The following is a 70,750-nucleotide window of genomic DNA, read 5'->3' as shown; positions in this document are numbered from 1 at the left end:
GATGTGTAGCCACATTTCTCTTCACAGAGAAAAGCAAGGCACAGTTCTTCCCATTAATATTTCTGAGATTCACATTCTCTGAACCTCAGAGAAAGGAAAAACAATTCTTATCTCATTTGCTGTCCCTGTGTTTGTGCCAAAGCAGAATGCAAGGTGGAGATAATTTACCCAAAGTGAAGGTGTTTTGTTTCCTTGCTCTATCAGGGTCAGGTGTGTGTGTCAGGACTGTGGGTGACAGCCACGAGATTCTGTGCAGTGTGTGCAGAGTTGAGTGCTTGGCAGATTCAGTTTAGATGTAATGTAATATAATATAGAATAATACAGTATAATAAAGTAATTAATTAGCCTTCTGATAAGGTGGAGCCAGATGCATCATTCTCTCCCCTCACCAGGGGCAAAAATAATACTGCAGGGATGAAACTTGAAATCTCTGCTGGTGTTGTGAAATTCCTGCACTCTTTATGAGCAATCACGAGTGAAAGGGAAGGCAGAGAACCAGGAAAAGGGAAAGTATTTGCAGTTTATGCAAACTCCACGAGCAAAGAATGGATGCACCCTTCAAGAGGTGTCCACACCTCTCTTTGAAGGCGTGCCCATCCCTGCAGAGAGCTGTGTGAGTCCCAGGGCATTTTCCTGCCCTGAGAACTGGAAGCCAGCCCAACATCCCTCTGCAGATTAGCACACCTTTGGATCAGGATGCTCAAGGAGCCCAAGTCACCAATAGTGTTTTCTCTGGATCCTCCTGAGCCTTTCACCAGTGAAGTGAAAAATATGACTGTGCTGAGTGATCTGGGATTTAGCTGAGCTCCTCATTATGGATTTCTGATTCCCTCATTAGCGAGCTTCGAATTTCAAGCTGGAACAGATCAGGTACAATCAACAAACCCAGAAAAAAAAATATGCACTGCTGCAATTTTAACATGACTTTCCTCAGCTCCAGGCCAACCAAACAGCACATCTGGATGGCACAGCATGTTGCTCTTGAGAGCCTGAGCAAAGCTCTGGGGCTGGGTGTTATTCAGGGCTGGTGACCAACTGGTGGTGCTAATGCTTCATTGGATGGGAGGTGAGGAAGGGTTCATCCCCTCTCACTAAATGTTTGTGTAATGAATTCGTTGAACAAACCCTCTGCAAATCACAAAGCAGCTCTCACCAGCCTTGCAATTAAAGGATGCAGCTTGAGTCCCAAGAGGCGGTTGTAGAAAATGTGTATTGCCAAATTTCATGATCTCTTCAAGGAGCTTGGGTCACCCAACATTCCATAGTCCCTAAGAGAGACTTCTGTGTGGGTTTTGTGTCTGCAAAGTGCTCATTGCCTGGGAGGGTGATTGAAAGCTGACTTGTGTGCACAGAGCTGTGGAGCAGCAAAGCCTCCAGTCAGACAGGGCTGGGTTTGAGGGGGAGCTGGGCACAGTCAGAGCCAGCAAACCTGGCTGATAGAGCACAGCCCCAGCCCTGGTGGGTGTAGGAGGCCCTGGAGCCGAGTGTCACTGCGTGCTGCAGGCAGCACAGCCATTGCCTGCAACAGAAACAGGCCCCAAGAGCTGCAGGAGTGCGAAAATAAAAACAGAATCCTGTTTCTTTCATTTATCCAAGGAAGTGATACTCCTTCTAAAAAAAGGCAAGGTGCCATTATTCCTACTTGGTGGAGGCTGCTGAGGCTCTTAGAGGTTTGTGTTTGGTGGTATTTCACAGCTCTGTCCTCTGGGTGCTGGGCTGAGAGTCACCTGCTGCAAGCAGGTCAGTGACAAGCTGGGTGAAGGATTGTCCTGCAAGGAGAAGGGAGCAACTGAGTCATTTTCTGTTGCAGCAGACACACTGTGAGAGGAAAACTCCTTTTCACACCAGCCCTGACCTGTGAGGACACTTTCCTGGAGAGACTGAGCTCCTCAGAGTGGCAGCGAGAGTGGAAGGGGGAAAGTGCAGCGGGATGTGGTGGAAGATGACTCGTGGGGGTTGCACCAGGTGATTACAGCCCTCTCTGCCCACTGTGCCCACCCTCTCCCTCAAATCATCCTCCTCTGAGAGCTCCTGGATCTTATTATATGTATATTTATATATAAATATATAAAAATGTATATATTTTCTATATTAATATACATTAATATATATAATTTATTATATTAATATATAATTTATTTGTTTATATATTAATATAGATATAATACATTTTTTTTATATTTACATACTCTGAGAGCTCCTGGCTCTTATTATATATATATTAATAAATAAATGTATTTAAAAATATGTTTTCTATATTAATATACATTAATATATATAATTTATTATATTAATATATAATTTATTTGTTTATATATTAATATAGATATAATACATATTTTTTTATATTTACATACTCTGAGAGTATGTATGCTCTCAGAGTATGTAAATATAAATATATAAAATATATATAAATATATAAATATGTAAATATATAAATATATATAAATATAAAATATATATTATATATTAATAAATATATATTTTCTATATTAATATGTATTAATATATATAATTTATTATATATATACTTCATTAATTTAATAATATATATAATATATTTTTATATTTACATACTCTGAGAGCTCCTGGCTCTTATTATATATATATATATATATATATATATACGTATTTTTATATTTACATATTTAGTCTATTCGTATATATTTACATATTTATATATTTAGTCTATTTCTACATGTTTGCATATATAATAGTTTTTATATTTACATATTTGGTGTTTGCTGTGGTGTCTGGAGGATGCTCACACCTGGCATTTCCAGTGAACTAGCTCGAGATTGCTGTGACTGGTAAGGTGCTGGCCTTTTTTCACATTTCCTCCAGGTTTACTACCATGAAACAACCTATTGGGAAACAAACATTGGCCACTAATGCCAAATATCTCCCTAATGAGCACTGCCTTATCTTTTGGTGGTGGATGAATTGATGACCATTTTTTGGATTCAGGCGAGTACCAGGTACTGTGAAGCCTAATCTCATAAAATACAGACATAGAAACTCTTCCTCTCCTCTTGAGTAGAATGTGTGCAGGTTCCTCTGAGGCCATTCTCAGGCAGGTCTCCTCCTCCCCAGAGGAAGAGGCAGCCCAGGGGATGCTGTCCCACCAGCAAAAATCAAAAAGCAAAAAGAGGGCCCTGAACTTCACCTGCTGATGCTCTCTGGGTATCAAATTAAGCTGGCAATGGCAATTGTGAGACTTCTCAAGGGGGCCTGGTGACATCCAATGGTCATCAGTTCCAGTTTCCCCTTTTTTTTCCCTCCTTCATTCAAAAAAACCACAGTATTTCTACTCCAAATCCTTTGCTAGTGGTTTTCGAAATTTTTTCCCCTTCTTCTCTCCTGTCCCTGTGCATCCTTCTTGCTGAAGGAGCAGCCCTGACAGAACCTCTCCATTTGGGATTATCCCCCAGCAATGTTTGCTTCCTTTCTGGCTCATCCTGCTTGTTTCCCATACCCAGGCATATTAACATTCCAGCTCTGATTGTCATTTATCTTTTGTTGGAGAACATTTCCTTTCTGTCGCATTCAGAAAAAAGAAAAAAAAAAAAAAAGTTAAACCAGTGCCAGATTTTTAAAAAATGAAGGTTTCTTCTCTATTTTTGTTGCAGGCACTTAAATCTCAGCTGCTTTGGGTTGCAGAATGTGCAGCCCCAAGAGGCAGAGGCGTGTTGGGTGCCCAGGTCAGATAATTTCATGCACAAGTGTCCGGTGCCATGCACTTCTGGTGAATTCCTGAATGCATTCATGCTGCATCACTTCAGAGCAGGGCTGGGGCTCAGGAATGCTGTGGTGGGAATGCTGGGGACACAGGGCACAGAGGACAGGCTGTGCTGGTGAGTGTGGCTGCGTTTCTGCATGCAGCCCTCATCTGCTGACATTTGAAAAATGTGTTCCTTAATCTCTGCGGCGCGGGATTTGCTGTCAAGAAACATTGTCTGGGATGAGCTGTTGGGATTCAGATTATCAACCAAACATTAATTATTCTTCCAACTAAACCCTCAACAGCTAGGCTAGGTAATACAAATGTAGAAAAGGAAATGGGGACGAAACATGTTCAGTACTTGAAACCTAGAATGCACCGTGCTGTAAGAACAAAACCAAATATTGTATGCATGTGAGTGTTGAGACACAGCAGAGCCAGACCCTCAGCTGGGGCTGGAAAATGCAGTGTTGATCCATCAAAAGATGCTCTTCCCACTGTAAGCTCTCGAGCAGTTCTGTTTATCCTGAGCATTTCCAGATAATGACAAGATCTGTCAGGTGGCGCTGAGGAAAGCTGAAGCCGAGGGAAGAAATAAGATCTGTTAATCTTTTGTGATAGCAAACTTGTTGGGGTTTTTTTCAGTCATGCTTATGCAAGAAGCTGCTCAGACAGACAGAAGTAGTGTAGGCCCTTGGAGAAGCTGCAGCAGGTGCCTCCCTATTGGTTTGAAGGCACTTGAGACAGTGGTTTCATGTTTGGACTCAGGCATTAATTATTTCTTATCAGTAAAACAGCATCACTACTGTCAGTTCAGCAGCTTTTCATTAGAAGGCACAAAATGGCCAACAATCTCTTGGTACAAGGGCTTTTAAGACTGAACCATCCAATTAAGAACTGACACCTGGATTATTTTCCCTTTTAACCCAATAACTGATCCCAAACAGCCCCCAATGGGGACTTTTCTGCCCGATTACCAAATGCCACACTAACCCATGAAGAAGAAGAAGCATGAAGAAGAAACCCAGGATGCCACCCTGTGCCCTCCATCTTGTTTCCATCCACAACATGCTAAAAATCCCAAAACCTCAATTTCTCACCAAGTGATCCACCTACACTTCTCTCTACAGTCTATTTCACACTTTTGTGGATTCCAGTCTATCTTGAAGTCTGGGAAACTTTCTCTATGGATGAGGGTCAGAGTCAGTGCTGCCCTGGGGGTCAGCACACCCCAGAGCAGACACAGAAATATTCCCTGTGGTGCCCTGGGTTTCCACACCTCCCCTTCCACCAAGCAAAGCATCAGAGCCTTTGGAAAGAACAACCTGTGTGTTGTGCTGACCAGGCCTCCAGATCACTTACCCTGTGCCACCTCAGGCTGACTTCAGCACAGCTCTATATTTATAGCCCTCTGTTCCACATGTGGTTAAAAGGCTTAATATCATCATGGTGTTGTCCTTGTGCTCAGCTAGGCTGGAGATTAAGTATTTACATTTCAGCACACACAACTAAATGCTTTTAAACCCGAATAAGGGGTTTAAAACCTTAGAACAGAGCCATAAAGAGCTAATGAAAAGAATAAAAAATCGGGTAGATAAAAAATGATGTAAGGTAGGGTCTTAATTTTTTATTATTAAATTCACAGCACATTAAATATTAAGTGTTCATAAACTTTGTTTTGTGCAATGATAAATTAATAATATCTACATAGACATGTTCTTTTACAACAGGGAAGCCAAGAAACATAGTGCCAGAGGACCTTGTGTTGACAACCAAAGCTATTAGAATAGACTCCTTAATCTTCAATCATAAAAAGTAGATAATGTTATTTCTTATTACTATTAAATGCAAAGTGCCTTACTAGGAAACATATATGCCATCACTAAAAATAACTACCAGGGAATGTTTTGAGCAAGGAAGAAAAAGATGTTAGCAAATTATACCTTGAGATAAATTCAGTGAAATGTTCCCTGCTAATCTCTGCCATATAAAAATTGGTTTTTCAACTTATTCTCCTGTTAACTCATAACAGGTTGCATAAGGCTTATGTCTGAGCACCAAAACAGCCCAGGTTTTACCTGGCATGTTGTACTTTAGGTAATACACCCAAAAGTCCCCAGCCTGCAGGCTGATGGAATACTTTCTGCAGTGCTGAGAAACCTCTGCTGACCTCCTCCTGGGGAGAGGATGGTGGGTTTGTGCCTTCCACCTCACCTGCAAGCCGTGAACAACGCTTCCTTGATTAAAGCCAGGGGACTTCTGCAACTTCTGTCCGGGATTTAGCAACATTATTCATTCAGGTGTTTCCTGTGGCTCATAAATATGTGAGGAGGAGGTGTCATCCAGGCCAGTCCCCTCAAAGCCAAACTCCTTGACTGCAGACCAGGCTGGGGAGAAGTATTTCCAAATGAAATGTGGCCTAAATGAAGGAATTAGGGGTTTGTAACATATTTACACATGGGCTAGACAGCAAACCCCTCCACTGGTTTCTGCTGTAGCTCCCAGGGCATGGAAGTAGATGGGTTTTGAAGACCCTTTCAGCAGCACAGCTGGTAAAGAGCAGCTCCAAGTACCTAAAACCAGTAAAGGTAGGACAAAATGTTGCTTTGCATGACCACACACAAATTTTTGAGTCCTGACACTTCAAATATTTATTTTTTTTCAAACTAGAAGTGAAAAGAGACTCGTCTGACATCACCATCAATGATTACCATTACCACCAATGGTAATGATGTTACCATCAACATTATTGGATGGATAAACCTAAACCAGGCGCCTTTGGACACACATTTGCCTTCCAAACCCTCTGCCTCTGGTTCCCCTGCACGGTCCATGCCCAGGTCTGCTGCCACCCCACGGCTCCCAGCCAGCTCCTGCCCTCTTGGGGCTTTTGGTGCTCAGAGTGACGCTGAAATGTGTTAGAAAGTCTCTTTTCCCAGCCCAGCGGTCGAAGAAGAAGTCAGAACTCTTCTATTCTACTTTTCAAGGCTTTTTATGGTTTCTTAGCTATAAAATTCTCCCTTTGGCCTGCCGAGGTCCATTCAGCAGGACAGACAGAGGCACTCTGCCCGTCCTTGGAGGCAGTGTTATCTTTTTATACTAAAAACTACATGTACAATATTTACAATAACTTCCCAGTACCTATCACCTACGTTAGACAGTGAGCTTCTACCTTAAACCAATCTAAAAGTGCCAACATCACAGCAGAAGATGGAGGCCAAGAAGAAGAAGGAGAAAGGCTGGACACACCCAGATTCCACCATCTTGCCCCCCTGAACCCCCACTCTAAAAACCCCAAAACATCTATTTTTTCACCCCATGACAAACTAACTATCATTCTACTTAAACTTTCATGGCTTGTAATTCTTCATATAAAGGTTGGTAATTGTTTTTTCCAAGGGCTAAATCAAAGGCACAGGGGTCTTGGGCTCTGTGCCAAGGTCTCTGAGCCCTCTGGGCAGAGCTGGAGCCCTCCAGGGCAGCCAGAGGAATTTCCTGGGTTCCCACACTGCCCCAGTTGGTTTTTTTCTCATGATCCCGAACAAGCCAGGCTTGGGTAAGGACGAGCTGGGGCAACACGTGGCTGCCCTTGTCTGTTCCTAAGGGTCTGCCCTGGCAGCTGATGGGAACCAGGACATGCCAGGGAGCGCATCCCGCCCGGAGCAGCAGCTGGGGCATGGAAAACCCCTGCCAGCCCCGCTCTGGGCCGGCTCCCGGGACTGCCAGGCTGGTGGGGGCAGTCAGGAGAGGATGAGCTGTGCCCCGGGGTGCAGCAGCAGCTGCTGCTCGCTGCCAGGCTTCCCCAGGCCCTGCGGCACAGCCCCTTGCTGTAGCCATGATGTTTTATGAAAAATCATTCTCGTAGGATTTTTTTCTCCTGAGAAGCCTCAGAGGAAAAGAAAAACAATAATTAACTGCTGCTGTGGAATGCAACAGGTGCATCTTTGATTGGTCCGTGTTGGTTGTTTCTAATTAATGGCCAATCACAGTCAGCTGGCTCCGACTCTCTGAGAGTCACAAGCTTTTGTTATTCATTCCATTCTTTTTCCATTCCTTTCAAGCCTTCTGATGAAATCCTTTCTTCTATTCTTTTAGTATAGTTTTAATGTATCATTTACTTTTAATATAATACATATATATCATAAAATAATAAATCAGCCTTCTGACACATGGAGTCAAGATTCTCATCTCTTCCCTCATCCTGGGACCCCTGTGAACACCACCACACCTTGCCATCCCTTGCAGCTGTGGATTCTTTGTGGTTGTTTTTGTAGGGGGTTTTTGTTTGTTTGTTTGCTTGGGGTTTTTTGCCTTGTTAAAGAACAGGGAGATGACATCCCTGAGGCAAACACACCAATGTTCTGAAATTTCAGGTGGAAACCACTGACGTGTCAAAATTGCAGCCAGGGCTGCAGGAGCTGTGCAGGCACACCCCAGCCAGTGAGCAGCCTGATGCCAGCTGCCCAGACACCTCCAAAATTTGGAAGCACAGCTCCAAAATTAGATGAGCCCGACCGTGCAGATGCCCCAGCTGCTGGACAGTGGCCTCAGAAAAGCTGTGCTGTCAGAAAGCACCTTTATAAAATGCTGTCGTTTTTTGGGACACCTAGAGAAAGCCCACAAAAAGGTCTCAAACTGATAGACATCAACGACAGGCAGGGCTTATCCAAGCACCTAATGGGGTTTAAGTGGGATAAGCCCAGGCTGACAGTGGCAGATCCCATGGGTCAAACACCTGGACAGAAATACCTGCACTCACAGCCCCGGTGTTATTGGCTCAGCACCAACCACAGGAGAAGTGATGCAGTCCAGTGGGATTAGTGGAAAGCTCCACCTGCGAGAGTTTACGGTAAGCTCCTCAGCATTTACACCCAGGGTAGTTTAAATAGTTTTCTGCTTAAGGAATTGGCTCCGAAAATCCCCCTTTGTTAAGCACTTAAGTACAGGTCGGCTCTTGGGCACAGCCTCAGCCGGTGGCGCATCCCCAGGGGCGCTGGAACCTCGGGATCAGTCCCAGCTGGAAGCTCAGAGTCAGTCCCAGGTGGAATCTCAGGGTCATTCCAGGCTGGAACTTTGGGGTGAGTCCAGGCTGGAGCCTCCGGATCAGTCCTGGTTGGAATCTTGCGGTCACTCCAGGCTGAAACCTTGGGGTCAGTCCCAGCTGGAACCTCAGGGTCAGTCCAGTCTGGAACCTCAGGATCAGTCCAGTCTGGAACCTTGGGATCAGTCCATGCTGGAGCCTTGGGATCAGTCCAGGCAGGAACCTCGGGATCAGTCCATGCTGGAGCCTTGGGATCAGTCCAGGCAGGAACCTCGGGATTAATCCAGGCTGGAACCTCGGGGTCACTCCAGTCTGGAACCTCGGGATCAGTCTCAGCTGGGCCTTGGGGTCACTCCAGGCTGGAACCTTGGGGTCAGTCCCAGCTGGAACCTCGGGATCAGTCCAGGCTGGAACCTCAGGGTCAGTCCAGGTTGGAACCTCAGGATCAGTCCAGGCTGGAGCCTCGGGATCAGTACTGGTTGGAACCTCAGGGTGAGTTCAGGCTGGAACCTTGCGATCAGTCCAGGCTGGAACCTTGGGATCACTCCCAGCTGGAACCTCAGGATCAGTCCAGGCTGGAACCTCGGGATCACTCCAGGCTGGAATCTCGGGATCAGTCCTGGTTGGAATCTCGGGATCATTCCCGACTGGAGCCCCGGTGCCCCTCCTGCAGCATCGCACCCCAGCGCCACAGAGGGGCTGCTGCTTCTCTGTGCTGCCTCCCTGAAGAGCTGCTGCTCACTTATACCTTTCCCTCTGTGGCTTTTTTAAAATTCCCTTTTCATCTATTTATTTTTTTTCAGCTGCTTCAGCTTTCTGTGATGCACTTCTAAGGCGTCACTTTGTCATTATAATATATTTATTTTTATTGCAAACCTACTCTAGCTGGAGCTTTCCAAAGAAGCCCGGCTATAGGTGACAAGCTCTTCGTTTTTATACTTGGGAGTCATTTGGTCAAGTAAAGCTGCTGTGTGTAAACGTCACATTCACTGCATAACAATTGGAGTGAAGTTTTTATGCGAAGGGCTTTTTATTTTCCAATCAGCAGCCCTGAGCTGGGACTTTTGGGGTAAACTGGTAGCTCTGGGCAGCTTTGAAGCATCACAAGTGGAGGGTTTTGTCTCCAGAAGATTTACTAGCAGTGATCTTTTCTTCAACTGTTTTATTAGCCTCCTTTTACATATGTATGGCAGTGAAGGGGGAAACCTGTTGTTGGTGAAGCACAGAGCCTATTTCCCCTGTGGTATTCCCAGCAAAAAAAAAAAAAAAAAAAAAAAAAAAGAAAGTGTGAAAAATTGTAACCCAGGGTCTCCCCAAATCTTGAAATTTAGCTTAGCACCGTGAGGTTTTCAAACCCTTCCAGCCTTCTCCACCCCCAACCCCCTCTTTTAAAGGTTGAAGCTGGGCTAACAAATTCAGCAGTGAGAATGGATGCCCTGCCCTTGGCTTCCTGGAGCTGCCAGAATAAATCTGGACCCCCTGGCCGAAAGGCTGGAAAGTTTTCTCCCACTTAACATGGGTTTTATAATTTTAACTTGCGAGTTCTTGTTGAATTGAGCCCTGTTGCGTGGACAAATTGGACAAGAAAAGTTTAAATGTTACCACTTTGGCTTCTCCTCAAGTGGTGCTGAGCACAGATGTTTGAGGGGGCCATCATGTCCCTGTAAGAATGGGGGCTTTGTGTGCATAACCTTACAAAGGGCAGAATAGCCCTGCTTTGCTGCCAGCCACAGGATCATCCTATCTTTATGTGTTGATTTATTAGGCCAGGGATGAATGAAACCGTAATTAATATTACTGAAGCATTAGAGTCTATTTAATTTAAATGCCACTGAATATTTCACTTTCAGTTGGGAGTGACAATGTGTTCGGGGCTGTTGGTGAAAGCCTCAGCCATCTGTTACCCCTGCTAAGAAGGGAAGACAAGAGAGACACAGGGCAACAGAGAGCACTGAGCTTTGTGGCTTTTCCAAGCCTCCAGGATCATCACTCAACTCAAGGGCAGCCCAGAAACATTCCTGCACACTGGACCCTATAGGGGAAAGGCCCGAAAGGGTTTGGGGACGGCACAGCTCCCTGAAGGATGGAGAGAGGGGGACACAGAGACACAAAGGTGGAGATTTACAGTAAGTACATTTGTGAATGCACACCTAAAGTGCCTCTGAGCACCTGCACCAAAGCGCCGTGGCACTGGAAAGAGGGCAGAGCAGGAAACGGCCCGACCTACAGATGGTGTAAAAATATTTGTAAAGGGGGAAAGGGAGGGAGGAAAGAGTCAAAGCAAGGTCTGGTTTTAGTTAGCCTGAGCAGTGAGGTTCCAGCCCAGCTCCATTGCAGCAAACACTCAGGCTTTGACTCGGTGGGTATCACAATTTTGGGAGCATGAGACGCTCCCCATGAAAATCACAATTTTGGGAGCATGAGACGTTTCCCACGAGCTGCTGCTGCTGCCAAGTGGCCTCCAAGCCCGAACAAAAAATAAAAAAAACCAAAAATGGCATGGAAGGGGGAAACAAAAAGGGCAGCAGGCTCAGAGCGGGGAAGATGCTGCGGGGCATGAAGTGAGCAGGAGGTGAAGCATCACCTTTGCTCCTGCGGTACCAGGGGAGGGAGGAGCTTGCCGGGGCTGAAGGACGCTGGTGGGAGGCTCCGTAGTAGTCCGTGGGATGGTAATTAGCACAGTGGGTTTTCTTATAATTGGGATCATTTGTTCTCCCAGTTTTTCTCCTGCGAGCTGATTTCACGCCAGAGGGAAAGCTGTGTGACTCACACCTTGCCATGCCAATTAGCTGATAAACATCAAATGTAAACAAAGATGGCCTAATTAAGGCTAGTCGCCCAACCTCTACGTGCATCTTGTCAAAATCCCACCAGCCTTTCACGTCCAGACTTGTTTTCTTCTTTGCCGGGGCTAAATTAGCGGCTTTGCACAAGAGCCTCTTATCTTTGGGAGAATCTCAGAGCAGGTAATGAGGAAAACTGGGAGCTGGCCGCAGGAGCCGTGTCACCCCCTCCAGGTCAGCAGGAGCCTCATGCCAGGGCTGAGGGCAGGGATTTGTGTGCCAGGGGGTGATGCTGGAGCTGACCCTGCAGCCGCATCCCGAGGCATTCGCTCCATTTGTCTCCCTGAGCGCTGCTATCCGTACGTGAAATCTGCCATGTGTGTGTGTCCCCTGCTGCTCTCACCTGCTGTGAAAATTCATCAGTCGGAGTCCCCGGCTTGCCAGGGGCCCGGCTCGCAGCCCGGGGAGTTATTTGCGCTTTGGAGCGCATCCCCGCAGCAGCGTTTCACACCCACTTCGCAGCGCCGCGCAGGTGAGCCCCGGCACAGGAACAAGCCCAGGGAGGGATTTCCATTCCAGGAGGGATTTCCATTCCAGGCGGCATCCTAATGAGAGCCATAGGATGGTTTCGTGGCATTATAAAAATTTTTAAAGGGACGGAAGTATCAAGAGACCATCTGGAGCATCCCTCTGCATCAAAGGATGTGCAGGGTTCCTGAGGCTGCCTCGGCCCATCCCGCAGCCTGGCCCGGCTTCTCGTTGGCCTGGCTGGCAGGGAGGACACACCTCGGGCTTGAACCGAGTCCCTTTGGCACGCACTGAGCCCGCTTGGTGCAGACCTACCCGGGAGGAGCACAGACAGCGAGCGCTCCCCTTTGTCACTACCTTTAATGAACTCAAAGGTTGTCATAATCCCTTCCTGCTCAGCACCTTCTCCTCTTTCATCTCAGCAGCTCCAGGTGACTGATGTGTTCTGCAATAAATCCTGTTTTCCAAGCCTTTCACAGTTTTCAGCACTCAGCTCTGAGGGTTCTTTGAGGCTCTCTGCTGCTCCCAAAGCAAAACATCCCCATGGGAGCGTGGCACCCGCCTGGCTGTGCTTCACCCCATCCCTGGCCTCACCACGCTTGTCCTTTGCTCCTTCCAGCCCAAAATGCTCATCCTGAACACCAACCTGTCACAGACATCTTTTGCGAAAAATCCTTTCTTGGGATTTTTGTCCCTTCTGAGAAGCTGTGGCCTCCACAACAAGATGTAAACAATGGTGTTCTGCTGCTGTGGAATGCAACAGGTGGATCCGTGATTGGTCTCCTGTAGATGTTTGGATTTACTGACCACTCACGGCAGAGCTGGCTCTCACTCTCTGCCGAGAGACAGATCTTTGTTATTCATTCTTTTCTATTCTATTCTTAGGTAGCCCTCTGAGAACTCTTCCTTCTATTCTTTTTAGTATAGTTGTAATGTAGTATATATATCATAAAATAATAAATCAAGCCTTCTGATCATGAAGTCAGCATTCTCATCTCTCTCTTGACCTGAAAACCCTTGTGACCACGGTCACACCAACCTTCACCACCCTGTGACCACAGTCACACCAACCCACCTCCCTGTACTGCTCCTCCTTGCTTTGGGTCACCTGAGACTGGGGTTGGATAATACCTGCTCCAGGACAGGAATGACAATTCAGCAGCGGCTGATGGCAAGGCTGGCCATCCCCCAGCCCAAACTGGCACTGAAGGCCCTGCTGCTGTCCTGCTGCCCCTGGGGGCTGCAGGATCTCTTCATCCAGCCCACATTGCCCAGCCTTGCTCAAGGAAGCTTCCTGAGGAGGACTACCATCCTGAAGTGGGAGAAAACTGGAGGCAGAGCTTCTTTTCTTCTCTCCACATGGCAGTGTTAGCCTTCAGAAACACATCACAGAATGATTACATGCAGGTGCTTTTATTGAAGAGCTCTGGGTGTCAGGGGTACCAACCCAAATCTGACTCCGACATGCGTTCGGGATGAACATGTTTTTATATTCTATCGTTATATAACTTTCATGTTAATTATTAAACTTATATTGTTCTATTACGTACATAGATTTCAGCCAAGCATGGGCTCCTAGTGGCCCCCCTCAACTTCTAACATAGTTTCTCATTATTCTTCTTATGATTATACAATAATTATATTTAATTGCTAAACAATCATCACATCTAACAATTATATCATTTATCATACTGCTTACACAGGTGCAATTTCACATGATCTGGCAAAACACAAAACCTAACATTTTCAGAGTCTATCTTGAACATTTTTCCAGGGCCCCACTATCAGCAGGACTTCCCCTGTCTCAAGCTGCATCAAGGGAAATATAGGTTGGATATTAGGAAGTTTTTTACAGAAAGGGTGAGAGTTTTGAAGGAGGAGTTATAAGTTGTGTTTACAGAAGTGCATTAGGTGGTTGAGAATTTTTTGCCAGAAAGGTTATAGAAAATTCTGAATTTTGACCCAGGAGGTGGTGGAGTCCCCATCCCTGGGTGTGCTTAACAAACAAAGGGCTTGGTTGGGGTGATGGGGATGGCTTGGACTGGATGATCTTGAAGGTCTCTTCCAACCTGGTCATTCTGGGAATTCTGTGAAAATAACTGGAGTGATTTAACACATTTTGTTCTTGACAAACCCCTGTTGGCGGCTTCCCCCGGAGTGTTTACAAATAGTTGTGTGGCTATTTATTCCAGCACTTTCCTGGGGTGAAAACCTGGTTGGTTGCCTTGTCTAAAACTCACCAGTGCCTCTCTTACTGGTGTGAAGGTCCTCAACAAGCCCTTGGTGGAAGCTGCTGATGGTTCTGAGCCCACCTCAGGCCCTTTGCAAGCCACCCCAGGCAGCCATGGCCATGAGAGCAATAAAGCACTGCTGATATTTCCCTGCTTCCCACTAAAGATTACGGGATATCCCTCAGGGAAATTTCCTGTTCTGCTTTAGTCTGCTTGATTTATCATTTATCCACGTGTGGGAGAGGGATCTGCTTCTCCCAGGGGAGGCAGCAATCAGCAGTGCTCACCTTTCTTCTCCATGGCCAGTCCCACAGTGTGGGTCAGCATCCCTGGGAATGATCAGGTTTGATGGAAGGAAAGGTGGAGGAATGCAGGAAGGGCAGGCGCAGTGCAGCTGTAAAGGATGGCCAGTCACAGCCTGGCAGCAGCTTTTCCTTCCCAACACCCTGCCTGGAGGAGCTCCAGAAAGGACTCTCCCCACTGGTCTGACCAGCCTGGGAAGTAAGACTGAGTGGATCACCCTTTGTAGTGGAGGAATGGGATGTGTACCTTTCCACACAACAATTAGAAGTAATTCTGACATCATTTATTCAAAGAACCCTATGGCCAAAGCTTCGAACCTTTGGAAGTTATGTGCCTCACAAATTATACAAATAAATTATCCAAATACTGGGCACTGATTCCCAGGGTAGCCAGGGAGGATGTGAGTGGAGGAGCTTCACACAAAACTGCTGGTGTCCCAGCTGGTGCAAACACACAGAAAATCAAGCAGAGAAATCCAGGTTGTGATGCCTTGAACAACAAGCTCTGTTCTAGGCTGGCCTAGAACAACACTAGACTGAGCTACAGAATAAAGCAGGGATTGAGTCAAAGCATCTCCTCCATGGATCCACCTTGGGCAGCACCAGAGCCCAGCCAGGGCTGCACCCAAGATGAACCAAAATGGCCCCAAAATGCAGGAGCGCTCCCGGGCTCTCTCCCTGGGATCAGTTCTGCTCCATTTGCACCTTGCAGTTCATTGTCCCATTCCAGCTTTAGCCCAGGCACTCCCACCCTGCTTGTTTTTCTCTCTGCAGCCCACGGGGTTTGTGCTCTGGGGCTGAGATTGGGATCATTTGTCCTTGGTGCCCAGCTGGAGCAGGAATTGTTTTGTCTCCCTGCTCTGTGCACAGAGCTCACCATCCCTGAATGGGAAGCTCAGACCCACCCACTAAAGCAGCACAGAATGTGAAAAATAGAAAAGCTGAACCCTGAGACATCAGTTGCACGGAGTGTAGGTGTACTCACAGCTCACATCCAGCTTACAGCACAGAAGTGAAGGTGTGAAGATATCTGGACTGTTTTAAAGGGTAAGTCATCTAATACCTACTAAAAAAACCCAATTTCATGGCTGTTCAAGAGTCTGGTGGCATTCTGGGGAAGACAATTTCAATAGCATGTCAAGCAGGCCCTTGTCGGGGGTGTCAGTAAGAAGTTTTTCTATTTCATGAACTTATTATTGTCTAAAAGCATTTTGAAAAGAGTTTACCAGCTAATCAGCAAAGTGACATAATTATGCCAGATGACAAAGCGTTCCCCACGTTTGAGTTTCTCCTCTGGCAGGGCTCAAAACAACGTGGAGCCTCACAACTGTTTAAATTCCAGTCAGATCCTGCACGCTGTCCCCACTGGCCTCCAGCTGACTCATCCTTTTTAGAATATTTCTTTTCATTCCTGTGTCTGTAGGCTGCACATCCCGGAGCTGGAGCCAGACCAAGCTGGTGCTAGCCAGTGTGGTGAACCAGCATTTCTCCATGGTGGCTTCATCAGCTTCCACTGGATTTCAGCTTTTACTGAAAAGGAAAGGGAAAAAAAACCAATGAAGCTCTCTAGGGAGGAGGAGGAGCAATCTTTGTGGCAGTGGAGGACTGCTCTGGGGACAGGCTTGGGGAAGAGAAGCAGTGGGAAATTGTGACTGAACCGCTGCAGCGGTTCCCAATGGCAGCGTTGTCAATGTCCCCCTGTCCCCACCGGCACACCCAGGGCAGATGGCACAGGGACACTGAGGGGAGATGACCCAGACAGGTTTACAAACGAGGCTGCTGCAAGGGTGAGGTGACCTGGAGCTTTCTGGAGTGTCCCTTCCCCAAGATCCCTCAGGCACATCAGCATCCACCCTGTCCTGAGGCTGCATCCCTGTGCCTGCCCTGCCTGGCACTGCTGCCACCTGCCAATGTCCCTTTCTCTGCATGACAACCAAAGGGAGAAGGATGCTCACCAGCCAGAAAAGCACCATGTAAGTAGAAATGGAAGATTTCCAGCTCCTAAAGAGCTACCAGTGAGCATTTCCAAAGCAGCGTTAAAGAGCACTTTGAAGTACAGCTCGTGAGCTTTAAAAAAAATGCATTTGGGGGGATAAATCCACATCTCATTCCAAAGAAACAAACCAAGCTGCATTTTACTAAATATAGGCACGTAAAGCACAGCAAAACTCATCAAAACTCTCAATCACATCTCCCAAAGAGATGTGTTGTGACAGGAAACCAGCAACACCATGAAAATAAGGGCTCGGTATCCCAGCGCTTACACGCACGAGTTACCTCCGTGGTGTGAGCAAAGCCACTGCATCAAACACTCAGGATTGCACCCCTCACAGCTCCCACCAGCTCCCTTTGTCCCCAGAGGGTGGCCCAGACTCCCAGCCCTCCCTCTGTGCCCACAGTGAGTGTCCAGAGCTCTGCTTTTCCCTCATCGCGGATCAAGCAGAAAAGCAACGCTGAACAAAAATAAAATAAAATAAAATAAAAGTAAAAAAAAGCTTTATTGATTGGGTTATAAGAAATGATCCCCTCTGCAGCACAGTTTACACTAAGCCTCCAAATCTGACATCTCTTTGAAAGCTCTCTTAATATATCCAATTATAGATTTTCAGCAACTTTGTGGAATGTCGGCTTTCCCGGCGGCTGACCCCGGAAAACACCATTGAAACCAGGAGGGATTTTGCTATTGAGCTCAGTGGGGGAGGATCAGGTCCTACATAATTTTATTGTCAGCAATGATGACCTCTCTTCACAAATGAAGAATGCCCATCCTGAACCGTGGCCCTCGGAACGTAAACCATTTATTTTTATAGCTGGATCCTTCCCCAAGTGGGATATTTTGTGCATGGTTAACTTATCCCAGGGCTTTAAATGCTTGCCAAGTGGCTTTAATAGCAGGATGTTGTTTAAAAAGATTGGGAAGGATTGTGGGCAGTAATAGAGATAATTGCCAAGGAGAGATAAATGAATCTTCAATCTCAAACCAACTTGGCTTTATCACTGGGTCAGGAGGGAAGATCCAGAAAAATCCCCTGTCTAAGACAAAATGTGTAATGATAGTTTGGGATTTAGGGAAGTTGGCAGCCATCGAGATTTTTTGATAAAAACATCTTTGGAGGCTTTAATACAGGTTTGCAGTTCCATATAAAGGCATGAAATCCCTTTTTCTCTCCGGGGATTTGGCACTGTGAAGTAAAAAAAAAAGCCGGAGGTGAATTTGCAGGAGGGGAGCAGTGACATCCTGAGCAAGGAGCCTGGCAGGTGGCACTAGGGCAGGGGAAGGGGCTGAGCACACATCCAGGCAGGTCAGGAGGGTTTTGTCACCTGCAAGGGGTACAGGTGTCCCCAGGATGTCCCTCAGTGCCACCCCACAGCCACCTGGTGCTGCATGCCAGACCCAGAGCTTCCCTCTCTGCTCGGGAAAGAGCAGAGAAAGCACACCCAGGACACATTTGAGTGTGTTTATTTATTTATTCATTCACCAGGGTTGGAAGCCAACCATTTTAATGAGGAATTATCCTACCTTACCACACAGAATGAGGTGCTGCGTGACGCAGCAACTTTTCAGCTCAACCTTTTTTAAAAACGAGTTGCCAAATAAAGAGCGTGGAACAGGGAAAAAACAAGGAGTGACTTCAGGCAGGTCTCTCCTGTTGGGATTTGGGGGCTTTGAGTGGAGTGCCAGCTTTTCTCCCTCTGTGACCTCCTCTCTTCCCCTGCCTGCTGTGGGACCCTTGCTGCTCCCTGCAGTCCAGGCTGCCCAAGGTGACTCCTGCAAACACTCACAGGGCTTTTAAAAACACAGGGAAAAGCATTTTAGAGAGAGAATACTTATTTTTAAGCAAAGGCCTTGCCCAGCCTGCAAGCAAGGGGGACTTCTGGGATGTAATCAGTCCATATGGAGCACTCATGGGGCTTTCATGAGAGTGGAGAAGGCTTTTTAGTGAATTATAACTTATTTTTCAGCAAAGACCTTTCCAGCTCCAGGCTTTTCCCAGTTATCCTCTTACCAGTCTGCTTTTTTCCTTTCCAAAGCCTGTATTCCCAGCTATGAGAAATAACATGGAGGAAACCCAGAAAGATTGTACCAGGAGAAGCCTGACAAAAAGATTTCTCTCCTTATGATCTGAACAGGAAACAGCGACCTGATTTTTTTCCAAAAGGAATATTAAAAAAAGGCAGAGCGATGTGACACGAGCGATACAAAATGGGACGGGTTTGGTTTTCGCTGTTTCAAACCACCCAGCCACTTCCCACATTTGGAATAGGAAATAAGAGTTGGGGAAAAGCTGTGGAAGAGGTGGATAGTTTGTTATGACAAATTTTCCTGTGTAAGTGAGGTCCAGGAGGAGTGTTGTTCTTGTGAGAATCACAAAAAAAAAAATTTATAAAAAAAGGAAAAGGAAATGGAAAAGGAAGAGGAAAAGGAAAAGGAAAAGGAAAAGGAAAAGGAAAAGGAAAAGGAAAAGGAAAAGGAAAAGGAAAAGGAAAAGGAAAAGGAAAAGGAAAAGGAAAAGGAAAAGGAAAAGGAAAAGGAAAAGGAAAAGGAAAAGGAAAAGGAAAAGGAAAAGGGGAAGGGGAAGGGGAAGGAAAAGGAAAGGGGGAAGGAAGAGGAAGAGGAAGAGGAAGAGGAAGAGGAAGAGGAAGAGGAAGAGGAAGAGGAAGGAGAGGAGGAGAGGAGAGAAAAGAGAAAAAGAAAAAGAAAAGAAAAAAAAAAAAAAAAAAAAAAAAGAAAAAAGAAAAAAAAAAAAAAAAGAAAGAAAGAAAGAAAGAAAGAGAAAGAGAAAGAAGAAAGAAAGAAAGAAAGAGAAAAGAAAGAAAGAGAGAAAGAAAGAGAGAAAGAAAGAGAAAGAAAGAAAGAAGAGAAAAGAAAAAAGAAAGAAGAAGAAAAGAAAGAAAGAAAAAAAGAAAGAAAGAAAGAAAGAAAGAAAGAAGAAAAAAGAAAAAAAAAAAAAAAAAAAAAAAGAAAGAAAGAAAGAAAAGAAAGAAAGAAAGAAAGAAAAAGAAAGAAAGAAAGAAAGAAAGAAAGAAAGAAAGAAAGAAAGAAAGAAAGAAAGAAAGAAAGAAAGAAAGAAAGTTAGTTCAAACACAAGACATGAAATAAAACTGGGGCACAGCCACCCCAAACCATGAAAACCAAATCCCCAGCTGCGTTACCCCAAAGGAGAACCCCCTTGCTGGTGTGGGAATTGCAGCCTGGGATTCCCAGCTCAGGGATTTGCATTTCCAGGCTCCCAGCCCTTCTCTGGGGAAGGGGTGCAGCCTCCCCAGGCCCTCAGCTAAACTCGCCACTGCCTGGGGCTCCTGTTCACAGCCCGCTTGCCTTTACCCTGGACATGCTCACACTTGGCGGCATTATTCGGTGCTCTGGCTCTGATGATCCCATTTTTTTATATGGCTGACACCCAGACCTGCTTGCCTATTCCTGTGGATTCCCGTGAAGTGCTGTCATGGCTTATTACCTGTCTATCTGCCTTCAAGCCTGGGTGACTTTTAATTTTTTTTGAAGCTTAATGCTGGGAAAACAGAATCGTTTCAGGTTGGTTCGGTTCACCTCCTTGGATGTGGGGATTTATGGCGTATCATGCTGCAGCTTAGGAGCTGGTTTCACAGCAAGGCTCTTAAAAATGGGCTTATTTTATCTGAAATAAACCTTTTCAGGAGGTGAAAAGGTATCAGCAAGGGGGGAGAAGAGAGAATATCCTCACGGGATTTCGGAAACTTCCGCAGCCTCTGCTCCGTGTTGTTTTCCAGGCTGAGCAGCCCTTGTTCATGCCTCAGTCTAATCCAGAGTTGTGTATTGGAGCTCGGTGATAATTGGAAACTCTTCTCACTCCAGCATTTTCAGCTGTTGTAAAAGTCTGCAGCTAATGTCATAACAAGAATTAAACTGTCTCATCATATTACGCCCGTCTTGGCTGACTTCGCTGGCTATTAAGGTGACAGCGCATTGATTTAAAATTTGTGTTAATTGTTTACCCCTTCTTGCAGAGGCTTTCTTGGGGGTTTTGTAGCAACCTGCAGGCCTAGCTGTTGCTGGAGATTATCTTTGTGTTCAGCATTAGATGGACTTAGAAAAATGTCCTTTGTCTGGATCACACCACCTAATACCCCAGCCCGTGGATTTCTTTGGCATTATATTCCCTGCATGGGCCGCTTCTAAAAATAAGGTGGTCAAGAGGGCATGGCTGGCCTTGATCTTACTTTAAGAGGATTTTTTCCCCTTCTCTGATATTTATTTATATTTGGTTGTTTTCCATTTTTATCCATTTTGCTGCCTACTAATAGCAAAGCTGGTTTTTTTTAGGATAAAGTTATCACTCTGCCTGCAAAACTTTTCACCTTATTTTAATAGAGAAACCACTACCCACCAAAACAACCCATCATCCTCAAGCCTCCACTTTTGGGTTGAATAAATCAATCCCCATGTAAGCCCGAGGTAACAAACTTTTTATCCAGAGCTGGGAATGAAATTTGCTTTGTGCCATGTGCTGTCTCTCTGGCACAAAATGGGCACCACCTCTGCTGGAATTTGGTAAGCTCTGGGAAATAGGAGACATTCTCTATCTTTTCTATGATCTAGTTCTTCCAATCTGCAATCAGTGTGTTTCTCCACAGATATTTGAAAAAGAGTCATGTTTTTTTCCCTCCAAGACTGTGGGGTAAAAAAACAGTCACTGCAGGCTGAAACATTTCAGAATTTCTGTTCCCCTTTGTTGTGTTTTCTGTCACTGGACTGAAGCAGCTGCTGAATGGGAAATGGAAAGATCTAAACTTGCCTTAACAGAAAACAAAACAAAAAAATTCTTATTTAAGGGGAAAAGTAATTGAGTAAATAATAAATATTTTGTTCTGAGATCAAAATGCCACTGACATCGCCAATTGTTTTTTGTCCCAGGTGTCAGGCACTTTGGAGCAGACCTCGGGCTCATTCTTGGAACGTGGCTTTAGCTAATGGACAACTTCCTAAGGAGACACACTCTGCCTTCCCCTGGCAAAAAGTGCTAATCTCACAACCAGCCCTGCCCTCACCCCATCTCCCTCTCGGTCTTTTTGTGCTTTTTAGTCAAAAAAAAAAAAAAAAAAAAAGAAAAAGAAAAAAAGACAGAAAAAAAAGAGCTTGTGCATGAGCCGCAACCAGAATTCACAATTCTCCCGGGGCCGGCGCATTTTGCACGGCTTGTACCTTATTAACACAGCCGCGAGTTGCAAAACTATTCCCGCTTGTCTGAGTTCCCGGCGTTTATTCCTGGGGAAAACCGAAGCCCTCCCAGCTGCCATTAGCCAGCCCTTCATTAGCGAGCAGCATTCAGTATTTATATTTCGCTGCCATGAATAAAGGATGCGCTCTCCCGGGATGCGAGCGGGGCAGGGATGCGCTCCAGCATCTCCCGCAACAAGTGCGGGCTCGGAGCAGCCTCACCGGGCTGGGATGTGCCCACCGCCAACCTCTCCGCCCCAGCCTCCAAAGCCCTTTGTTTCACCCCTGTTTTGATGAACTTCTCTCCCTTTTGATGTTCATCGGGAGTTTAACTACGATAAAAGGCGCACAATGGCGAGATTGTGGAAGGGGAAAAGGTGCTGCGAGAGCACAATGCGCTGCATTATCCCCCTGGCTCCCCTGCGCCGCTGGCTTGGCAGGCGGCAGAGGGAGCGAGCCAGGGTGACAGCCTGGGATCTGTCCCGGGCCAGGGTGACAGCCTGGGCTCTATCCCGGGCCAGGGTGACAGCCTGGGCTATATCCTGGATCAGAGTGACAGCCTGGGCTCCATTCTGGATCAGGGTGACAGCCTGGGCTCTATCCTGGATCAGGGTGACAGCCTGGGCTCCATCCCAGGACAGGGTGACAGCCTGGGCTCCATCCTGGATCAGGGTGACAGCCTGGGCTCCTCTTCAGGTGACACCCTGGGCTCTACCAGGGTGACACCCTGGGTCTCTAGTCCCGGCCAGGGTGACAGCCTGGACTCCATTCTGGATCAGGGTGACAGCCTGGGCTCTGTTCTGGATCAGAGTGACAGCCTGGGCTCCATCCCGGGCCAGGGTGACAGCCTGGGCTCTGTCCTCTATCAGAGTGACACCCTGGGCTCTGTCCCAGGTCAGGGTGACAGCCTGGGCTCCATTCTGGATCAGGGTGACAGCCTGGGCTCTGTCCCCCAACATCTTCCCAAGGGGCAGGCGATGCTCGCTGCACTTTGGGGTCTGGCTCTTCGGTGGGCTTTCCTTCAGACATCCATTTCCAGCGCATCCTGCTGGAAAGGAAACCCCCAAAAGTGGGCACAGAGGGAACCCCTAAATGTGCTATTTTTACTGTCTTTCCACAATTTTATGAAGAGCACAGGTGAACCCATTTCAGAAGGCAGGATGGGGCAGCAGGGCCAGCACTTGTGGCAGTGTCATGTCCCCAGGCCAGTGCCCATTTCCCCCTGCCCATTTCCCTCTGCCCAGACCCTCTGCCCGTTCCCATCAGCAGCCCCTAAGCCGCCTAAGCCTCCTTCCAAATTATCTGTGCACATCGACTCCTGGCACCACCCTCTTGTTCCCCGCCCGGTGCCACCTGCTCAGATGTCACCTTGCAGCGCCCAGCAACTCCCAGGGAAAGTTCCAGGCTGCACCCCTGCAGGGGCTGGCAGGCCGAGGTGACCTGGGGACGCCTCGATGGCTCTGGGGACACCTGGGTGGCTCTGGGGACACTTGGGTGGCTCTGGGGTGGCTCCTTCCCCCTGCCAGCCCCAGCCCTGCCCCTGGGCAGCTCCTGCTGCTCCCAGCCCTGCCATGGCACATGCCAGCCCTGGGCACACCCTGTCCCCGAGGCTGTGGCTTCTGTCCCCTCCCAGGCTGGGCACATCCCCAGAGCCCACCTTGCACCCCACAGCCCACCTCGGTTGCCCTGGCTTTGGGATTTTTTGGGATCTTTTTGTGCAGCACCAGCACAGAAAACCCCTTTCTGTGAAGCCCCATCCTGAACCAAACCCTTTTCCCGGGATGCTGTTCAAGAGCAGATCTGCAGCTCGGGGTGGATTCCGAGGACAGGGGTCTGTCCTGCCCGAGCTGTCCCTCTGTCTGCACACCTCTGCAAAACCAGCACAGGGTCCTGCTGAACCCATGTGCAATCTCATTTCTCCTCAGGCTGCCTCTGCCACCAGCAGCTGTCCCTGAGTTGGTGTTTTGTAAAGAAAATTGTACACAGACCTTCTGAAAATATCATTTCTCACCTGAGAAGAGGTTTGAGGGGTTTTTAATATCCTTTGAGTTGCTGAGTTTAGGGATAGCTCATTCCCTGTATTTTTGCTCAGATTTTTAACCATGTCTTATGGCATCTGCATTCACTGCTGGTCTGACCTACTTAGGGAAGTCAAAGATCCTGGAGATTAAGCTGAACAATTCACTTCAATGCATACTTATCATCTCAGGGTCGTGCCAGAATACTTTAGTTTCTAATAATAATTTCTTGTTGTTCAAACACTAGTTGAAAATTTGCAATAAAAACAAAAAACCCTTCTCTGCAAAATAAAATATTTTTTCTTGCCTGAGAAAGCAAAATCTGTGAGCTCAGATAACAAAACTGCACCAGAAATGTGCAAAAGGATTTTTAACAGCACTGCTTATTCACCCACACGAAAATCTACCAGTGTGTACCATGGTGTGCCAGCCCCTCTAAAATTTAGTTTAACTGCAGTGAAAAAAAGTTATTTTTTAAAGAATGCTTTGCACTGCATCCCCATTTCAAACCCAGAAAGCAAACAAGTTGTAGCAGACCTTCTCTTGCAAAATGAATTTGTCAAGCTCTCTGCATTTTGCTGAAGTGTAAGAAACTCAAATAAAAGTGATCCTAAAGTTAAGAACCTGATTTCAGGGCAGAGACTGGTGGGGATTTCTGTGCTTACATCGACCCTTCCTGAGGTTGGAAGTGTGGGTAGATTTTCTTGTTGTCAGAGGAAATCATGAATCCAAGATCCCAAAGACTGATTCCCTCTCTATTGCGCAGCGCAGCTCATATTTTGATAACATTCTGCAGATACAAGTGGAAATAGGAAATCACTTGCAATTTTCAGACGGCACTTGGGTTCTTCCTTTTCTCCATTACATTTTTATAAATGTTTTATATTTTATATATATTTTATATATAAATATATATAAATATAAATAAATATATATGATATATATAAATATATTTTATATATTTTATAACTATACCTATAAATATATATTAATATGTAAATATATAAATATATGTCAAGCTTTCACAGCAAATGAAAATTGCCAGTGCTTAGCAGCTTGCAAGAGCAGGCAGACCCTGACCCAGAGCCTCTTCCCATGCTGGCACAGAAAATCTCTGAAAATTTGGCACGAGAATTTCAAGCAGCTCCCGGATACTGAATATTTACAAACACCTTCTTGCCTTGATTAAAAAAAAAAAAAAAAAAAAAAGCTTGGAGTGTAATGTTGTATTTTCCTGTGTTTGATGCCTTGGTGTGTGCTTGGGAGAGTACAGCTGTGCTGTTTAACACTGCATTTTTCCAGCTTTTAACCCATATTTTGAAGCCACAGCCAAAGAGCCTTTCAGAACCACTGTGGCCGTGGTGTTAATGGCTGGGAAGCAGCAGCTGCCAGAGGAATGTTTTTCTGTGTTTTTGACCATTTATGCACGAGCTGGAAGAGGTTTTTTGCTCTGAAGCAGCCTGAATGAACTGCTGTTATCACCCAGCTTCTGCCTGCACGTCCAGTTTCAGTGACCCACAGGTGCAGACCTGCTCTGCCACCTCACCAGCTCTCGATATACCTGACGATATCTCTGGATATGCCTTGCTGGGCAATAAAATGCAATTAAAATGTGCAAAATGAGTGGGTTTTGCAGTGTTTTATTCCTGCAGGTAAAACCCACTTAGCAAAACTTCGGTGTTGTACTGTGTGAGAGCTTTGTGCTCAGAAATGCATTTCTGCAGGTTTTTTTCAATGAATTTCCTCAGGTGATTGATTTAGAGGTGGCTGAATAGTGGTAAAATACAGAGTGCACACAATCAACACAAATCACTAGTATTAAGCAAATGCCAGATACTCAGAGAATCTTTATTGCTTTGGAGTATCTCATATCAGTAAAATAAAATTGTTTTGTGCAACACAAGACCAAAACCATTTGCGAAACAGCATGTCAGCCCTAACCAACTTAGGTTAGGCCAATTTAGATTATGTCCAATTTCTTTCTAAGCTCTCTAATGCGAGGGCTGTGTTGCTCTCTTATTGCCATAACCATATATTCATTAGTTTTTTCCTTAATCAAAAATCAGTTCCACTCCTGGATGTTGCTTTAAAATTAGGCCCAGACCCCTGAGCCTGCAAAGATCCAGGGGGACCCTCAGCAGGGAAGTGCAGAACCTCAGGAAATCCCTTGCAGAAGCAGAAGAGGAATATTTCCAGGAGCAGAATTTGTTGAAGGCCCCCTCAAGGACCATGGGCACACTCCAGAAACACTGTCTGCACCAGGGACAAATCACAAAAGAAATTACCCTAAAGCCTGGCTAGGCTATCCTTGAAAATTGGGGTTTGGTGCCACAACCTGAATTACCTCCATGCCCAGAAGGAGCCAATCTGGATTTTGGGATCCCTGAGGAAATTCCAGTCTGGAGGGCTGATTGTGGCTCAGAGCTCTGCTTTTGTCCCCTCTGTGTCCTTCCCCCTCCAGGATTTGGGGCTCTGGAAAGTTTTCCACCTTTCAGAGAGCTTCCCTTGCCCTGTAGAGAAGGGCAGATCACACAAAGTGGAGCTATCTCCTGTGGCTGCTCCCTCCTGCTAAACAGCATATTTCTGTCTGTGTTGGACTGCGTTTTTCTAGCCCATCTCCTTCTGCTCTACATGATCTGTCAATATTGGGTTTCTTCTCATTACACTTTACTCTCCCTTAACGTCTATTCTTCCTCACTGATGGTTCCTCCCTCCACCACGGCTTTTTCCACTGCTTTGACTCAAAGTGAAACAGCCAGAGTGGTATTTAAAAGTAGTTTGTTTGGTTCTGTCTATTTGCTATGAAGCACATTATTTGTATCAGCTTCACTCTTTGGGTATTTTTAAGGAGAATGCAATATTCCCTTAACTTTAACTCCTTTTTTTTTAAATCTTGCTTCAGGCACAGGCTCCAAGAGATGTGCACACAGCACAGATGCTTAATTTACTCCTCCAAATATGCAAAGAACATGGCTATGTGCAGTAAACATCACTAAGAGCATGGCTGAAGATCAGGGGAACAAAAATCAATAAAACTGCTGTAAATTCCTTATTATCTAAGAATTTCAGCACCTACTGATACATCTGGTCTTCCACTGCACCCTCATGAATTTAACACACCTATTTATGGATGCAAGCTCTGTGTGTGTGTGCACAAACAGTGCAGCAGATTCTGAAACAACCATCTGAGGATGTTATGGCTGTTAGTCAAAATCAGGCAGCAAAAGGGAGATTTTTGTTTGAATAGGGGGATTCAGAATGTGACTCATGGACAAATCACGCGGGATGCAGGGACTTCATGGGGAAAAAAAAAATAAAAAACCTTAGAAAAACACACTATTGTCTGCAAAACCTGGACGTGCAAGTGCAGAATCTGCAATATCTGAGTGCTGTCTCTCCCCTGTTACCTGCAGCCTGTGGGTGGAAGAAGTGACATCTGCAGAAAAGCAGCGGACGGGAAAGGGAAGGGCAGTGGGTAAACTTCCATTGGCCTTGGGGGCACTGAGCTTTCTCCTGCACGTCTTTGGTCTCTGATTTCCACATCTAGGGGTAAATCTGGCTTCAAGTTTTATGTAACTCCACTTCTGCCAGACATGGTCAGTAATAATCACACATTATTAAACCAATACAGCTCTGTGTTTGATGCGTGCAGCTCTGCATCCTCTAACTCTCTGTAATTAACAATATTTGATATACAAGAAATTTACACCCAGGTCACAACCACTTTTCTACCAACCTCCCACTATTACTGGTAAGGTCCTACAGCTCATAAAATGTAACACAAAATATCAGAGTTCTGATTTTTTAATGTCCTAATAGTGCCACTAATCTGACTATTCAGGGGATTTTTCACATCCCGCTGTTTAGTAATAGCTGGGGATGTGTACCTGGAGATTTGGGTGGTGTAAAAGCAGCGCCAAAGACTTGAAATGCACATCTCCAGGGAAGACCATCTCCCTGTCTCCACACACACACACACACTGTCTCTCACATATGTACACGTCCCTGCATGCCAGTGCTTGAATCAGCAATGCATTGTGGCTATTGCAAAAATGTGGAGCACAGCAATATTGTAATCAAATGTATGCTCAGACATGTGCCAGGAGGCAGCAGCAATTCACAGCCCATCAAATGCCTTGGCTTTGGCTTCCTTAAGAAGCTGTTTCTCACACCAGAAAATGCAATTACTGCTCCACTGTGCCTCCCCGCATGGAGATCCAAAATGCTTCAGGAAATGAGGCAACCTATCAATACTTTATCTATTGCAGATGAGACATCTACAGATAAGGATCAGGGTAATCCAGCCATTGATTTTAGGATTGTCAGTCCTCCAAGGACTGTGGCAAATCTATACATTGTCCCTGAGTGGCGGGGTTTGCTTTTGGATTTGTGATTTCATTGGGGAAGCCGTGTAAGAGTTGATGCAAGCAGAGGGAGCTTTGCTGCTGCCCAGCTGGGCAGGCTCAGCTCCATGTGTGGGTCCTTCCAAACCCAACTGTGGTGCACACCACTAATTAGCAGCCAGACAATTGCAGACACACCAACATTTTCATTTCTTTTTTTTCCCTAAGACGGGAAAAGGCAAACAGTTTCAATATTTGCCAGCTTTGCTCCAAATTTTCCTTGTTTTGGAATCCGCTTGCATTGCTCCTGGTGGGGCTTGGTGACCTGGGGACGTGAAGGAAGCATTTGGCTCTCAGTGCCAATCAGGAAATCTTGTTTGTAAGAATGGACATACAGAAAAATTCCTGTCCTGGTGGATCTTTATCTGGAATTCACATGTGTGCCTTATCCCTTTGACATGCTCGCCCCAGAGCAGGTTATAAACAGATAAATGTGCCCTTGTAAAAAAAAGGGAGATTCTGTTTCTGAGAGAGACAGAAAGCTGAGGGGCCATGGCTGTAGGTGTGTGAATGCACACATTTAGGGTCCTTCAAATGCTACAGGGTTTTATGTAACTCCACCTCAACGCACTGCAAATGTTTACCAGCAAAGGTTTGCCCCTCACTGGCTAAGAACAACTGGGTTATTTGCTAAAGAAAATAGGGAGAAATTCCTAATAATAATTCCAACTTCTCAATTTTTAACCAATCAGGAGAAAAAAAAATTAGGAGAACAAAGAAATGTTTATATTTCATCAGGTCTATAAGGTTTCATGCACCCACAGACCAGGGAAGTATTTGGGTATTACATGGAAAATCATGTAATAGATACAACCTGGTATTACTGGGAATTCCCAGAAAAACCCTGAATATTGTCATCAGGGACTATTTCTGCCATCCCAAATGACACAACAGCTTCAAACTTTCCCCACTTATTGTAAGAAGAATGAATCAGTACATACTCTTCTTTTACCCTAGCTTTACCCACTCACTGTAAGAAGACTGTATCAGCATATATTCTTCTTTTACTTAGGCTTTCCCATTTATTGTAAGAAGACTGTATCAGTATATATTCTTCTTTTATCCAAATTTTCATCTGTTCCCAAACCCAGCTGGGAATAACCTGCTGGTAGAGGTGCAGAACGGGCAGATTTCCAGTCTCCAAGTAAAGCCTGTGGAATCTGAGCCACCAGTGATGAATCTGCCACCACGGAGCAAGTTATGCCCTGAACACAATTGTGACTTCCTTGAACATCTAACAGGGGCTGAACTACAAAATATTACACCTTAAAAACGTGGCATCACCATGCCCTGGAAAGCAATTGTCAGTGCTTTTTGGAAGTGTTAAATTTGCTTCTGTTCTGCTTGGAGTGAGTATTTTCTCGCCCTTTGTTGGCAAGGACAATATGTAATCGAGACAGTCTGCCTCTAAAACCAGAGAAAAACCACAACATTCCATCCAGACACATTTTGAAAACGTGGCTTCACGTGGCAGCCTTACAGGAGGATTTTCTGGTCCCTTAGACCAACCTGCAGGGCTGGGCTTGGCTGCTGAGACTCACACAGACATTCCCAGCTCATGACCCTCCACAGGCAGCATCAGCTCAGAGAAACTCCGAGAAATAAGCTCCAAAAACATGATTGCATCTACTCCACACCTCTGGAGCTGTGAGTTTATGCACCATCAGTGCTGCATGAGACAGGATTCTCACGTGGATAGCGAGAGGCGCTGTTAAAGACACAGAACCCTCACACACTTCAGCTGCTCTCTGCTTCCAGCCCCTACCCAATGCACCAGAAACACAGCATTAATTCAGTAAACTGCACATTCTCTGCACCAAACACCCATAAGGACTCTCATTTTTCAAGAAATATTTTAGGCCATAACAGGGAGGAAAATGTGCTTAGTCCAGATGGCAAAAGAAGAGCAGGAAGAAAACCCGTGGTGTTCAGTTGTTGACACAAACATCACCATGCGCTGTGTGAGCTGTGGTTTCAGCCACATCACGTGGACCTGGGAATTTGTCCATGCCATCAGCAAGCCTTGGATCAGACCTGTGAAAGCCAGGGCTGGATGTATGGCTTCAGCTTTAGATCTGGCAAGCCTGGCAGCTCCGGGTAAAGCACGCCTCACTTGCTCACTCGCTGTGTAAACAAGTGCAGACCACGTCACCAAAAAGGCTCTGAGATTTACCCAGCAGATCAGAGAAACATCTGTAGTCTTTCACATATTTCACAAAGAAACATTTGTTTGGTAACATGTTGCATCCTTTCTGAATGGAGACACATGGGGCCGTGGGCAGAGCGGTAAAATCCCACAGAAATTATTACAAAAAAAAATCTAGATTGTATTTTTTGAACTGTCTATAGAGCAAATAAATATGTTCTGGATTTAGGTTTATATATATATATATATATATATATATATATATATATATATATATATATGTATAATGCATAATGTGTAATGTATTATATATTATATATTATATATTATATATTATATATTATATATTATATATTATATATTATATATTATATATTATATATTATATATTATATATTATATATTATATATTATATATTATATATTATATATTATATATTGTATATTATATATTATATGTTGTATATTGTATATTATATATTGTATATTATATATAGTATATTGTATTTTTTATTTTACATTTTATATGAATGTGATATTAATATCTTTAAATAAATCTATATCCCATATTGCATCTGATCTAAAAGCACTATTGCAGTTCGGGGCAGAAGGATTTTTTGGTTGTATGTAAATATGTTCCAAAAGTTCTGTATAAATAAGCATTAGGAGCTTTCAGGAGTATCTGTAATCTTACATTCACCAATTACCTTGTAGACACAGGTTTTCCTGGATAACATATGGGATTTTTAAACCTGAAATAATTCTCTTTTCAAATAATGGGATTTGGTCATCGGGGTCACTTGCAGGAAGTGGGAAGTGATAGCAAAGCACGGGGCTAAAATTACAGATAGAGGAGGGTTATGTTTGCTCATTTTGAAATGAAATGAGAGTGTAGGAGCTGCCATGTGCTGCCCAGGGCCTCATGGTGTGGCCATACCCACCGACCCTGGGCAATCCTAAATCCCAGCAGCCTTACTGGGAGCCCTGAGCCAGCTGCTTGAGGGGCATTCAGAGAGCTCTGCCTAAATAATTCCTTTCCTGACACCACGAGGATGTGCTCCCTTTCCTGCACCCCACACAGGAGGAAATCCAGCAATGGGTGGGGAGATGGGTTGGACATCCATGGCTGCCTCGGGAGGAGCGAGATGTGGCCCTGTGAGCAGAGAGTGTGGGTGCACTGCTCTGTCCTTGGGCTGGGCACAGGCACACTGGAGAGCAAGGAAGAGCATCCCTGCTGGTGCCTGTGTGTGAGAGGGAGGGCAGAGATGTGCTACACCCCCTCGTGTGCTCAGCCTGACCTTGGGGTGCCCCCATAGGGTCACTGGGAGCCCCCCAGCCTCACCCCCAAGGCCTCCCGTGTCCAGTCTGACCCTGAAGGGACACTGAAGGTGTGTCACTCAAAGGGGAGACACTCCCCACGTTCAGGAGCTGCCTGGATTTTTTTTATTGTGCTTTTTCCACAGAGGTGCAGCTGAGAGAGGGGGAGACGAACCGTCCCAACTTAATTTCTCTTTAATTTCTCTTCAATGGTCTGATGGAGCGTCTGACATGTGAATCCTCACTGTCCCTGCTCCCCAGCCCGACTTCAATGACTGCTTTCAACAAACAGCCTCCCCCCAGACAGGGAAATTCTGTTACTTTGCCCAAACCTGCTCAAATACTTTGAGCTCCCAGTTCCACATTTAGCAGAGGATTTTGGCAAAACGCAAGAGAGGCGCATCCTTTGAACTGGATGTAGACTTAAAAACAGCCTCTTGATCATCAGTGATGTCTTTATCCACTGAACCAGAACTGGGCTGGTGAAAAACCCGGCCTCTTGATCTCCTCCCAGCGTGCCAGCCAGGTCATTTTAAGGGTTCCTACTCCTGTATCCCTGCAGCCCCACAAGATGCATTTTGAGCAGCATATCCAGAGCCATCGGTGACCACAGATTAGCAGGGCCATATTCCCCCTGGAAATCTTTGAGCCTGCGCTGCCTTCCCTCATTACAGAAGCTATCAGCTCCGCATTGCTTTGCATAAACCCCGCTCGGGCTCCGGGAGCTTTGCCCCGAGCGGATCCCGGGCAGAGCACGATGCTCATTCCCAGCCCTGGCGGTGCCCCGAGCTGCCCAGGCCAGGGTGGGCTCCAGCCCGGGGCACGGGGGCTCTGCTCCTTGAGACTGCACCAGTCCTGACTGGGAATTAAATTCCCCTCCCCTCTCCGTCTTCAGGGGTGAATTTCAGACACCCCAAAGCTCGATAATTAACAAGTTCTGTCGTTCCCCTTGCTGTTGCACTGGCTGTGGTATTTTTAAGGCTTTTTATTAAAAATTAATTTCTTTATTTTGTTGGAGACCCATCACTCAGTCACGTGGCTCCCTGTCATGTTTCTATCCTTCCTACTCATATTCGAGTTATGCCATCAAGCTAATATATTGTGACTGCTCTTCTCTCTTGTGACAAAGCCTTGCAGCTGCCTCCAAATCAATAGATGTCAAAGAAATATGAAAACAATCATGACAGAGAACTTAAATCCTGGCTAGAGTCTGCATAATAAAAAATGTGCTTCTGTTCTCAAGGCAGCGGATTAATTTATCCTAAAGTTTAGTCAAATTTTATTCGGGTACCTTTTTCCCAGCAGATAGAGCTACATCTGTTGGGTTTGTAATGTAATTTGTAATTACTGCCCTTCATGTGGTCCAATGCCTTGAACCATCTTTAATTAAAAGCATAATTAAGGGAAGATCTAAAGGAAGACAATTACCAGATGGTCTTTTTTTTAGAAACAGTTAGTTGCATTGAGGATGCACCCTGCTCCATCCCTGGCTCGGATTAAAAGGCAGGGCTGCCTCCTGCTCAATCTGCGAGGTGAGAGGCTGCGAGGGGGCTCAGGCATCCCGGGCAGCAACTGCCACAGGGGCTGGGGACACCCTTGGGGACACTGGGGCACAGGGTGGCCCTGGCCCCATCTCATTTCCCTGCGTGGATGAGCGCTGGTGCCCTCCTCCAGCTCAAAGCTCCGGCATCAAACACCTCAGTCAAACCCCCGGCATCACTAGGGCACCCTGCAGCCTCTGGGAAATGCTTTTTTTCTGGTGAAAATAGCAAGAAAACGCACTAATAATAATAATAATAATCGTGATATCAAAATGCTAGCAAAATAAATAATAATGACAATAACAGCGACAATTAAAATAATAATAATTATAATAATTTTAAAAGCCAACAGGGACTGGGTCCCAGGACGGTTTCCAAAAATGAATTATCCCTGCTGTCCCGGGTGAGACAGAGCACGGTGCCTGCCCAGCCCCTGCTCATCATCCCCGGAGGGGGCTGTGGGAGGGGGTCCTTGGCCAAAATCTCCTCTCAGGCTGCAGCACCCACCCCCCACGGCCTGGCTGGACTTGGTTTGGGGATTCCTGCCCAGCCTCTCGGGATAGCTCCTTCCAGAAGATTCCCCGCGCCCACATCTGGAAGTTGCCGAGACCGTTACTAAAGGAAAAGGGTGGGAGGAGATGGGAAATTACCCCGAAAATATGAATAATGCAGCAAAGTGCAGAATTATGTGCGAGCACAAAATTTCTAGGGGACGCTAGGCATAAGGAAGGGGGGGAGAGAAAAAGAAAAAAGGGAAACCTCTAGCAGTGGTGCAATGGAAATTAAATTTTTGCTGTATTACTAAGATTTCATTATTTGACCGTCCCCGCTCAAAGTAAGGCAGCGATGAATCGTAATCATTTCAATTATCTTCAAGATACTTTCTTTAGGACACAAGTTGTCAGAGATAAAAAAAAAAAGTCCATTCTTGCTGCTCCCTGGCTCCATTTTCCAGACGGTTTGTCCTTCTTGCTGCATGATTTAGCCGGGGCTCTTTTGCATACCGCGGCTCTCCCGCGCTGCCCTCCCTCCCTCCCTGCGCGGAGCTCCGCGCCCGCGGAGCCGCCGGGCTCAGCCTGCCCCAGCCCCGCCGCCATCCTCTCGCATTAACTTCACTCGGGAGGCTTTGGCTTGGATGGCTCGGCCGCTTCTCCCCTCTCGTTTTTCGCGGCTCTCCCTCCCCTCGTCTCTCTCTGCAATATTTCCCGAGCCACTCGTCTGAATAAAGCAATAAACGCCCCGCACCTCGCCTGGCCGCGGGGCAGCCGGGGCAGGATCCCTCCCCATCCCCATCCCCATCATCCCCATCCCCATCATCCCCATCCCCATCCTCATCCCCATCCCCATCCTCATCCTCATCCCCATCATCCCCATCTCCATCCCCATCCCCACCCCATCTCCATCCCCATCCTCATCCTCATCCCAATCTCCATCCCCATCCCCATCCTCATCCCCATCCCCATCCCCATCCCCTGTTTTTCTGCCTGCTCATGCTGATTTGCAAGTGAGAGCTGCTCTGCGCTCAGGTTCTCTTTAAGCACAAACCAAATAACATTTAAATGCCTTTTTACTGCCGGGGCATTATTTATTTAAGTGGCCGTCGGAAATCACGGCAACGCCGTCCCCGTTCCTCCCGGAATATTGTGCTCGCCGGTTTATTAGGGCGAGTGGTTTAAAAGAGGCTCTCTCGGAATAAAAGGGCGCGTTTCTCCCCATTATTCATATCTAGGGAGTCCCAGGCCTTCAGTACATTAAAAAAGCTTCAAAAGGACAATTCGCCATCCGCAGATATTATATTTGTGAAATGTCCTTTTGTCGAAGCTTTTAACACCTTCTTATAAGGAATCATTTGTTCTTTTCTCTTTAATTTTGATAGACAATTAGCCATCAAATATACACCAGTTGACTGTAACCGAGCATTAAACTAGCCTTTATTTAACGCTAATTTAGCATAGCTGCTTTGTTTGACTTTGCCATACAAGAACCAGGTTTTGTAGCAAAAAAAAAAAAAAAAAAATAGGTGTAATTTTATGTGGGGCTTCATTTCTTTTGGCCCTCCACACAGCAAGCCCTCTCCTCTTTGTAACCCATTCTGCTGGGCAGAAACACCATTTCGGAGTGCCTAGCACCTGGAGTCTGGAAAAAAAATTAGCATTGATATAGATTTAGTTGAAATGTAATCTCTTAAATCTGTCCAAGATTCGGGGAGATAATTACACTTTCACTGAATTGACAGAGGTCAGCGTCTCTGTGGACCTGAGGAGTTGATTTACTAACAATAGTGTTACATAAAAAATGGTGTTTGAGATTATAATGTTAATAGATGCAGTCACTGGGGAAAGCAGGCAGGCTACAACTAATTCGATGGAACTTGGGTTTTGCGTTACGAGGATTCAAATCACTTGCAGCATTTAATTTAGAGGAATGAGTTTGGCAGTAATTACAGCAAATGGAAAGGTCGCCTTGCAATAGTAGTTATTTTTTCCCCAAGTTGCGACTCGGGGTTTTGGGGGAAAAGTCCTTTTTCTCCGTGCCCTGACATGGCCAGGAAAGCCGCGGTGCTACATCCCCTGCCCTTCTACTGTCGGTCCCCTCGGACCCGGCAAAATCCCGCTCAGAACAAAGAAACGGGGCTGGAAAATATTTCTCTAAGAGCCCCTCGAGTGGGACCCGACGGCTTTCAGCGAGAGCCGGGGCCAGGTCAGCATCTCCTCGGAGAAAGCGCACCACGACACAGGGGAAAATGCCCCGCAGTTCCCTTTACATTTTGGGGGGTCCCGACAGGAGCAGGGGCCGTGCTCAGGTGAGCCCGCTCCTGCCTCTCTGGTTTTTTCCCTGGCGGGCACCAGACGGCCCAAACGCGAGCAGAGCCCCAGCGGGTGACGCTGGCACAGCCGGCCCAGCCACCAGTCCCTGTGCCACGATGTGCCCCGTGTGTCGCGCCGCTTCACCCAGCACCATCCCGCAGGGCACCGTGCCCACCTCGGCGGGACCTCAGCTTTGCTCCTGGCCCTGCCGCGGTCACAGAGACCCCTCGGGGCAGCGGTGCCGGGTGCGGGTCTCTGCCCCTGCCCTCGGGAACTGCCGGGGGCCGCCTTCCCCCCGCTGGCGGGGGATCCTCGCACGCCCGACGGGCGCGGAGGAGCGCGGAGATGCCGCCTGCTCCGCATCCATCGCCGGCGGGAGCCGGGGATGCCGAGAGCTGCCCTGCAGGACACGCCACTGCCGCTGCTGCATCCCGGCCCGATGGACGGCGCTCCATCCCCGTGCGGGAATACGCTCGGAAGCGCCGGGGCTCGGCCCCGCTGCCCCGGCAGAGCCGTGCCCGAGGGCAGCGGCGGCTCCCGGGGCTCCGCGGCCCCCGCCGCCCTCCGTCCCTGCCCTGTTTGTGTTTTAAGTCCACCGCGATCTTATATGTAACAGCAATATATATGTTAATTGAAAACTTCTGAATTTAAAAAGGTTGTGACAAGTTATAATTTGTCTTGTCAATGTCTGGAATCCTTGTTTAGCTCTTTAGTTGTGTCTGCTGTTCGTGGCTGTCAGATAACAGCTTGCCTAACACGCTGCCTTCCTCTCTTATGGCACGGAAATGACAAATGTGCTGTTTTATCCATACAATTTATTTCATTATTGTTGCCAGCACGAAGCATCACAATCAATCATAAGGAAGTCCAGTTGGCAGGTGTCAATCTTGGTATGTTTTTGTACGTCTCAGTCCATATTTAATCCAATTACAAGGGTCATGGAGTAAGTGCAAATCCCCTTGTTACAACTCACATCTTATTCAAGATTTAAAGTAAAAAGTCAATTTGATCACATGGGCGCTTTGGGGGTCCTCCGATACCTTTTGATATGTGGTCCCCCCCCTCCCAAATTATGCGGAGATGGCGTTTTATCAAAGAGTTATCGCGGGTCGGTTGGGGTTTGGGGATTCTTTTTTTTTCCCTGAGTGTTTGTGTGCAAATGAAGTATCTTGTTATTTTGCTAAAGAAGAGGGAGGTTTTAATGATGGGAGATCTTTCCGCTCATTGCCCTTTCAAATACAATTGTAGATCGAACTCAGCCTTGTCACGTTGAGGAAAAGTGAATTTCTAACATCCAGGACGTGCCTGTCGACTTTCAGCGAATTGCATCCAATCACCCCCAGGGAATTCAGCTAATGTCTCAGTCTAAACCGGGATGAGGGGAGAAAAACAAATCAAACATTGTCCGGAGTCACGCTTATTATGAAAATGTTTTAAAGGATAGAGAAGGGAAATAATTCGAGACAGCCCAGAATAAAGTTTTCGACAAATTAATAGCATTAGGAGTCTTCGGGGGAAAAAAAAAGGAGAGAGAGGGAGAGGGGAGAAAACCCAGCTACAAAGTTAAGGTATAAAGAAATTATTTATAGCTATACGTTTCTCTTTTTTAAAGCAAGAAGCGTCTTTTTAACCTTGATTTTTTTTGAGGTTTTCCGGATGAGAAGCAAGGCTACGGCACAGAAAACAACAATCTTATCACATAGCCTGCTACAGCGGGGCTCTTCGCGAGGGGCAAATGTTATCTTCCTGCTAAATTTCTGCCTTTAGGACGCTCCAGCTCACAGAAGTTTCTTGCAGCATCTTTACTCGGAGCCCCCAAACCCGCACCGATCCCGCTGGTTACAGCAAGTCCCGAGCTGGCCGGGGGTTCCCGGAGCGGGGTGCCCGTGCCAGCCGGCTCAGCGCTCCCGACAAGGGACAAGGGTGGGTGCCATCGTTTACCAGGGCGCAGGAGAAGCCTCGCAGGCTGCCAGCCGAAAGCTCTCCCAACTTTACGTGGCAGCGCACAAAAAGCCATTTCAGTGATAACTCAGGTGTTTTTTATTCGAAGAGATGGAGCTGTTCAGTTTCTATCAAACTGCGAGAGGGCTGAGCCGACAGGACGAGAGAATATGGAAAAAAAAGAAAAACCAAACAAAAAACCCCAACCAACCAACAATACAAAACAAGAGCAAAATTACATTTCTGCACCGAGGTTTAAACGCAATCCTGGGGGCAAAAGAGAAATGTTAGACAAGCAAAGAAACGTGTGGGGGAAACAAAAAGAAAGTATTTAAAAACACATACCTTGGACAAGGGCAAAATATCCGAGCTACAATGCTAGTCAAGTACCTCTTGCCTTGAAAGCCAAAACCGCGTTTCTATCACGATATTTTTCCTGTTCTAGGGCTTTTCCTTTGGTTTTTACCGTTTATTGTAGCTAGTCTTGGACCCTGCAGCCTGTGCAATGCCACAGTAAACAAATTGTTCTGATGTGCTTATTATTATTGCTCAAGTTCTGCTTGGATAGAGAATTAAAGCTCATTATTACAGTGTGTGTTGAGAATTGCTCAATCTATGTGAACACGGGGGTTTGGGGCATCCTCGGGAAAAAAAAAAAAAAAAAAAAAAGGAGAAGAAAAGAAAAGGAAAAAAGGAAAAGCCCACAACTTCGGAACGCAGTGTAAATCAAATATGTATAATGCTTATAAATTTGTAACACGTTGCCGTGCCCCTGCTGCTATCCCGCACCGATCCGCGCTGCTCCGCGGCTCAGCAAAGGTCGCGGACCCGACCGCGGCAGGAGCAACAATCAGTGGGGACACCCACACGCACAGAGGGACGCGGGGCAGACACTTTTTGTCCCCCCGTTCCGGCGGCCCCGCTGCCCGCCCGGTGCGCGGCGGGGCGCGGAGGCTCCGCACGGCTGCGCGGGGCGCGGCCGCTGCCCCGGACACCCCCGCCCGCTTCGCGCTGACCCCGCGCTCCCGCCCGCCTCCCCCCGCAGCCTTTGCAGGGCTTTTTACACCCCCCCATCCTTTATTATTATAATTTAATTTTTCTTTATTTTTAAGCCACCTCTCGGCCAAACGCGGACTCTGCTCCCAGCGCTCCCCCACCTTCCTGCCTCGCTTCCCTTTTTCTGTCTCTATTTTTTTTTTTTTTTTTTTTTTTTTTAGAGATAAAAAGGCAAACAGAGCGCTCTGGCGCTGGCGAGGGGCTGTTTGCCTGCCTCCGCCGAGGCCTGGCCAAGCAGACTTGGCTTCACGCCTGAGCAGTTTCTGGAGAGCGGCGCGCTGGAGAGCAGGGGAGGCAGCACCTGGCCCTGCTTTAGGAGCCATCTCCTTTTATTGACAGCCAGATAAGCAGGCGGGAGCCGTGGTGTTTCCAACGCTTCCCTGGAGGACCCTGCCGGGTTGCAGGGAGCCGCAAGCCCCTTAATGGCAGCGGCTCCAAAGGCGCCGCGAAACCCCTTCCTGGCAGCGCCCGCGGCGCCGTCGCTACCTGCCAGCAGCGCGGGACTTGCGCGGCCGCCCAAGGGACAGCATCCCTGCCCCGGGGGGCTCCCGAGCCGCAGAACCGGAGCAGCGCCCCGCACAGCGCTGTGCCCCCTAATGGAGCCCAGCCCGGCCCAGGCGGGGGCAGGTTCATGAAACATTTAAGTGCAGTTCAATAAAACTATCGGCGGCCGGCGGGGCGGGCGAGGGGGGGCTCTTTGCCCGATGAATTATTTACCCTGACAAGTGTGTGCAAATAAGGGCCTCTCCCTGGCGCTCTAATGGGAGCGGGAGCGCACGGGGAGCCCGCCGAGGTGCCAGGGCAGGGGCAGGACGCGGCTCCGCGGCCTCCGTCCGTCCGTCCGTCCGTCCGTCTGGCAGCACTGAGGGCTCGGGGGCCCCGGCATCCCAGAGGAGCCACGGGGCTGCGCCAGGTTTTGGGGGCAAGAGGAGAAGAAGCCACAGCTCAGCCTAGAGCTCCGCCTGGGATAATCCCGGCCGGGCTGGGGCGAGCCGTCGGGCCGGGAGGCAGCGGGAAGATGCAGCGACCCCGAGGGTGCCCCGGTCCAAGGGAGCCCCGTCCCGCGGCCGAGCCCCGGGTGGGGCGGGTCGGGGCCGGGCAGGGCCGGGCCGTGCCGAGCCGTGCCCGCCGACGGGGCGGGCGGTGTCCGGGCTGGCTCTCGTGTCGCCTAAAATGTCTCATTAGCTAACTACTGTCCGCCTGACGTCACCGGGGCGGCCCAGCCAATGGGGGAGGCGCTGGCGTGGATATTAAGGGAAAGTTAGTGCAAAGGCAGCACCCCTCTTTTGCTGTCATTGACATTTAAACTGTGTGGCAGGTTCTCGCGTGGAAATTGGCCACCGGAGCCGCCAGGTGCCTCCTCCCTGCCGGCCGCGGCACCGACCGGAGCCTCCGCTCCCGCTGACAGGTAACGAGCCCGCACGGCCCCGGCCACGACGGGAGGGGTCGGGGTGCCCGGCACCCCCTCCCCGCGGGGGGAAGGCGAGGGGAGCGGGCCGGAGCCCCGCACAACAGGTGGGGGTGGGAGGGAGCGGCTCCGGCCGCTGCCCGCCCGTCGGAGGGGGCGCCGCGGGGCCGAGGGGGCGGCCGGAGCCGCTTGCCCGAGTTCCCCCTCCCCTTGCCCCCGCCCCGCTGCCTCGCCGTGACCCGGCTCGGGTGGCGGGGGCAGCCGCGGTTACCGCGCCCCTCGCACGGACGGGACGGGAGCGGCGCACGGAGGGCCCGGCCCGCACGGCCCCGCCGAGGGGATGAGGGAACAGCCCCGGGTGGGTCCCCGAGCCTCGGAGCTGCCGTCGGGGGCCGCGTCTCAGCTGCTCGCTGCTCACCCGGGATGCTCTGTTGCCCCGCTCCGGCCGCCCAGAGGCGATCACCCCTCGGCCCCTTCCCAGCCCTGGGTGCTCCTGCTAAATCAGGGCGTCGGTGGGAAACAGAGGTAGCCTAGGAAGGCCGTTCTTGCTGCGAAATAACGCTAAACAAAATAACCTCTTACCTGTCTTTGAGCATCTCCAAATACTCCTCGTGGTGCGTTAGCGGGAACGCTCCCTGTGATGCTCCGCTATAATATACCGGTAAATGGACATTCTCCTTCAGTAATAAATCAAACACCATCTATCTCAGATCCTCCTCCCTAATTAGAGATGTTTATTGGAGATGGTGTTTATCCAGCTGTCATGCCGAGAAAAAGCTGTGACATAATTACCTCTGACCAGATAGTCTTTTATATGCATATCTCGCTGACATATAAAGGAATCGGATTGCATTAAAAAAAATGACAAGATCAAATGTTGATTTTAGCCGATATAACAGTATTTCTGGTCATTAAATTAATTGAAATCCAACTTTCGGGCTCTCTAAATTACGAATCTCGCTGTTCAAACTTTTCAAATTTTTTTTAACCATTAAATAAGAGGTTCTACCAAAAGGATGGGCAGAGGGAAATATTCCCTGCAAACTTGCCCGCAACAAATCAAATACGCCAGCTAAAAGAAAAAAGAACCCTCGACCCCCTCAGCCTAATAACACAATTGACGTGGATACGAGGAGTTTCTCCATCGGTTCCGGAGGTTTTGCTGCTGTTTTGGGAGGCCAGGAGGGTCGGGGATGGGAGAGAGGAGAGAGCGGGACACCTCCCCAAGGCTTTCCCCTGAACCCCCGCACCCGGCGCGGTGCTGCTCCCTTCGCTCCCGTGGCTTTGGCAGCGCCTGCGGAGCCATCTGCGTGGGGCTGCGAGCGAGCCCTGATAAGCCCCGAATTACTGTGTAATTGAAAATATATTTTTTGGGAAAGGCCGGTTTTACAAATATCAGGGGTGTGTAGGCTTTTGATCCTTTCTGCCGCCTGTGTTCTCCGGTTGCTAATAAAACTCGCATTGAGCTCCTTAGTGGCTTGATTAACAGGCAGATTAACTGTTACTGGGGTTTTGAACAGCTTGTCCCAATCAATAGCGTTTAAAAAGCCCGTCAGGATGCGCTAAGCTTTCACCCCCCCCGTTCTTTTCTGAAGGCTTTTCGAGCGGCTCTGGTTGCATGACACTTTTCCCATATTTATAATCAAAGCCTTTCTCGTACGGCGAGATGTGTGTCCTTCTTCCAGTTTCAGAGCGACTTCGGCGAGGTCCAAAAAGGCTTTTTTTTTTTTTTTTTTTTTTTTTTTTTTATCCTGCCATGCCTCGTGCAAAAGGCCAACATAAAAGAGGTTAAATCGATTCCAAACTTTTTTGCGGATTGTTTATAAACTAGAAAAGCTCCACTTAACTCAGTGTCCTGCGCATTATAGGTTTCAAACACTGTCTCTACATATACAAATAGGCATTAAGTGTCCTGGAGGCAAAAGCATTGTAGTCTAAGACGTCAGGATTTGTGTATCTCTTCAGTTTTAGACCGAACTGGACAAGAGGACTTTAAGCATTTTTCTGGGTATTAAAAAAGGTAGTTTGCAGCCCAGATATTAATACAACGAGACGATACCGGAGTTTCTAACTCAGCACTTTCTGCTTTCGACACCTAACAAAATACGAAAGGGAAGCGGACGCTGCTGTTTGATATAAATCAATAGCCAGGCACAAGATTATATTTAAAAAGTGAAAATTATTTTAATTAGGAAAAAAAAACCAAAAAAGCGCGTCTTGCCACGTATAATAGTTACTTACCTTTGGTTTTTAAACCATTTTTATATTACGCCCATTTTTTTTCTTTTTGTTTGGAATAGTTAAGGGAAAAAAAAAAAAAAAAGTGGAGGGAGGAAAAAAAAACCCGAACCAAATCAGATGCAGAAAAAAAAATGCTAGTTACATTAATCCCGTGCGGATTTTAAAGTAGAAATCTTCAAAGAGTGCCTAAGTCCGTGCCGAGAGCCAGGGCCGGGGCCGCGGGGTCCCACGGCCGCGGGGTCCCACGGCGCAGCCCTCGCCCCGGAAAAGAGAAAGGGAAAAGAGGAAAAGAAGAAAAAGGAAAGGGGGAAAAGGGAAAAGAGGAAAAGGGGGAAAAGGGAAAAGGAAAAAGGGGGGCCGTCTGCGCCTGCAGGCGGACAGGGCTTTGGGGCGAGGGGAACGCCGAGCACCTCACAGCACTGCTGCTCCTCTCCCCCAGTTACAAAGGCCAGCGGAGTCAGTTTAGAAGTGGAAAATTCACTTCCAAAAAAAAAAAAAAAAAAAAAAAAAAAAGATATAAAGAAGTGGGGGGGAGGGAAAAGGAAGAAAAGAAATTAAAAAAGGAAAAAAAGGAAAAGCAGGGCGCCCGGGCAGGGAGGGAGAGCGGCTAGTGGCGAACTGCTAGATGGAAAAAGGAAAAAGCAAAAGCACAGCGTTTCCTTGGGAGGTATCCAGGCCCGGCAGGCCCGGCAGTCCCAGCAGGACCGGGCCCGGAGCGGGGCAGGGGCGGGAGCGGGGCCGGTCCCTCAAGGCCCCTCACGGCGGGCGGAGGTAAAATGGCGGCGCGGTGCCGGCCGGGCCCGTGGGGCTCCGCGCCGGGACGGCCCCGGCACTGCGGGACGCGACGGGGCGGCCCCGCTGTCGGCCCGGCTCGGTTTAGCCCGGCCCGGCCCGGCCCGTCCCGCTGCTCTTTGCTGCTCCAACTTTGGCTCGGGGCTCCCCCCCCGCACCCCTCCGTGACGTCACCGCCTCACCCCTGCCCTCCCCTCCCCGCGCAGGGAGGGATTTTTTTCTTTTTCTTCTTTTTTTTTTTTTTCCCTTTTTTCTTTTTTCTTTTTTTTTTTTTTTCGGATGGGTAGGGGCGTTAAAAGTTTTTTTGGGGAGGAGGGAACACAAAGCTCGCGGCGCCCGAGGGGGAAATAGCGACAAGATTACGGCTGCTTTATTCTGGCGAGGAGGCGTAAGAAGGTGCTAATCCAAGGGATGGCTAATTGAGAGCTTGTAAAAATGATATTTGCCGGCAATTTCGGACAAAGTGGTTTTCCTCTTTTCCCTCTTTAACGCCCTGTGGACAAGAGTAAAAAAAAAAAACAAACCTTATTTGCTAGAGAGGGAGTGCAACAGGGGAAAAAAACCCCTGCAACAACAACAACAGAAAGAGAAGGATAAAAAAAAAATCAAAAGCCACGGACACGACTGACTTCACTCCAGAAAAAGGACTAGATTCCAGCTTTTAACATCCCTTTGGATCCTCCGAGATTGGTGCGAGCTGACAAACCGCAGCCTCTTTCTCTCGCCCGCAGGATGCGTGCGGCGGGACGCCCGGCCTCGGCCAGCGGCAACTAGGAGGGGACGGGGACTGCTCGTCGGGATTCAGGCACCCACCCTGGAGGGCAGGCACACGGGGCACAGGTTCGTACTTCACTCTGCACTTTGCTCCTCTTCTCTTTTGCCTCTCTGATTTTTTTCCTCGGCGCCCCTGTTAGGATGTCCGGCGGCGGGCAGGTTAACTTGGTGGCGGATGTTACTTTGGAAAGTTTTGGCGAAGAGGAGAGGAGCTGGGGGCTGCCGGCTGAGGGAGATGCTTGGTGTTGGCAGAGCCCCCCTTACCTTCAAGGGGGGGAATCCCGTCACACCCAAACGCTGCCGTGCGTCCATCGCGATATTCGGCTCCATTGCCAGCAAAACGCGCGGGTAGGGGCCAAACTCGAAAGGAAACAAACCCCGCACGCTGCCCTAGGCCTGAGCAGGGCGGCAGAGCTGCAGGTGGGGCCGGCTGCATCCCGGGCCGGAGGGCGGCCGCTCTCCCTTCCTCGCATCCTCCGAGGAAAGGCTTGGCTTGGGTCGCTCCCGGGATGGGGGAAAAGCCGGGGGGACGGTGCCCAGCGCAGTCTGAACCTCCAGGGAGGGAGAAAGGGCCGGGGGCCGGTGCCCAGCGCAGTCTGAGCCTCCAGGGATGGACAAGGGGCCGGGGTCGGTACCCAGCGCAGCCCGGGCGGTGAGCGGTGGGCACCCCGGCCTCGGGGGCAGGGTAGGGAAGGGAAGGGAGCGGAGCAGGGACGGGCAGCAGTCTCTTAAGAGCCCATTTTGTGCTATTAGGGAGCGGTGGCAGCTTCTCGGCGGGACAGGGGATGACAGTGCATGACGGCCGAGCAGCCCATTATCCCGCTCCCATTGAGGCGCCCTTTCACTCACATGCAAACTCCTTGGCAGAGTCGTTTGTCTCCTCATTGTACTTTATTTAAGAATGCAATGGTTGTCAGGGCTCTTATTCAATTTCAAGATACTTTATTGATGAGCTTTGACTTTTAGCACTTTTCACATGTCAAGAGAAGTCAAGTGTATGCGGCTACGACTTCATTTTATGCTTTGCGCGTTCATACTCTCCACTTTCCGCGTTGGCTCTTGGAATTTCTTTTTCCTGTCTCTTCTCCTTCTTCCCTTTCTTTTCCCCGAGCCTTTTTTTTTTCTTTCTTTCTTTTTTTATTGTTTTTCCCGATGCAGACCCCCCTTCCCCCTCCCCGCGGCCCACTCGCCATAACCGATTGGGACACCCTGAGCTCGGACTGGTGCTCCCAGTGTAACCTTAAATGCATGCGCTGAGGGGTTGCTTTAGAGTTTACTGAGGTGTGTCTTAATAGTCCGGCATTCAACAAATGTACTTGTGGTGTGTGGTCAGAACAGCAAAGTCATTTACTTACTTTCCCCCTCGAGTTTCTGGCAGCCAGTGAAGGGGGTTCCTTGCAAAAGGAGAGGGAAGGAGGGGGGAAGCCTCTTCGGACGGGCACAAAGCGGCAGCACTGCCCAGCGCCCGGCTCTGCCCTTCTCCAACTCCGCCGTGGGATCTTTCTTTAAAAAAAAAAAAAAAAAAAAAAAAAAATCAGCCCGGCAGCCCTTTAGTCAACAAATGGCACGTGGGAGAAGTTGGTGAGTGTTTGGTAAAGGACTCTTCAGGGCCTTTCACAAGAGCCCTCAATACACAAAGTAAATGGTGTATTTGCTCTGCTCTTTCCCGGCCGGGCTGAGCCTCCCTCTCCCTCTCCCAGCGCCGGGAGCCGCGCAAGGAGCGCCGCGGCCTCGGCCAGCCCCGCGCACCTCCGCCCGCGCCCAAAACATTTATACCTTTACAATTTCACTGCTAAAGGTACAAACACCCCTTATCTCCCATCGCCGGACTGGAGATGTCGGAACTGTTTAAATGCAAATTGATCTCATCTCCCCCCCCCCCCACCACCACCACCACCACCACCCCTTCCCTCCCCACCGCCTCTCCTCCGCCATCAGCACCGCGGCCCCATCCCCCAGCCCGACCTGAGGACGCGGCTGGGAGCGGAGCGGAGCGGGAGCGGTGGAGCGGAGAGGAGCGGAACGGAGCGGGGCTGGCGGAGCGGGGCCGGGCGGGCCCGGGGAGCGGCGCGGGCTGCGGGCGGCGGCGGCGGCGCCGGGCCCTGCGCATTCATATTCAAACGCCTGGGCCAATTGGGCCGGGGCGGGCGGCGGCGGCCAATGGGCGGCGGGGAGGCGCTGGCGGCGCTTTGCATACGGCGATATTCGGGTGGGAGCGGGCGGGCGGCGTTTGCACGGTGCCGAGTGATTAGTGGGTTTGAACCGCCGGCCCCGGCTCCGCCGCATTTCCCGCTCGGGTCCCGGCGCAGGGAGGAAGTGTTTTGCTGGAAGATGATGACAGAGGTCAGGCTTCACTAATGGGCCAGTGAAGAGCAGTGGAGGCGAGGCAGAGACCAAGGCACACGCACATTAATACACTTGAACCATCACCAATCAGCATAGGTGTGCTCTGCCTCTCTCTCCCCACTTCACTCACACACTCTTTTATCTCTCGCTCTCCAGTCACTGACAGCCCATTTTATTGTCAATCTCTGTCTCCTTCCCAGGAATTCAAGATCACACAACCAGCAGCTTCAGTGGAGAAAAACTATTTTGCTGGCAACTCTTTTTAAAGCACCATCATTTCAAATCAGTGCGCTCTTAAACTATTGACAGGAGCTTTGACAACAAGACAGGATGCCTCATAAAGGTGAGTCTGTTCATTTATTCTCCCAACTTCTCCCTCTTCGCATTTTAATATTTAGGCAGGGCGCTCTCTCTCACCCCTCCTCTCTCTCTCTCTCTCTGTCTCTCATATTCCCATTTGCATTCCGGAGAGCTTCCCAGGGAACTTTCCAGCCCAGGAGCTCACAAACTTTCTGCCTTTCACATAAGCCCGTGTCCTCTGGAAAAGCTAAAGCATCTGACTCGGGAAACCAATGCCAACACCAGCAGCAGCAATTCATTCCCACGCAGCGTTTGCTGCTCAGGGAAACCAGCAGCGCCGGTGTCTGCGGTGCCGCTGCTGCCCGTGCCCGGCTGCTCGGGAGCCGGGCTGGGCTCCGGCCCCACGCCACGCAGCGTGGGAGGGAGGGAGAGAAGGAGAGAGAGGGAGAGGAGGGAGGGAAGCGGCGCCTCGCTGCCCCCGGGGCGGCCCCGACTTCTGCTTTGTGCTCTGCGTTAGGGAAGGCTCGCTCCTGACGGTGGAGAAAAACACAGGGAGAGCGGCCGGGAGAGTTGCGTGGGGAGGGGAAAAAAAAAAAATTAAAAAAAGGAACCCATATCCTAGGCCAAGGCAGCTCCCAGGCGCGGTACAGGCGGGGAGCTGAGCGGAGCTGAAGGGCTGTCAGCTTTAATCAGCCACCCGGGGATCTTCCCAACTTGTCCCCAGTGCCGGCAACTTTCCCAGCTCCGGCGCGGAGAGCCCGCACCGAGCCCCGCCGGGCGCCCCGTCCTGCCCCGCACCGGGCTCGCCCTGCTGCCGCTCTGGGGAATTATTTTTACTCCCTTTTTCAATCCAAATGCTTTAATTTATTGTTATTTTTTAAATTAAAAAAAACCCTTAACACCTTTTATTTCTACAAAACCCTCTTTGATCCAATCCCTCACTACAGCAAAGCCTTTTTTTTAAACTTTCAAGAATTTATAAACTCTTCGCCATGCAAGAAAAAAAAAATGATTGCTCCAGCGAAGCGCAGCAATAAACTTGATTCCATTTTCCCTCGCAAGTGCAATTGCAAAAAAAAAAAAAAAAAAAATCTGAGTTTGAATTTAACCTTGTAACGCTTTGCACGGAGGGGTTACATGGGCACTCAGAGCAGGAATAAATTCTGGAAAGTTTAAAAACAAACTTTCTCGAATGATTCAATGTACCTGGCAGAGGTTGTTTTGGAAAACGACAACGACGTACTAGAGAAGAAAAGTGAGTGCATCTTCCCCATTTTAGGGGCATAAAATAATAAAAGTGGCCCTTGACAATAAATGTTTATAGCTGCTGACCTTCACCAGCAACTCACCGCAAACCGATTCGTTTTTACCTCTTTCGCGTTTGCCCCGGGAAGGCGAAACTTTGCCCTTAACGCCTGAACACAGTTTCACCGGGAGAGGGGGGAAAAAATGCTCTCTGCCATGAGATTATGCCAAGATTTCCAGATTAAACCCCGAGCTGCGGATTAGGCCCTGCCTATGAGGACTCGGCAAATCGCGCCGGGGCTCCGGGGGTGCCGCGGGAGGAGCCGATGCCTCGCTGGCCGTGCGGGGCCTGCCCGGGGCCGCTGCTGGAGGCGGTGGCGAGCAAACACGAGCAGCTCCTCGCCCCTCTTACCTTGCTGCAGACCTCGGTTACCCTCTCCTTCTATTCTAAACCGCTCTCGGCTGTGTTTGGGTTTGTTTTGTTCCGCGGCTTTTTATTTTTTCCTCCCCCCGGTTCTTTTCTCTCAAACCCTCTCGGTGTCATTGGCGAGGTGCGTGCGGGCAGGGCTGGGAGCTGCAAGTTTTGCCCCTGCCTTTTGGGATGGCTCCTCTGGCCCCGTAGGCCCCGCGTTTGGGATTTTTGCGTGAAATGCGGGAGGAAATTGTGTGTGGGGCGGTGGGTTCGCCGCTCGGTGTGTGCCCGTGCAGACGTGTTCGGTGTGTTAAAGGGATGGCTCCGCGCTCAGCTCGGCTGAAGGAGATATTCCCGCGTCTCCTCTGGAGTGTGCAGCGTAGCTTGCTCTGCTGCTAATCAGGTAGCTCTCCAAAGAGCAGTAAATATTTACCAGCTAAAGTCTTCACGCTGCGAGAAAGTGCTTGTTTGATGTTTATTTTTATGGATTTGAGATTACTAAAAGCTACTTAATAAATTATACCGTGGCTGGTCCTGAATGGGGAAACGTGCCTCTTTGGTTTCTCCATCATATGCAGGAAGAGTAAAATTAATATTCATTATAGGCGCAAAAGAAAGAGAATGAGTATTTTTAGGCGAAAAAAAAGGGAGAGAAAATGAAGGCTGCGACTATTTCATTATTTTACCTCCTTTTTTTTAGCAACCCCCTTGAATGGGCTCTTTATTGTAATTGTCCCTCCCCAATTGAGCACCCCACTGAGCTGTTGTATCTTTTTACAACCCCTAACAACTCGCACCAGTAACACAATTACCGCCAGATATTTATAACGAGAAATTACTTTTCCATTTTCACCCGCGACGATTTCAAATAAATACGCGGGGACGCATAAATAAATAAATAAGTGGGCCGGGGGCTGGCGGCGGGAGGGGGTGGGAGAGGGAAGGAGGGAGGGAAGGAAGGAAGAAGGAAGGTGGCGAGAGGAGGAGAGAGGGAGCAGTGGAAGGAGGGAGGGAGGGAGCGGGGGGGAAGGCGCTGGGGACTGTCCAGGCGCTGGGTCAAGGCAGGCACTAATGAAGGGAGAAGGGGCTTGTTTCTCTGCTCTTTGTAAGTTGGAGGGTTGTTGGTCCGTTGAGTTGGGAAGCTGCGCGGCCGGTTAAGGAGCCTGGGTTTCTGCACTCGGGGTTTGGGTAGAGGAGCAGAATGGAGGCCATTGTTCGCTTTCTGTAGGCTTTGTTTAACAGTTCTCACCCCCTCCTGTTCTTACTTTTTAAGGCAGTGAGGCGAGGTAGACAGCGTGTGTCACAGTACAGTGAAAAAGGGGAAGATCTAAAGACCAAAAAAGAAGTTAATCACAAGACGGGGAGTTTGGGGGAGAAAAAGTTGCGAGCGCCGCGCGGAAAGGGGGAGAGAGAGAAAAAAAAAACACCACAAAACAAAAACAAAACAAAACAAAATCCAAAAAAACCAAACCAAAACAACCAAACTCGGAGGTAAAAATGGAGCCCCGCTCGCAGCACGCAGGGCAGCGGCGGAAGGTTCCCCCCGCCGTGTGCCCCCCGCTCAGCGCCCGCGCAGCGCCCGCGCACCTTCCCGGCGCCGCTGCACGCTTCTTAATGTACTTCTTCTGCTTTGTCCTAGAGGGAAGACTTTAACTAGTGACACGCAGATGTGCGAGTCCCTAAATTGTATGAGAGGACAGTCCACCCCGCTTTCAGGCAAGTTTAAAAACATGACTTCGGATTCTCTTTGTGATTCTTGTCGCTCCACTTAATACACCACCTCAGCGAAGAGCACTAACGACGAGGCAGTACGCCACCTGCATGCAATTAAAAAGAGAAACCACTTGGCGGGCTGCTTTTCTTAAAATTTTTCCCCCCCTGCGAGTTAGGGATACATATGAACTTTTTTTTTCTTTTTTTTCTTTTTTTTTCTTATTTTGCCTTGAGGTATTAAAGCCCCCAAATCCTTAAACGAACCGGGGGAGGGAGGGGGAAGATGCCTAAGGATAACAAAGTTATCCGGTGCAATATTAGCCTCTCTGCAGCTTAACCCGTGTGCATTGCCTGCCCTGATTAACGCCTATTTTGTCACTGCTAGACTGCTATAGGCGACCCCCGTGGGATTCTGCTCTCTCAGCCCACCATGCAGAACAGTAAGTGACTGCGGGCAGCGCAGCGGGCGGAGGGCTCCGGCCGGGCCGGGTTGGGAGGCGGCTCCGCGGGCAGCGGGGCCCTGCGCGCCCGCCCCGTCGGGGCTCGGGTACCCCGGGGGCTGCGGGGCCGGGCCCGGCAGCGCTGGCACGGCTCTGGGGCCGCCGAGCCAGGCCCAGCACCTGCCCGCATCCCTGCCTTGGCTGCCCTGCGAGCTGGGCAGGAAAAAGCCGCTCCGCGTTAGGTGCGGCTCCTCGCCACCTTTGGGTTTGCGCGCTTCCCGATGTCTCTGTGGCTTGTTAATTTTTTGGGGTTTTTTTGGGGGGTGGGGGCTTTTTGTGTTGTTGTTGTGGTTGCTGTTGTTGTTTAGGACCTCGTGGGTAGGCCTGTGTGCCTCTCAGAGGGGACAGGGTGAGAGAACGCGGGCACCGAGCCGGGTGTGGTGGCCTGGAGAAGCGGCCGCTCTTTGCGCCCCGGAGGAAGGGGCTGCGCGGGGGTCGGAGGGGCTGCCGGGCAGGTCCCAGCCGCTCCGGGCTAGGCCTCGTCTCCTCGGGACGCGGATCCTCGGCGGGATGGGCTCCGCAGCCCGAGGGCCCTCTGGTTCTGCGCGCGTTGCGGCGGCGAGGAGCGCAGGTCGGGCTGCGCGGCCCTTGCGCGGAGCGCGGAGCTCCTCTGGACCCTGACAGGGGACGCGCGGCTCCGGGACCCCTTCATCATCCCACCCTGAAACCCATTAATAAGTTGTGCATCCGGAAAAGCAGAGGTTTTAGGGATTTCTCGGACATCCCTTGAGCGAAGCGCTTTTTTTTCTCTTTTCCCTTTATTTATTTATTTTTTTTTTAATTTGGTCTGCTTCGATGTTACTTTGTGGCGGTTTTGCCCTTATTTATCTGCCGGGGCTGCTGCGTGCGTGTGCGTGCGATGCAATTTCATTTATCCCGAGCCAAAACGGAGCCCGGGCAGCCCGGGAGGGTTTTACCTGCGCCTCGCAAGGACGGCGGCCGCTGCCCTTGGCCGTGGCGTGCCGAGGGTTTATGGTAATGGGGGATGCCTTCACTCGGCCGTTTGGGATCGCCACTGCAAAACGCAGAAAAGATATCATTCGGGTGAAGCCTTTATTTTGTTTAAAGGTCGCGGCGGGCTCTTCAGGCTTTGTGTTAATAACTCCTGGGTGTATATGGTGCAGAGCATCCAAATTGACACCATATGTTTTCCTATTAGATGACTAGCAATAGAATACAAGGCGCATAATCATTGCCACTGGGCGAGATCTACACCGCTCTCCAGGGAAATTATATAATGATTAAGGCTTAACCTTTTAAGTGAAACTTTGATTTTGCTTTCCTCGCTGCCTTTTTTTTTTTTTTTTGATGTCGGCGAGGGTCTCCCCCGCACGAATTCGCGGGGATCAGGGGCTGAGAGCACAGGGAGGGAGCAGCCGCGGGACTGCGCCCCCGGGCGCGCATCATCCCGCCCCGGGAGAGAGGGAGGGAGGGATGTAGGGAGGGATGGAGGGATGGATGCTGGATGCTGGGAAGCGCAGGTCGCAGCTCCGGCCGCGCTGCTGGGCCGGGGCGGCAAATTCCCCAGCCCCGATGTCACTTCGAATCCATTGCGCGGGGAGCGCGCCCCCTCGGTGTGTCCGCGCAGAGCCCCCGGCTACCGCGAACCGCAGCCTCCCTCGGAGGGAGAGCGAGTAGAGTTCAATCTAGTCTGAGTGATATCCAAATGCGGACAGAAAGGGTCGTTTTATCATGCTACTATTTGTCGTGACGATGCAATTTTCAAAAGCAGAGTACTGTCATAAAGTGACACGCCTGCCACAAGTGCTCCAACTGATCTTTTCAATTAGCCTTCCATGCATGATCCGGGGCGACTTCCGCCTATTTCCAGAAATTAAGCTCAAACTTGACGTGCAGCTAGTTTTATTTTAAAGACAAATGTCAGAGAGGCTCATCATATTTTCCCCCTCTTCTATATTTGGAGCTTATTTATTGCTAAGAAGCCTGGGCTCTTGGAGTCAATTTATCAGGAGGCTCCAAAGAGAGGAGAGCGGAGAGCGCGTAGAGCAGAGCTTCTCCAGGGAGACCCTCAAAGCCTGGAGCTTCAGGTTGGGCACTGGCGAGGCAGCCTCTCGCTTTGCTTTTGGCGAAGCGAGCTGCGGCTGTGCGGATGCAGGCAGGCTCGCTTGGGCTTGGGCTTTGGGCTTTTATTTTATTTTTTTTTTTTCCGGCGGGATGGAGGATAAAAAAAAAAAAAAATGAAAAAGGAAAAAAGAAAAAAGGCAATGCAGAGGAGCAACCCAAGGCGATGCGGCCAGGAATATTTCTGGGTTTTTGGGTTGGGTTTCGGGGGTTTGTGGCTGCGGCGGGTTTCGCAGTCGGGCAGCGCCCCGCGGCCGCGTTTTGGGAGGCGCGGAGGGCGAGGATGGCGGCGGGACCCGGCGGGGAGCGGCGGGCAGGGACGGGCTCGGTGCCGCCTCGGCGGGGGCTGCGCGGCTCGGGCACGGGCACGGGCAGCGCAGGGTGCTATGGTGGGCGCTGTGCTTCCCGCAGGTCACAGCGGCGTGAACCAGCTCGGCGGGGTGTTCGTCAACGGGAGGCCGCTGCCCGACTCCACGCGGCAGAAGATCGTGGAACTCGCTCACAGCGGCGCCCGGCCCTGCGACATCTCCCGGATCCTGCAGGTGAAGGCGGCGGCGCCCCCCGTGCTCCCACCGCTCCGTCCGCTCCGCTCCAGCGCCGCTGTGTCACCGCCGGGCGCTGCTGCGACCCCCCCACACCCACCCACCGCCACCACCACCACCACCCGCCTTCCAGCCTAATAAAGCGATCCATCCGCTCGGTTCTTGCTGCAAATAGACCTTCCGATGCGTATATATAGAGATATATATATATGCCTTCTCAAATATCGCAGTTTTTTCGCTTTTCGTTCCCCCTTATTTCCATCCGGTGATAACCTGCACTGTCGTTTACAGTTAGTTGGCTGTAATAAACTGAATTATACGGCTCGGCATAATTTCAGTTTCCTCTCCTTCCCTCCGTACCCCCCCCCCCCGTATTTACTTATGATTTTGTGATATCTGTATGCATTTGGCGTGGCTTACTCGTTTTGGTTTTTGGTTTTTTACTTTTTAATTTTTACCTTTTTTTTTTTCTTCCAAAAAGCAAAACAATACCTAAAAAAAAAAAAAAAAGCTAAAAAAAAAAAGAGAGAGAGAGATAAAAGAAAGCCCTTCAAAGCCACGCCGTTTTAGCCCGGAATCTGTCCTTACGGACATTCCTGCAATCTGGCGCAGTTCAGGGGTATTTTGTAAATGTTGGTCTTGAAAACCCTTCACTCACCCCTTCCCCCTCAAGTCCTTTGGCTAAGAGCAGTGAGAAGGATGGAGACTAGTCTGGTTTACCTATTGTTCGCATTTAAGGCGTATTTTAACCTTGATACTAAGAGAATTACGTTTTGACCAGATGATTTTTTTTTTTCCTTCCAAATGTTTTTAAAGTATCACTTTTGTAGAGGGTAGGGCCACGAATGTAATTTTTTTTTTAAGAAAAAAAAAAAAGACTCTCTAAGTAAGTTCTCATACCATTTAAGGTATATTTTTGTGTTATAGACCCATGCAGATGCAAAAGTCCAAGTGCTGGACAATCAAAACGTAAGCTTGTCATTGTTTAATGCATACTTAAACAATTTTATTTTTGTCTTGAAATTATTAATAATGTGATTTTCTGTCCGCTTCCCTATCCAGGTGTCGAATGGATGTGTGAGTAAAATTTTGGGCAGGTATTACGAAACTGGCTCCATCAGACCCAGGGCAATCGGAGGTAGTAAACCGAGAGTAGCGACTCCAGAAGTTGTAAGCAAAATAGCGCAGTATAAACGAGAGTGCCCCTCCATCTTTGCGTGGGAGATTCGAGACAGATTACTATCAGAGGGGGTCTGTACCAACGATAATATACCCAGTGTAAGTTCATGAAAAAAACCTTCCTGTGTGCCGTGTACAATGCTGGGTAGCCGTAGCGAGCCTCTGCTTCCTTTGTTTTGGTATCAGAAGAGAGGATAGCAGGTTCACATCATTTGCATGTGGCAGGGTCAGACGCATTTTTTCATACAGAATCTGACAAATGCCTTTAAGGAGGGGAAAAAAAAATAAAAAAACCAATATGCGGGTCACCCCTGTGCCTGGCGCCTCAGGACTGCAAGCATCAGTCGGAGCCATCACTCTGGTTTTGCAGGGTTGGGTTTGGGGCGCTTTTTTTTTTCCCTTTGCTTTTTTTTTTTTTTTTTTTTTTTTTTTTTTCCCTTCTTCCCCCCCTCCCCCGTGGTTTGTTTGTTTGTTTGCACCACCACCACCAGCAGTGAGCGAGCCGGGGCGGCGGGGACGGCTCAGGGAAGCCTTGACTTGCGCCCAGGTCGAGCCGCCCGCTGCGCGGGGGGACGCGGGGGTTGCGCGGGTGCCTGGCGGGGAGCGCGCTACCGCACTACCATTGCCTTTCCTGTCCTTTGCCTTCCAGGTGTCGTCGATAAACAGAGTCCTACGCAACCTGGCTAGCGAAAAGCAACAGATGGGTGCCGACGGGATGTACGACAAGCTAAGGATGCTGAACGGGCAGACGGGGACCTGGGGCACCCGGCCCGGCTGGTATCCCGGCACCTCGGTACCCGGGCAGCCCGCTCAAGGTAAGGCACAGCGCGGCGGCCGCTCCCCGGCCCGGATCGGCTCGGTTCGGCCCGGATCGGCTTAGTTCGGCTCGGTTCGGCGGAGATGGGTCCGCCTTGCCCCTTGCCCGGTGGGTGCGGAGCGGTGGGCGTCCCTCGGTGGGCAGGGGCAGCCCAGCAGCATCCGCGGTGCCGGCAGCCTGGCGGGATGCGGGGCTGAGCCTGAACCTCGCCCATCGCCCGCTAATTGGGGCTGCCGCTCCCTGCCCGAGCCGGGGTCTCTCCCCAAAGCCGAGGCCATCGGGAGCTATCTGCGTAGGGCTGATTGTAATTCCTCCTCAATGGACCCGAAACAACTTTGTAAATATAGGAAACTGTTTATCCTGAAGATTAATAGGTATTTGTTGTAGGAATGACAAGGGGATAATATGAAGGATAATGGGATGTTACGTTACATACTTAAGATGGTTAATGGCTTCTTTTTGAATGCGGGCTCTGTTGAGGCTCGGCTCTCCCTGGCTCTGGTCATTCCTTTAGAAGAGGTGTCTATATACAACAACCTGCTTTTTGTTTTCACCCCGCAAGGAAAAAAAAATCGGTAACAGTGTGCGGAATATCTGGTACAAAGGATGTTTCTGTCACACGCAAGAATTTGTTATGGGAACAATTCTGTCGCTATGTAATTGCTCATTAGAGATCGTTTTGTTTCTCATTAAGGCGACATGAATAAGCGTCTAGTTGAAGGAGACAGCTGTAGAAATGTTCCACAGGAGACCTCTGGACACGATATGGCACCGCTTGCCAATTAGACATGTCAGTTTTAAGAGAAGAAAACAGTCTATGAAGGACACTAGAAAGATAGAGCGGAGCCCTCGCTTCCCCCCACCCCCGCTTCGGTGTTTTTTTGTTGTTCGGTTGCGGGGTTTTCTTTTGGCATTTTGTTGCGTGCCCGATGTCCACCCCAGGAGCCGGGGCCGCCCTGGCCTCGCCCTTACCTGCGGGGCCCGGCCGTGCCCGGTGCCGCAGCCGCGGGGCAGCGCGCCCTCCCTCCGCGGCTCCCTCCGGCCAGCGAGCTCTTGGGCGTTTTTGTTTATTTATTTGCCCTTAGGAAAGGCGCTCAAAAGGAGAAATGTCGGGCTCCCCGCCGCGGAGCGCTGCGCGGGTGCGGAGCGGGCACACCGGGGCGGCAGAGCGCGCTGTGCCCGGGGTGGGACATGCGGGGGACCGGGGGCTCTTTGGGGACCCTTCCGTGGCGCGGGGAGCAGCGCAGTTTCCGCGGGAGACCGCGGGAGCCCTGTCCGAAACCCGCACTTGAGGCAGGGCAGGGCTCGGGCCGCGGGTGTGCGAGGGGGAGGCAGGCAGGCACTTAAAACATCCGCCCGGCGAAATTAAAATTAATAAAATGGATTTCCTCTGGAATATTCATGCTCCCTCTAATGTTTTTCCCTAGCCAGGGGTATGTTGCTGGATTTTAAGAGTCCATTACTCAAAAAGCATAAGGCGAGGTTAGGTCTCAGAGGGGTACAAATATGGTCTCAATCTGATAAACGCCATGCAGCAGTGAATAAAATAATGGATACATGAGGGCTGACAGAACAAAAAGAGACATCTCTATCCGGGAGAAATTCTCCAGTGATTTAGTGGTTTTAGGGATCACCGAGACACTGTTTCTTATCTTTTTTTCTCCCCTCCCTCTCTTATAAGACTAAAGCCTTCTATAGGATTTAGACACTTTCTCTTTCAACAGATGCTACAATGTTTTGATCCCGGCTCTATAGCTGAGAGGTGCTGCAATTGGTTTGCTATCTTTTTTTGCTTGTTTTCCGCCTCACTGATTAAGACACTAAGAAACTAAGGAATGATTTTATTTCCCAGCGTCTTTTTTTTTTTTTTTTTTTTTTTTTTTTTCCAGGAAACAAATCCTATACCCAGCGTCAGATGGTCTGGCTATAGGATAATAGGGACGGACATTCACTTGCTTTCTTACGGATTAGGTCTGGAAGGTGGAACAGCCCTATTGAGATAGCTTCTTTTAGGGGCTTTAAAAAAAAAAAACCAAACAACCAAAACTCAAAGAAAAAAAAAAAAAAAGAAAGAAAAGAAGGGGTGTGTGTCTAAAAAGAAGATATCTTAATTGTCCGGGACAGGGTTGGAAATGACCATAAGCGAGTTTAGGTGAGACTTTAGGTTGGCTGAACGATTTTTGGGGGGATGAGGTTGGAAATGACCATAAGCGAGTTTAGGCGAAACCTTAGGTTGGCTGGAAAATTTTTGGGGGGACGGCGTTGGAAATGACCATAAGCGAGTTTAGGTGAGACTTTAGGTTGGCTGAACGATTTTTGGGGAGACGGGTTTGAAAATGACCATAAGCGAGTTTAGGTGAAACTTTACGTTGGCCTAATGATTTTGGGAGGATGGGGCTGGAAATGACCATAAGCGAGTTCAGATGAAACGTTGGCCAAAAGATTTTGGGTTTGGGACGGGAGGACTGGAAATGACCATAAACTGGTTTAGGTGAAACATTAGATTGGCTGAATGGGTCGGAAATCACCAAAAGCGAGTTTAGGTGAAACCTTAGGTTGGCTGAAAGATTTTGGGGGAACAGGATTGGAAATGACCATAAACTGGTTTAGGTGAAACGTTAGATTGTCTGAATGGGTTAGAAATGACCATAAGCGAGTTTAGGTGAAACCTTAGGTTGGCCGAAAGATTTTTGGGGGGACGGGGTTGGAAATGACCACAAGTGAGTTTGGGTGTAACTTTAGGTTGCCCGAAAGGCTTTGGGGAGCCGGGGAGCGCGCCGAGACGGGGCGGCGAATAAGCACAGCCTCAAAACTTTGCACCGGGGCCGCCCGTTTCGGGGGCTGCCCGGTGGGCTCCCCCCGTCCCCCTGCCGGCTCGGGGGGCCGCGTCCATCCCCCCGGGCGCCCCCCCGGCCCCGGGCGCTGCGGGCGCGGCCCGAGCGGACAGTGATGGATGAGGGCGGTGGCGGAGGTGAGCGCGGCCCCTCCGCGGGCGGGCGCGGCCCCCGGCGCTGCCACCCGCGCTTGGCAGGGCGCTGCCCCGCCGCGGCGGCCGTCCCCGGGCCCGGGGCTTTGTGTGCCCTGAAAAGCGGCTCCCCCCGCCCCCCCGCTATTCACCCGCCGCCGGCCGCCTCAATGGGGCTGCGGCCGCCCATATGGTGACCACGGCCGCTGAATCCCTGTGTTTAAATGGAGGAGAAAGTTCGGGTTTTAAAACATTTCAAAGTGGTTGAAAGGGTCCCACCAGATCCTGTCACAATTCCCCCCGAGCTTTGAAGACCGGGGCCATTGTTCGCCGATTATAAATGATATTACTTTAAAGTTGATTTCCCACAATATTTAAAGGATGTCGCGGGAGTGTCGCTATTTATTTTTGGCGTAACTTTTCAAGGGAATTAGCATAAGTAGTCCATGCGTCCCTCACCCCGGCTCCCTCTTTATGCGACATCAAAAACGCTTCGAAAAATATGCTTTGAAAGGAGAGGGAGAGCTCATTTAGGACAAGGACTTCTCTGCCTCGCCGGCAGCCTCCGTCCCTCCGGCCCCGGCGTTCGGGGGTGCCCGCGGAGCCCCCCAAGAGCAGCCGGCCCCGGGCCGCACTGCCCCTGCCCGGGAGCCCAGCACAATGAAACTTTCCCCTGTTTAATGGCAGAAATTGCATTAAAAGTGGTGGAAATGCCCTAATTAAAAATGTACCACTTAAATGATATGCCAAGCGCTCAGCTGCAGAACGGCGTATTTAGCTAGTTAGTGAACTCGCTACTATTTCTTTTAAAATTACATGTTAAAATTTTAAAAGAAATCTTACTTTTCTCTGGTGCAACACATTACAAAGAATGGACAGTCCTTTTATCTAAATATAAAATTCCATTTTCAGCAATTATAGCCTGTTCTTGGTGATGATATAATTACAGCTGTGCTCAGTAATAGGTGTCAAGGCAATGCACACTCATACAATAGTTGAATAAAACTGCAGAACAATGCAGGCACTTCTAAATTCACAACCTTTAAAATGAAATTGACTGTGCAGAATTCAAATAAAAACTGGATAAATATTTTTTTAAAAAGATTACAAGCTTGGTTTGGTTTCTTAATAGCATTTTCTGCAAACCTATCAACATCTAATTGATTAGATAGGAATTACTGATTATAGATAATCTGAAATACTGAACATCACTATTTTAAATATAGCAATAGGTAAATAAATGCAGCAGACGGAGGAGACCGCCATGGCACTCCAGCAGGGATTCATGGAAAGAATCACTTTCAGGGGAAAGTATTTTTATGCAGGTTTTATTCCAGAGGGAAAACAAAATGAAATTAAGACCAGGTGATGGTAATTCCTCATCTCCGATGTTTACGTAAGGCTGGAAACAGAAATGTTTCCGTGTTACCTGTGCCATTAGCGCCGCGTTGCTTTGATACCCGAGACATTTTCAAGGGAGGGTGTCAGCAAACATGGCTGAACTCGTTTCCAGTTGCATTATTTCCCTGATAGGGATCTTCAAACACGAGTACCTGCATTTCACTTTCCGACTCTCTCGGTTCCACAGATGGCTGTCCGCAACAGGAGGGAGGAGGGGAAAACACTAACTCCATCAGCTCTAATGGAGAAGACTCAGACGAGGCCCAAATGAGACTCCAGCTGAAAAGGAAGCTGCAGAGAAATAGGACATCCTTTACCCAAGAGCAAATCGAAGCCCTTGAGAAAGGTGAGTGACATTTTCCTATGGCTGAAGCAGGAGAGAAAACAAAATGTGCCCTGACTACATTACCAGCCAAATGTTACCACAGCCATTCCTGTGCCTTATATATATGTATATATTTAAGCTCTGGGGCTCCCTCCGTGCTCTTTTATTCACAAATATTCATTGCTGGCCGTGGTGTGCCCTGCAAAGCTGTTACAATGGTTTTCGAAGGCGAGGTGTTCAGGGCAGGCATCCCACCGATGCTGCACCCTGGGATCCTCTCGGGGGGATAACTCTCCTCTCATCCTCTGTGCTGCCTTGCTGGGGAGGCGAGGGCAGGCAGGGGGCTGGCAGAGCCCTCCACGCCTGCCCCCACCTCACTGCCCATCCCCAGAGCCCGGGGCTGGGAGCAGGTGCCCTTTTCCCTGGCCGGCCTGGGCGCACCTCGCCCCGGACCCGCCGCGGAGCTTTGTCCTGGTTTTGCGCTGCTATCCGGCGACGTGCCATTTCGCTTCTTGGTGACAGGGTCACAGCTGCCTTGGGGACCCCCTCGGTGGAGGCAGAAGCCCTGGCTGCTTCTTGAGAGATGCAGCACTGCACCCAAGCCTGCCCATCCCCATGGCAATGCTCCCCAGCAGGCAAGGCGTCCTCCTCGCTAACGCACAGGCAGAAAGCTCAGCTTTGCCCTTACAGTGATGCTTCTTAGGAGCATTCAGAGCACAGGCAGTGCAGGAACAGCTCTGGTTTTACAGTCAGCCACATCAACTCTGCAGCTAATGCAAGAATATTTCCTTCTGCAGAATTTGAGAGGACCCACTATCCTGATGTGTTTGCAAGAGAGAGACTAGCTGCTAAAATAGACCTGCCTGAAGCAAGGATACAGGTACTGCAATTATGACTATTATTATTTTTACTATTCTACTCTGATTTTGTTACTCCTGGCTTCTCAAAGCATGGGGCAAGCCATATTTATGATCAGATATTTGCCCATACCCCTCTTTCAGGAAAATAGCAGCAGCTGGCTTTGCTTTCCCCCGCTGCTTTGCTCTTGGGCTGCGTGGGAGAGGCCCTGTGCCTCTAGTCCTTGTAAGGTCACTCACATCTCTCAAATGCTGTGTTTCCAGGTGTGGTTTTCCAACAGAAGGGCCAAGTGGAGAAGGGAAGAGAAGCTGAGGAACCAGCGAAGACAAGCCAGCAACACTCCCAGCCACATTCCCATCAGTAGTAGTTTCAGCACAAGTGTTTACCAGCCGATCCCACAACCAACCACCCCCGGTAATGCCCCCAACACACTCATCTCCATCCATCCATCCATCCATCCTCTGGGCCAAATGAGACTCTGAGGCTGTGCTGCCAGTTGCAATTGTGGTTAAACTAATGTGTCCATCTATCTGTCTATTCTATTATAGTTTCCTCTTTCACATCAGGTTCCATGTTGGGCAGGACGGACACGGCGCTCACGAACACGTACAGCGCGCTGCCGCCCATGCCCAGCTTCACCATGGCCAACAACCTGCCTATGCAAGTGAGTCCAGTGCCACGCCAGGGCACAGCACTGCCTGGGCACTCAGCAGCCCCTGGGCTGTGTGGGAGTGTGGGTGGGGACCCTTCCTCCGTGCCACGAGGGATTACAGACCCAAACCGTGCTGCAGTGGCATCTTTTCAGATGCTTTATTTGGGGGAATCAGAAAGGAAAAGGGCACTGAAAGATGTGGTGCTCAACAAGCGCTTTTCTCGGGTTCCCAAAGAGAAAAGTCCTCAGATTTGCAAGGCAACAAATCTGGGGTTAAAAAAAATGCTGTTTGGGGAAAAAAAATGTGGTTAACCTCTGGAACTTGCTGATGCCATATTGTGGAAATTGCTGCTTGAATAAGCTGCTGGAGGGATCCGACCTTCTGGATGTAGGTAACGTGGCAGAGGCACATTAGGAACACCTGAGAGAGGGAAGGATGTGATTAGCATCAGTGGTTATGCCAGCTAAGCCAGAATTGCAAGAGCTGTCAATCCTCATGCCTGAAAGCATTAGCTGATCACCAGCTGGGTTAGGAAGAAATCTATTCCTTTGGGGTCTGTTTCTATAGACCTTTCAGATGCAAAATTCCTCCTTTTTTAATGGTGGGGTTGGCCTAGGAAGGTGCTGGCCAATTACGGGAGTTTTACAGCTTTGTCTGAGGCGCACAGCATTGACCACTGCTAGAGACAGGCGAGCAGATTAGAGAGCCTGACTCCTTCGCTGCGGCAATTACCATGTTACTAATTGCTGAACCAAAATTAACCAAATAAAGTTAGAGTCTCGCAAGTCTGTGGAAAGAAGCGGCGCTGGCCGGGTCGCTGCTCCGTGACGCGCGAGGCCGGCGGCGCCGTCCCCGGCAGCAGGGCTGGCAGCAGATGACAAAAGATCAAAAGGCTGATCCAGGAGGGGACCCTTGGGAAAGCAGGAGGCCCCTGCTCCACCGCTGGGCACCTGGGCAGGGACACAGCACGTGTGAGGCTGGCTGGAAAGCGCTGCCTGCGTGGTCAGCGTGGCAGGGCAGCCAGGCGGCTCGGAGGGATCTCTCTGTGGGTGCACGGAGCGTTGTGTGCTCTCCCAGAGCAAATGGGGCTCTCAGTGAGGGCTGCTGGCATGTGGCAGGGGTGTGCAGGCAGGAAATGTGTGCAGATGTGTTGGGTCTGCTGTGCTCGGGGTGGGAATTACTCATCCTGCTTCCCATTCCCTGGCTGTGCTGGTCAGCACTCACCCGGCAGCCGGGAGCAGGAGAAGGCTCTGCTTGGTCCCTCTCCAGCACTGTGCCATCCCTCAGCCCCTGCCCCAGCTGCTGTCCCCCCTGGCACATTGGGGTTAGGGCTTGGAGTTGAGGTAAATGGAGATGTCTGTTCAGGGATGCTGCTGGCACAGGTTTGGGGTGGCTGATGGGGATCAGTGATGGGGATCGATGCACGTGTGTGTGTGGGGTTGGGGGATTTTCCTGCTGAGCCTTGGGCCCCCCAGCCCCACCCGTGGTCTGTGTGCATGTGCCCCACACTGGCAGATGCAGGACCAGCCTCAGTGGAGTGGCTTTAGTTACAGCACCAAGTGTGAGGTGACTAAAATGTTAATTACGTTTTATTTACAGCACCAAGTGTGAGGTAACTAAAATGTTAATTACGTTTTATTTACAGCACCAAGTGTGAGGTAACTAAAATGCTAGTTACATTTTATTGACAGCACCAAGTGTGAGGTAACTAAAATACTAGTTTTGTTTTAGTTACAGCACCAAATAGGAGGTAAGATGCTGGCCCTGTCTCTGGCTGCAAGTGGTAGGAGACATTTTCCAAAAGGAAGATGGGTATAAAGCTGGACAGCACTCAGGTTTAGGGATGTAACCCCTCCATCAGCATCTGGATGTAGGGATCTGCTCGCCAAGCACGTCTGAAAAAGCTCCAGTAACTGTCCATATTGGTTTTTAGCCCAAAAGCCTCCATGAAGGGCCTGCTTTGTTTGTCTCCTAAATAGGTCTTTACCCTGGGGTGCCTGAATTTGAAACGTGAAGCTGATTTTTTGCTGTCTGAGGGCTGGCACGTCCATGCCCAAGGATGTGATGCTGCCTTCAGCTGCAGGGCCACTCACCACGTTGTGCTTTGCCCCCACAGCCCCCGGTGCCCAGCCAGACCTCCTCCTACTCCTGCATGCTGCCCACCAGTCCATCGGTGAATGGACGGAGCTATGATACATACACCCCTCCTCACATGCAGACACACATGAACAGCCAGCCCATGGGCACCTCTGGCACCACTTCCACAGGTGAGTGAGCTCCCTGCTCCCCCAGCCTCCCTGCCAGCCTGCCTTGTCTGCTCCAGCCATCAGAATTCACTGTATTGGCTTGAGAGGTCTCTCCCCATCGCTTGGGGAGCTCTCTCTGCTGGGATTTGTTGCTGCCACACCAGGCAGAGGATGAAAATATATAACCTTGCAAACTAGAGCAAAAAAAAAAATTCTGATTTTTAAGCTGCTCCTTGGAGGGCTAGATGGAAAGAAAGCTGATTAACAGAGGTGGTGTGGAAATAGCAGGACAGAGGCAAGCTCTCCAGTGAGCCCCCCCACCCCTCAAAATCTTCCCTGTGTAATTAAATTCTAAATCAGCATTTATTTCAGCATTAAATTTCAGCAGAGGTATCCACAGTGGTGAGGTTAAGTGTATGTGAAACTGCTTGCAGTACTGGGCACATTTTTACCGTGTCTGTGTCAGATGTTATTTATTGCTAAAGGTTTGAAGTTATCAAAGAGGCAGGGAACCTGTAGAAATATTAGCCCATGCATAAAAAAGGCAAATCAGGGTAAAAAAGGGCAAGTGTTAGCAGAAACAGGAGCAATCCAGGCACGTTTTAAAAGAATAGAACTGTTCTGTGTATTTTGGGCTGAATTCTCAACTGATACAAATGAGCAGAGGCTCTGGCATTTATCTCAAAGCGTGAAAGTTTATTTATAACGACAATCGGTGAGATGTGCATAATTTCTAAAATATGTGCACCCCCAACCCCTGATTCCACAGGCTGGTAGATGGTGAGATTTGATGTTTGCTGGGATAATTTGATGTTTACTGGAATACAAGCTCAAATCTGTGAAACCGTAAAGCAAAAATCGTGCTATGTATAGAAAAAACTAAAACATCCATTTTCCCTCTCAATTTTCAGGTCTCATTTCCCCTGGAGTGTCAGTTCCAGTTCAAGTTCCTGGCAGTGAACCTGATATGTCTCAATACTGGCCAAGATTACAGTAAAACATGTGTTAATTCCGTAAATGACTATATGGACAACAGTTGGATGTTCAGCAGTATTTTATAAAGGAAGAATGGCTCTCAGAGTACTTCTGTACTGCAACTGTGCCCTATGCTGTAACACATGGAAAAGACTTTCACATGGACCTTTGTACACTGAAGGCATTATATCAGTTGGAACAAATCTTCATTTTGGTATCCAAACTTTTATTCATTTTGGTGTATTATTTGTAAATGGGCATTTGTATGTTATAATGAAAAAACAAAAAAAGAACAATGTAGACTGGATGGATGTTTGATCTGTGTTGGTCATGAAGTTGTTTAAAAAAAAAAAAAGAAAAGGAAAAAAAAAAAAAGAAGCCATGATCAACAAGCTTTGCCACGAATTTAAGAGTTTTATCAAGATATATCGAATACTTCTACCAATCTGTTCATAGATTATGGATTGACGTTCCAAGTTTGTATCATTCCATTGCATATAACTGAACCTGGAACAACACGCACTAGATTTATGTAAGAAAAAATATCTGTTGGTATTTCCAAAGGTTGTTAACGGCTGAAGCTATGTGCAAACAGGGGTTAAGAGAGAGCTGCCATGAAGAAAAGAGTTTGATAGATAAAAGGTAGATTGTGTCTTCGATATAATCCGATTTGTTTTATGTCGAAATGTAAGTATTTGTCTTCCCTAGAAATCTCCCAGAATGATTTCTATAATAAAGTTAATTTCATTTATATTTGACAAGAATATTCTATAGATGTTTTATACACATTTCCATGCATCATACGTTTCTTTTTTGGTCGGCAAGAGTTAATTGTTCTTAGATATAGTTGTACTACTGTTCACAGTCCAATCATCTTTGTGCATCTAGAATTCATTCCTAATCAATTAAAAGTGCTTGCAAGAGTTTTAAACTTAAGTGTTTTGAAGTTGTTCACAACTACATATCAAGATTAACCATTGTTGATTGTAAAAACCATGCCAAAGCCTTTGTATTTCCTTTATTATACTATTTTCTTTTTAACCTTATAGTGTGGTGTTGCAAATTTTGTTATTGTGCTAGGTTAACCTCATTAAGCTTTATTTTGATTTTATTTTCAGTTTTCAGTAAGGAGGGGCTCTTAAGGAACACTTCATAGAGTTTCAGCCCTTCCACCAGCCTGTAATTTGGGCTAACAAAAAGAAGACAGCCTTAAGTTTAATTTTGATTTTATTTTCAGTAAGGAGAGGTTCTGAAGGAACACTTTTACAGACTTTCAGCCTGTAACTTGGGCTAACAAAAAGATAGGTTCATGTATCTAACTGTTTATTTAGCTGGGGTTTCTGGGGATGCTCTAAATGAACTCCAGAACCCAGCAGAATTTCCAGAGGGGATTTGCACCGTGCCAGGCCTGTGTCTGTCTGTCCCCGTTGTACCTAAAGGACGCACGGACACACGTACACCCAGATGTACACCCCCCACTCCTAAAAATTGGTTTTGTTAGGGTGCTTGAAAGGGGGAAAAAAACAACCCAGCTGCGTTTTTAACAGGCTCTTTGGGAGAGTGAATGCCATCCCTTTATATTGCCACACAGCACAATCTTAGTGTAATTTTCCATTGAACTTGTAACCTGGTTAATACCTCAATGCGCTTTGTGTGAGGGTTGTTAGTGTGGGCGTGGGTGGAGAGCTGCATGTCAAGGAATAATGAGAGAAGACAAATCAACAGGCAACAACAATGCGAGCTGGGACTGGCTAGTGAAAGCTAAAGGCCTTTAGTCACTGGCAGGGAAATCTAAACATTCCCATATCTATGAAGCTGGCTCATTGTGCTGCGGTTGTTACTCTCGATGCTGTGCTGAAAAAAGGGATCTCATGATTAAAAAGCCAATGTGAGGGGAGTTTTGAGTCAAAGCACAGGCATCACAAGCAGCCTTTGTAAAGCAGAGGTACCATCCAGGCTGGTTATGTTTTCCTTTTGGCATTTTTGATAGCACTTCACTGGAGATTGGGGTAGCAGGGCTGTGCTGCTGAGGCGGCTGCAGTGCTGCAGATGAGATTAAATGCACGTAAACTCAGGATCCTTTGGGGAAAAGAGCAGCTTTGCTCAAAGCATGAGATGATGGTTATTAAAATGAAGAGCTTAAAGCAAGCAAAAATGTGCTTTGATTTTGATACTGGTCAGTTTTAAGTATATTTTAAGTTTTAAAGACATCCATTCACAAATGTCAAGGGAACAACAGTTTTAAATTTTTTTTGTACATTTAGTACATTTTTTTTAGTACATTTAGTACATTTTTTTAGTACATTTAGTAAATTTTTATCAGAGCTGTATTTATAAGCAAGAGACCAATTGCATTGAACACCACAACAGGCAGGTCTGTCCTCACACGGCTAACTTGAATCCGGGAACAATTAATTACAGGTACAAACCCAGCACTTGTACAGCTAATTACCGTGTTTATACCCACTAATGCAGCTTGTTATGGAAACGCCAACTTCTGCTCAACCAGGAACGGAAAAAGATCTTCCCATCCCTTCCTCCCCGACAGCTTCTGCGCGCTGCTCCCGCAGGTGCCGATGCGCGGGCAGGGGCAGCTCCCCATGGCCCTTCCCGGCTTTTCCCGGCCTTGCAGCTCCCCTGCCCGTGCTCCAGCGGCCTCCATGGTGCAGTGCCAACCCTTCCTTCCGTGGCGCATCCCCAGCCCTTCCCAAGGTTTTCCCTGCCGGGCGGGGGCTCTGCGACAAAGCCGCGGGATGTGCGCGGATGGACCTTGGGATGATTCCAGTGACAGCCCCGCTGGCCGTGGCGGAGAGGGGGCATTTCTGGCCGGCTGGCTGCTCGCCGTGCCCTGTGGAAGGGGAGAAGTGCCCGCCTGGCTGGCTGCACATCGGGGAGAAGCCGCGATGCGCTCGGTGCCCGCAGCCGCTGCCGGGCGCTCCGCGGGGCACGGGCAGCCTTGCCCTGCTGCCAGCCCAGCCACGGGGCATCGCCCCGGGTGGCATCGGCCCGGAACCCCCGCTGGATCTGCCGCAGCCCGGGAGCGCAGCTGGGAGCGGGCAGGGGATGGATGGATGGATGGATGGATGGATGGATGGATGGATGGATGGATGGATGGAGCGTGGCTCCGTGGGGACGTGCTGCCTCGCCAGGCACCGCAGCCGGCAGCAGGAAAATCTCCAGCATGTTCTAATATCCATCTTCACCCCCTTTTTTTCTTCCAGAGCTGTGATACTCGTGAAGAGTGAAATGTGCTGTGATGTATTTGCTCGGTGTAATGCAGCGATTTCCAAGGGTCTCTCCTCTTTTCACCGCTGAAATTAGTGGGAGTTTTGCTATTGATTTCAATAGGAACGAGACATTTCTGTGCATTTGGTTAAAATGTATTTCATAATAACACCTTATACTTTATTTATAAGCCCCTCCTAAGGCATTTCACAAATTATAGTCACACAAGAATTGATGTGTGAGCGCTGTCTTAATAACACCGTATTTTGTGTTTCAAATATTGTGCTCTAGATACAATATTTACATTTACAAGTGAAAAGGCTGCTAACCTAACAGTTATTGTTCAGAGCAGACAGATGACGAGCCATGCACGCTGATGGCGAAGCAGACACGCATGGGTGACACACGTGCTGGAGCCGCCTCGCACCGAGCGCACGCCGCCTTTAATTCCTTGTCAAAGGTAAGCACCAGCCAGCATGTGCCCTGCCACAGGAGCCAGGCAGAGCTGCTTTCCCACCCACGGTGCAGCACTGAAAGGGAGGTTTCCCCTCTTCTTTTTATTTTCTTTATAAACCCAGCAAAATGCCCCCATGGGCTGGTTCACTTTAGGCAGCCCAACACGGGATTTATCTGTAGGGGCAAGATTACAGTAGCAGACAACGACCCGGGACTGATAACACATTGCTTCCCCCAGGCTTTCCAGCCATTTGGAAGTCCCATTTCACTCATGTTCAATGGCCAAAGGTGTCTGGCTTCTTTTTTTAAACAGTGATTTTTTCTGGTATTACCGACTAAAATATATTATCTCCCTTTCTCTGCTTAATTAATATGTGCAGCTTAGAGTTATGCTAAGGAATAAATTTGTTCCACTTTTCCACGGGAAAAACAGCACTACAAAAACTGAAAATATGTGGTTTTTTTAGTTTTTTCCTCCCCCCAGTTCATTTCTGTTTGCTCTTGTCCTCAATTTCAGCAGTTGAGCTTTGTGCATCTGATAAGGCTTCTCCACTCTGGGAATGGTGTAGGGTCTTCTTTTAAAAGAACTCTTCTTTTGCAGCCCTGTTTTTGGTCAGAGTGTGATTGGCACCTACAGACACCCCAAACAACACCCTCCTCAATTGGAAACAGGGGAGGGAATTGGAATTATTGGTGTGGGAAGGGGGTCTGGGGTGGCTGCTTGGTCCCATCCCGAGGGAGAGAAGGCACTGTGGGAGTGTTTTTCTGGCTGAAGAGTGCAGGAAACCCCTAAAGCCCAGTGGCAGAGCCATGCTCCTGCTCTTTGGGTGGAAAACAAAGCACAGAATGTAGCTCCTTTTGGAGCTGGAGAACGGTGTTAGGGAAGTCTCCCACATTATCATTCATCCTATGTTATCATTCAGTATTTCTTTGAGAAAACAGAGGCTGGAGGAGCCTGCACGAGGAACACAGTAGTAAAAAGAGAGTACAGTTTGGATAGCAGCCAGCTTGGCAGGTTCTTGCTTAAATTAATTCCTCCCCCAACATTCTCTTCTTAGCTGTGAAGAAAGAAAACCCCGGTGCATCAGCAGACAGTTAGGGTGGCTTACCCCAGGTAATTCACTATCCTGAGGTGGTCTGCAAAAGTGATTGTGTGGAAGATGAGGGTGTTTTCATAGGGCCTGCAGAAATGAAAGCCCAAAGCAGTGAAGGCATTTGATCAGTCTGGTAATGTGTGCTGCTGACGTGCTGTAGATTTCCATGAGACCCCCAGCTGCCAGAAGTCCTGCTGTATCTTTGGAAGGTGATGGAACCCTCCAAGAAACCTGCTTTCCTTCGAGTTTTGACCTCTGCTGACTGCCTTTCAGCACACTGAGAATTTCAGGGCCTTCTGTGCTGCTCCCTTTCCCCATCCTGGTTGTATCCCTGGTGAGAGGACCATGATTTTGAAAATGTGTGTCTGATGCTGGTGGGCTGTGTGCTGGGGCTGCTGTGCCCCCACAAAGGACTGTGATACTGGTTTTGCTGGGCTGGTAGAGGCCTCTGGTGCTGGACCCTCACTGTCGCAGACATCTTTTATGAAAAATCCTTTCTTTAGGATTTTTCCTCCTGAGAAGCTGCGAGGTTTCAAGAACAAAATGTAAATATTGATTTATCTGCTGCTGTAGAATGCAACAGGTGGATCTTTGATTGGCCCATGTTGGATGTTTCTAATTAAAGGCCAACCGCAGCTTAGCTGGCTCAGACAGAGAGCATGAGACAGAGCTTTTGTCATTATTTTTTCTTATTCTCTTCTTGGCTAGCTTTCTGATGAAATCCTTTCTTCTATTCTTTTAGTATAGTTTTAATGTAACATATATCATAAAATAATAAATCAAACCCTCCGAAACACGGAGTCAGATCCTCATCCCTTCCCTCATCCAAAGCCCCTGTGAGCACGGTCACACCTCACCACCTGGGCTGCACTGTAGGTGGCTCCGATGGTGAGCAGAGGTTCTGTGGGTGCCCCAGGAGGATCCCTGCTGCCTCCAGGTGCCTGGCAGGAGCTGGAAGCCCCCCGGAATCTTCCAGCAGAGGTTGCAGTTGCCTCCAGGCACCTGACAGAGCTCACGTACTCCCCGGCAGCTGAAATGGGTGAGGGCTGCAAAGTGCAGCTCCTCCTCTCCTGGGACACACAAGCTTTTCCAGCTGCACCAGAGAAGTTTGGAGATTCACAGATAACCTCCCTCAGGTCAGGCCTGCACCAATGGGTTTTGAGGAGTT

General features: G+C 48.8%; 2 protein-coding genes across 2 annotated transcripts; one reads left to right on the top strand and one right to left on the bottom strand.

Annotated features, from left to right (window-relative positions):
• Positions 1-14,081: 14,081 nt before the first annotated feature.
• LOC135449100 (uncharacterized) lies at positions 14,082-46,510 on the bottom strand. Its single transcript, XM_064715622.1, has 3 exons — positions 46,214-46,510; positions 45,604-45,751; positions 14,082-16,136 (listed from the first exon to the last, which is right to left on the bottom strand). The coding sequence occupies exons 1-3, from the start codon at positions 46,441-46,443 to the stop codon at positions 16,134-16,136; spliced, it is 381 nt and encodes a 126-aa protein (XP_064571692.1). The 5' UTR covers positions 46,444-46,510; the 3' UTR covers positions 14,082-16,133.
• A 1,864-nt stretch (positions 46,511-48,374) lies between these two features.
• PAX6 (paired box 6) lies at positions 48,375-65,792 on the top strand. Its single transcript, XM_064715623.1, is given in 15 exon segments — positions 48,375-48,567; positions 50,191-50,267; positions 50,650-50,704; positions 52,689-52,792; positions 52,795-52,812; positions 53,258-53,388; positions 54,316-54,357; positions 54,451-54,666; positions 55,217-55,382; positions 59,938-60,096; positions 60,873-60,955; positions 61,197-61,347; positions 61,482-61,597; positions 63,703-63,853; positions 64,744-65,792. Coding segments are annotated over 15 exon segments (1,710 nt in total). The 5' UTR covers positions 48,375-48,412; the 3' UTR covers positions 64,830-65,792.
• The last annotated feature ends 4,958 nt before the right edge of the window (positions 65,793-70,750 follow it).

Source organism: Zonotrichia leucophrys, chromosome 5, assembly GCF_028769735.1.
Source record: "Zonotrichia leucophrys gambelii isolate GWCS_2022_RI chromosome 5, RI_Zleu_2.0, whole genome shotgun sequence".
Lineage (NCBI taxonomy): Eukaryota > Metazoa > Chordata > Aves > Passeriformes > Passerellidae > Zonotrichia > Zonotrichia leucophrys.
Note: the sequence above shows the minus strand (reverse complement) of the source record. Positions and strands in the feature narration are given on the sequence as shown.

Bases quoted from the DNA above. Each gene is read 5' to 3' on its own strand.
- LOC135449100 (XM_064715622.1), bottom strand. From the start codon at position 46,443: ATGCAAAGCGCCGCCAGCGCCTCCCCGCCGCCCATTGGCCGCCGCCGC. The intron at 45,752-46,213 runs GTCGGGCTGGGG...TTTTTTTTAAAG, and splicing joins GCTCCCAGCCGCGTCCTCAG to AAAGATCCCACGGCGGAGTT.